Genomic DNA, 72,089 nt, shown 5'->3' with positions numbered 1-72,089 from the left:
GTGTACCACTCTCCTATCCGACGTGTGGCTGCTGACTCCTCACCCTCGCCAGTTGTCTTCTTCGGACCGCACCCTCGCACCCCTATATAAAGGGTGCGAGACTTCTCGGATTTGAGAGGTTTTTCACCCCAAATTTCACCATTTTTCACCTTTTCACCCCCTCGACTTTCTCAAGACCCCCGAAGGCCCCGGTATCACGTCTAAAGCCCAAAGCAAGCCCCGGAGCCCCGAAATTCTCGAGATCTCATCCTCTCTCCTGTCGAAACTCTGCCCGGTTTAAGCCGGTTTTTCGTCAAACAAACTATTTTCCGGGAAACGAAACGCTGCCCGAATTACCACCTATCAAGGTGAGTTCATACCCCTATAATTTACCTTTTTAATGGTTTCTAAATGCTTTTTAGGGGGGGGGGAATACAAGTTTAACACAAATATTAAATTGTTTTAATGACTTTATGTGATAATAATCACACAAATAGTTTCCGTATGCTTTCAAGAAATACCAAATACATCCAAAATGACTTAAAGCCATGTTAAATCTTTAAAATCATGTAAACTCCGTTAAATTCTTTGAAAATTTTTTTATAAACTATTTCAAATTATAAATGCCAAAAATCATGTTTATATATGTATAAATATATAAATAAGATTTGAAGGACTTAGGACTAATGAATTATCTTATTTCCTTTTCCTTGTTTGCATGTGGAGTTAAGGTTGTGTTATTTGTCCGAAGGTCGTTTCCTTCTTAATTATATATATTATACATATATTAGTATAAAAAGGTCACTCTTTTTGCTATCATTACCTATGTATCAGGCTGAGCAAAGGTGTTCATCCATGAGAAATCATGTTAACCATATAGAACATATAAATTATAATAGGTATAATTTATGATTCAAAACTAAATATACAAGTATGATTCACATTCCAAGGAAAGTACCCAAAACTTATTTAACTATACCAGGATATGTATAATGTCTTTAATATACGAATAACATTTTAAAGAAGTAAAGATACATCATACTAGGTTTGCATTAACAAAGGTACGATACAGAGTACCAGGGTTAGCAATCACGGGGTAATAACACATCATACCGGGTTTGCATTAACAAAGGTACGATACAGAGTACCAGGGTTAGCAATCACTGTGTAATAACACATCATACCTAGTTTGCATTAACAAAGGTACGATATAGAGTACCAGGGTTAGCAATCACGGGCTAATAATACATCGTAAATCTCGTTGAAACAATAAATTTGTGAGACCCTTCACGGTGTACTTATCTAAGTACGAATTTAAGTCCTGACCTATTAACCGGAATCTCTTGTAGGGAGAGGGCGGATTTATGTATAGATCTATTTGGGACTGACAACCCCGCACCTCTACTGTTCGCTACATTTTGGCCGACAAGCCTAGGGTGTCAAATATCATTCCATTCCGACGCTTGAAGAACATCGCCGCAGGCATATCAGTCATATTAGTATGGCTAATAGAACTCACATGGATAAAACAACGAGTGAATTACTAAGTAATATAGTTCTCTTAAAACAGTAAGAAAAGATAATACATCCCGAACAAATATACCTTCTGTAGTTTTTACTTACAGTAAAAGCTACGTATCATGAAATCAAGTATGGTAAATATACTTGTACTTCTGTTTTTGAACATTTAAAACCACAAGGCAGTATTATGGATAATATAATATTTTCCAAGATTAATACTAAGTTTTTTACCATAGAACATATATAACTAAGAATACTTTTACAAATGAAACGGTTTATGGAATTAAACCACTCTTTCAAAAGAAACGGGTTATGGGATTTAACCACTTATACAAAGGAAACGGGTTATGAGATTTAACCACTTATACAAAGGAAACGGTTTATGGGATTTAACCACTTACACAAAGGAAACGGTTTATGGGATTAAACCACTTTTACAAACGGAACGATTATGGGATTAAACCACTTTTACAAATGAAACGGGTTATGGAATTAAACTACTTATCAAATGAAACTTAGTCATTCAATCTATGTAAACTAGTATAACATAAAATACCTTTAGTGGTTAATTCTATAAGTCCTTAGTTATTACATGAGAGTTATATATAAGTAATATCTGATTGACAGTGAAATGTGTGACTTCCGCCTTACTTCCTGCTCCTTGTTTGGCTATGGGCTTAGGGCAGATCACCCATTTAACTGTCAGTTTGATATTAGGTTATACATAATTAGTATAAACTAAGTAATTACAGAGGGAAACTATTCAGGTTATTAGTTTATCACCTCAGAAAATATAGGATTTTCTGGAGGAACCAGTGAACTTTTTCCAAAGAACCTAGAGTATACTTAACATAACTAAAATACTTATGAACTCACCAGCTTAAATGATGATCTACTCTTTCCAAATAACTTGTATTCTCAGGAATCCAGTAAACAGGTACACTCCCGAAGCTATTGAGAAGACGACCTAGTACCGTACCACGACTCTTGTCTTCTACTGTACCTACTTTGGTGTTTGAATATGTAATGTTTAAACACTTATGTAAAACTTATACTTATTAATGCAATGGTTGTTTGTACTTGGATTACTATATTGCATGTGTTGTGATACTTACATGAAGTCCTCCGCCCTCGAACGTTTCCGCCATTCTAGTTTGGGGTGTGACAGATTGGTATCAGAGCATTGATTATAGTGAACTCAGTATATCAATCATAAAAGATATACAGCTATAAACCTATTGGGATAAAAACACTCTGACCAAGAGTTATACTTTAAAAATATAACAATATTTTATAAAAGTATAAGTATATTCAGAATATATATACTAGATTGAGTATCACAAGAGGAACAAAACAAAAGTATTTGGATGTTGAACATTATAGTTAAACCTAGAGAGTTATGTAATCATATTTGGGATCAATATAGCCTGATCAACTATATTCATCTGAGATATGACCAACATGTGTTTGGGAGTGATTATATTGTTGCAACAAGTCTAAAACTTACCTAGGTACCAGATGAATTGTAGAACCAAACACAAAGGTTAAAATACTATAGGAGTATTTTAGGATGCTATAACAAGAAAACTGAAAACTTATCAAATTCTAATATCTGGAAGTCCAAGAATCAAATACCATGGAAATATTTTAAATAAACTTTTGGGAAATGTTAAAAAGATCTTTTCTGATAAGTCTATAAGTACTAAGTGGATACGTTAAGGTTGTATATAGCCGAGATTTTATAGACTTAGAATAGGTGATTTTCACTCTACTTCCTTTTCCTTGTTTGGATGTGGATTTAGAGTAGGATTACTTATTTGAAGGTCTATTTGATCTGGATTATATATAATTGGTACACACCATGTGATTATAGGAGGACCAGGAAGGATCACCTTTGTAAAAATTTAAATTTTCTCATAGATTCTTTAGACATTCCCATTCTCGTATAAACCCTTTAGATAAATATTCTGTAAATCAATAGAAGAGTCAAAGAGGATCCAACAGAATTTCATTAGGAGAATTCTGAGACAGAAACAGATGAGAAGTAAAGAAACTATAGAAATCATTTAGTGCCCTTACCCTATTAAGGACACCAATAAGAGATTCGCATGAACTTCCGAGATTCAAAATCTTCATTACGAAGCAATGGGGACCATGGTAAGAATCGGAAATAAGACATCCCAGGAATTCAATATACCTACAGAGGAGAAAAAGACTGTATAGATTTTAGGAGAGAATAAATCAATACCAGGAGAGAATAAAATGGAGAACAAAGGAAAACCACGCATGATTCATGTGAAGAGTTTGAGCACCATTTCATCTAAGTAATAACTAGTAAATCGGTTCAACCTAGTGAGTTAGTGATTTCATTACTCACATTAGGTTTGGAGCTTATCCTCTTTTCCTGTCATAGCTAATGACCATAAATCAGATCACGGAATCTTAATTGATGGTGATTACTTCTCAAATTCATAAGTCTATTCTATGTAGACACTGTTATGAATTGTCTTCGAATATTTTCGAAAATTAGGAAACGATATCCACCAAGCGAAGGTAACTTAGTTCGGATGATACTCGGTTCCTAACCATTCTAGAAACTTAACTATATTCCTTACCAGGACTGCATCATAGGGATGCAGGTCGAATCATTAAGAACAATATAACAAAACGAAAGATTAATACATAGATACAAATGGTTAGAATACATCTAGAGACACGATAGTCGCTCACGAACTCATTTTCTTATCATATAACATAATCATGCCTCCAAAGAAGTGTAACCAACCCATCAGCAAAACACCAATCCTTCAGATAGATGCAGCTACGTTTCAAGTTGCGGTCACAGCAGCTGTAACAGCTGTCATGGCACACCTTAATGCTAACAATGCAAATGCTAGTAGTAATGCTATCGGTAACTCCGATCGTGGTGATGGCCAAGTACAGCCACAAGCACCTACTTGTAATGACACCTCGAACCTTAAGCCTAATATCCTTAAACGAAAGTTCGAGAACTTGAAAGGGAGTTGTTCAACTCAAGAACCTAACAGAGGGCAACGAACTGGGGCAGTCAATACCCATATTAGCCTTGTTATTCTAGCACCAACCAAGCCGTACTTAGGAAACCTCCCACACTGCAGCAAGTGCAACTAGCATCATCATGGAGTTTGCCGAGACCTGCATTGCAATAGATGCAACATAAAGGGGCATACCGCCCGCATCTGTAGAACTCCGGTTGAGTTCATCACTTCAACTACTGATGTTGGAACCATTCCCATATGTCACCTTTATGGTGAAACTTGACATTACAAGAGGGACTGTCCAACAGAGAAGAACGACGGGGGAGCAGGAGGATTTTGATCCCAATACATGGGAAAGCATCAAAGAACCTTGCTATATCTTGGTACGCTTCCAAACCCTGATAACTATTTATAATTATGATTACTCTTCCGTTCAAACTAAATCATAACACTTATATAAAAATTTGAAACCCTAACAGGTAAGCTATAATGACTTAGTGTATACATAAGGGTCATTTATAATTAAGATTTGTGGAGTTAGAGTGAGTAATCCCGCCTCATTTCTTGTTCCTTGTTTGGTTATGGATTTAGGGTAGGGTTGCTCAGTCTAAGGTCTTACCAATCTTAATTATACATGACTTGTATACACCAAGCAATTATAGAGAGACCTAGTAAGGATCGTTTCATGAAAGTTCATAATTTCAAATTATCAGAACCCTCGTATTGGTAGTACCCGCCAACTTCGAATCAAAAAGGGGTTTGTAGTGATAATAACATAATAAAACCAGAAGCGTGGAAAACTTAGCTACATAGGGTATCATTCTAGTAATCATTCGTCCCAGAACGACTTAATATCTATTTCATCGAGAAAATTCTGACATCCTCATTCGACATGGTTTGGCCTGGCCCTTACCATGTGAAAATTCTTATGTTGTATAAGAGAACTTTTCCTTAATCAGTCGTACGATCAAATTCTTTCAATCCATAACACAAAACCCTTAGGTTTCCTCTCGTTTCAAAACTTCAGAAGTACCCATGAGAAGAGTACCACGCCATTCTAGCCTACTTAGTAGATAGGAAACTTCAAACGAAAAGCACAGAAGTAGTCTTAGAAGTCAGTAACTACCGAAATACCTCAATAGTTCTCATAGGAAAATCATTGTACCGCAGGTCATGTTCAAGAATAGAGACTAAGAACTCATTAACATAATCTATCGTTGCTAAGTGTATACAAGAGGGTGGTATATAAGTTAGACTTAACAAGATTAAGGATGTGTGCTTCCGCCCAATCTCCTGTTCCTTGTTTGGTTGTGGACCTGGGGCAGAGTCACCCATCTAAACGTTTTGTGAAATCTAAATTATATACGACTTGTATACACGAGGTGATGATGGATGATCCAAGTATGATTCTGATCATGAACTTCGGAGCAAAATCCAACATCATGTGTTCTACCAGGTAGAATTCAACATGAGACCATAACAGTGGGTCGAGCTACTAAATGATTACAAATTTGAAATTCGTTATCATCTCGACAAAGCCAATATAGTAGCTAACACCCTAAGTCGAAAAGAGTATCCAGGTCATAGTTCCAATCATTGACTATGATAACCCATTCAAATCTCTCCACACAAAGTAAGGAGGCTCAACAGGAAGCCGTGAGACCTGAGAATGTGGCTAGTAGAGAAGATAACTATAACGTGTGAGTGCACGGTATATCAATATCTGTTATCTCCACTAAGATAATAGAATCATCTCCCAGTTCAGTCCGTCACTCAAAAATCTCTAGGAACCAGAGTAGTCATGATTCCATGGGATCGACTATGGTAAAGAATGAGATACCCATTTTCCAATTAGTCGAGACCATTATCACACTAGCATTCAAGTTGCTCCATTCGAAACCTTATGTGGTCAAAAGTACAGATCCTATATGCACTGGACTAAATTAGGTAATACACAACTAGCTAGAGATCTAATTTCAATGCAGCACCTCGCTGATCTGGAATTCATCCGAGAAACTACCAAAAACAAAATACGAATCGGGAAGTGCCATAAAGCTTCCAAAGTTAACCAAAGAAGCTACGGCTTCAATAAATGAAAACCCTTGGAATTCCAGGATTGATGACCTTGTCATATGAAGGTCTCACTCAGGAAAGACAAGATGCCCTTTATAAAGCGTGAAATACCAAACTCAAAGTGCATAAGACCATTTGAGGTTATTACTAGAATCGACCTTGTACCTTCAAACTTAAACTACCACAAAAACTTAATAATAATCATCCTATCTTTCACATATCTAATCTTAAGAGGTGTCTATCCTATAAAACACTTGTTATTTCACTTGATGAAATCAAGTTATATAAAAGTCTACACTCTGTAGAAGAACCAATAAAAACCATGGATAGGGAAATCTAAAGAACCACGCAAAGTCTTATCCCGTTAGTGAAGGTTCGTTGGATTACAAAACGGGGACCTGAATTCACTTGGGAAAAGGAAGATTAGACCTAGTCCATCAATATCACTTTAGACTTAATTTCGGGACGAAATTCCCTCTAAAGGGGGGATAATGTGACACCAGTCAAATTTTGGTCAAAAATAAATTGATCAATAATCGTAATTAGGATGAACCAAGTGGTAGAGATTTTAACAAGGTTTCCAAAAAAATAAAGAATATTGAAATCCGAGTTACGAAGAAGTTATGACCAATCAAAAATACGCGATAAAACCGGCAAAACATTGTTCAGTGTAAAAAGCGAATTTTCGATAAAAGGATTTTTAGCCTTAACAATCTAAATGAAAGTTGTAGAATATGTTAAACCGAGAACGTTAATAAAAAGAACGTCAAAATCTGACTTCGTATAAGGAAGTTATGATTTTTCGAAGTTTCGGTTTAATAGTAGACAACTAAAAAGTCGAAATATAAATCGATCGATATTTAGCCAACGCAACTTAAACGAGAATCGAAGGTCTCGTCAAAAGTAGCACAACGGTAAAAAGACCGACGAAAACGGACGTCGGATGAAGAAGTTATGAATTTTTAACGACTTTTCCTATCCCGATCTGTTAAAAATAATAATCTTAAAAATAAAATCAAAATTAGCTGATGAAGTCTAAACGAAAGTCGTAGAGTATAATTTTCCCTACGCGTGCATATAAAGAACGTCAAAAACAAAGTTCGTATTCAAAAGTTATGAATTTTAGAAGTTTTTGGCTCAAAAACCGAGAAAAATCGCATAGTCACCATTCTGCCACGTCACCCTCGCATGCGAGGCTGCAACGTGTCATCTTCAGGTTGGACCGCAAATCACCATGTCACCATTGGATTGGACCGCAGCTGCGGTCCAGTAAGAAGCCTACACCTTCGCATCGGACACCCCTCGGACACCCTCTTCGCATGCGTGGCCTTCTCCTATTGGACCGAAGTCCGGTCCACTCAGAAGCTGCCATGTCCGAAGCCTCGCCTCGTGTACCACCCTCCTATCCGACGCGTGGCTGCTGACTCCTCACCCTCACCAATTGTCTTCTTCGGACCGCACCCTCGCACCCCTATATAAAGGGTGTGAGACTTCTCGGATTTGAGAGGTTTTTCACCCCAAATTTCACCATTTTTCACCTTTTCACCCCCTCGACTTTCTCACGACCCCCGAAGGCCCCGGTATCACGTCTAAAGCCCGAAGCAAGCCCCGAAGCCCCGGAATTCTCGAGATCTCATCCTCTCTCCTATCGAAACTCTACCCGGTTTAAGCCGGTTTTCCGTCAAACAAACTATTTTTCGGGAAACGAAACGCTGTCCGAATTACCACCTATCAAGGTGAGTTCATAACCCTATAATTTACCTTTTTAATGGTTTCTAAATGCTTTTAAGGGGGGAATACAAGTTTAACACAATATTAAATTGTGTTAATGTCGCACCCCAAAACCAAGAACGGCGGAAACGTTCTGGGGCGGAGGACGTCATGTAAGGTAATCACAACACAGTAAATGTAAATAAGCAAACAACATCATCCATTGCATTAAATATATAAATTTAATACATGCGTGTTCTGTACAGTTTTAGACACCAAAAAAAAATATAACGTAAATCAAAATAATAAAATGATGAGTCTTGAGTGCGCTCCATCATCTCAAAAAGCTGGCATCGGTACCTGTCTACTGATGACCTGAGAATACAAGTTATTTTGAAAGAGTTTATCAGCATTAAGCTGGTGAGTTCATAAGTATTTTAGTGTCAATGTTTGTTGTAAAAAACGTTTGAACCTGTCTCAATGTATAAGTTTGTAAAAGTTTGAATCTCTCAGAAAATCCTATATTTTCTATAAAAGTAACCTTCTACCAAGGCTAAACTGTTTTGTAAACTCGTCTGTTGTAAAAGTGTGTAATTACCCAAGTATAACTATCATTTGTTAAAATATAGTTTGTACATTAATGCTTAAGTGCGGTTATCACTAAAATATGTAATGGGTAAATCATTGTAGTACTGTAGCTTGGTATAATAAGACTACTGCTGTACTAAATACTACTACCTTAAATCGGATTTATATTAAGGTATAATGTGATAAATTGCACCATGCTATCGACTGGTAACAACGACATGAAGAACGGTCGTAATAACGGAATGACGTTTGGCACCCGCAGACCTGCAGGTCCGGCTGTAGCTAGCAGCAAGGTGTAGGATAGTCAATCCAGTATAGATCTATACGCAAACTCAACGCTCTCCCTCCAAGAGAATTCTGGCTACAACTCGGGCCATGACATTTAAGGCATGCTCCGATACAGTGGATCACATTTGTTATCGTATTCTTGCATATGTGATGAAATGTTTCTCGTTCTAGTATAGTTGTATATGTTCTCATAGTATAGTTGTATATATTCTCTTCCTAGTATAGACTCATGAATGAACTGACTCATTGATCTAGCAGTTGTAATAGTATGATTCTGTGTTACCCCGATGGTAACTTGCTAACGGTGCATCTAGTACGTATGATTATGGAAGTACTTTTATGTCTATATATGTATATTTGATATATAATTAATATGGAAACGACCTTCGGATGGTCACCCGAAATCCCACCAGAACACATCCAAATCGAGAAAAAGGAAATAGGGTGGATGTCCTTCCTAAGCCCTTTAAACATTATTTATACATCTATACATATATGGACATGCAATTTATAATATAAAAGCATAAATAAGTATTTATAAGACATTTGAAACATAAGTATTATTTTTAACGAAAGATTGACTTGATGTCAATCTATAAAACAATTTGAAGGCATGGATTTGATTAAAACAGTTTAAGTATAAGGAACGTTTGTTTAAATCATAGTTGTAGTATAAATTTGAAAAGTAAATGGGTTTGGAAAACATTTTGAAATAAAACAGTTTGATAGACAGTTTGAATAGTGATAAAATCACTGGTTTCCCTAGTTATTAATCACATGTGATTAATGCAATCACATGTGATTGAAACAATAACTAAAAGTATTTAACTTGTATCCCCCCCCCCTTGAAAGCATATAAAAGAATTTATAAAGTATTTAAAAGGTAAATTAAGGGGTATGAACTCACCTGATTGATTGAAGAAAGCGAGATGGAAAACTGGGCAGAGTTTCGTCTCGGAAAACGAATTTTTCTCGGGATTCTCGGGAATCTCGGGAGTAAAATCGACCCTCGGGACTTGAGCAAAAAGACCAGAACTTCGGGTTTTAACGGGCACGGAAATCGAGGCAAGATCGTGAGAGAATAGAGAGAAGTGAGCAAAATTTTCGGAAAGCCTCGCATTCTATTTATAGGAAGGCTGAACCGCCTCGGTACGTGGGGCGTACGCTCGTACGCAGCGCGTACGCGTACGTCATGCATGACCGAAGCCTCGACTGCCTCGACTTTGGATGGGACGGGTCGCTGGGGAGGCGGGTCGGACGGGACAGCGGGTCGGATGGGACGTCGGGTCGGACGGGTCGGACGCTTCGGACGGGTCGGTCGAGTCGGAAACCTCGGATAGGGCGACGTGGACGATCCGAGGCCCTCGATCTCAGTACGCGGGGCGTACGAAGGTACGCAGGGCGTACTTCGGTCCTATCCGATGACTCCCCTTCGGATAATACCAGGAGTTTATAATTAAATTTATATTTATTTTAAATAAACTTCAAAGATTCATATCTCCCTCATACGAACTCCGTTTTTGACGTTCTTTATATCCTCGCGAAGGAGAGACCATGATCTACAACTTTCGTTTAGATTCCGTTGGCAAATTCCGAAATTATTTTTATTATTTATTTATTAAAATGACGTGATTAAGGAATTTCTTCAAAAATTCGTAATTTCCTCACCCGAAGTCAGATTTGGACGTTCTTTTTATGTACGCAAACCTTGATATGATTCCTACTACTTTATTTAACCCGAACAAGATTTTAGGAAGGTTACATTTTGACCTAAATTTGATTGGTTTTACATTACATTGACTCGAAATATCGGGTTGTCACAGTTAATGACTGTATGTGATAATAATCACACAAATAGTTTCCGTATGCTTTCAAGAATTACCAAATACATCCAAAATGACTTAAAGTCATGTTAAATCTTTAAAGTCATGTAAACTCCGTTAAATTCTTTGAAAAATGTTTTCTAAACTATTTCAAATTATAAATGCCAAAAATCATGTATATATATGTATAAATATATAAATAAGATTTGAAGGACTTAGGACTAATGAATTATCCTATTTCCTTTTCCTTGTTTGCATGTGGAGTTAAGGTTGTGTTATTTGTCCGAAGGTCGTTTCCTTCTTAATTATATATATTATACATATATTAGTATAAAAAGGTCACTCTTTTTGCTATCATTACCTATGTATCAGGCTGAGCAAAGGTGTTCATCCATGAGAAATCATGTTAACCACATAGAACATATAAATTATAATAGGTATAATTTATGATTCAAAACTAAATATACAAGTATGATTCACATTCCAAGGAAAGTACCCAAAACTTATTTAATTATACCAGGATATGTATAATGTCTTTAATATACGAATAACATATTAAAGAAGTAAAGATACATCATACTAGGTTTGCATTAACAAAGGTACGATACAGAGTACCAGGGTTAGCAATCACGGGGTAATAATACATCATACCGGGTTTGCATTAACAAAGGTACGATACATAGTACCAGGGTTAGCAATCACGGGGTAATAACACATCATACCGGGTTTGCATTAACAAAGGTACGATACAAAGTACCAAGGTTAGCAATCACAGGGTAATAATACATCATGTCGGGTTTGCATTAATAAAGGTACGATATAGAGTACCAGGGTTAGCAATCACAGGGTAATAATACATCATACTGGGTTTGTATTAACAAAGGTACGATACAGAGTACCAGGGTTAGCAATCACAGGGTAATAATACATCATACCGGGTTTGCATTAACAAAGGTACGATACAGAGTACCAAGGTTAGCAATCACGGGGTAATAATACATCATACCGGGTTTGCAATAACAAAGGTAGGATAAAGAGTACCAGGGTTACCAATCACGGGGTAATAATACATCATACCGGGTTTGCATTAACAAAGGTACGATACAAAGTACCAGGGTTAGCAATCACAGGGTAATAATACATTATACTGGGTTTGCATTAACAAAGGTACGATACAGAGTACCAGGGTTAGCAATTACGGGATAATAATACATCGTAAATCTCGTTGAAACAATAAATTTGTGAGGCCCTTCATGGTGTACTTATCTAAGTACGACTTTAAGTCCTGACCTATTAACTAGAATCTCTTGTAGGGAGAGCGTGGATTTATGTATAGATCTATATGGGACTGACAATCCCGCACCTCTACTGTTCGCTACAGTTTGGCCTGCGGGCCTAGGGTGTCAAATATCGTTCCATTCTGACGCCCGAAGAACGTTGCCGCAGGCATATCAGTCATATTAGTATGGCTAATAGAACTCACATGGATAAAACAACGAAAATCAAGTATGGTAAATATACTTGTACTTCTGTTTTTGAACATTTAAAACCACAAGGCAGTATTATGGATAATATAATATTTTCCAAGATTAATACTAAGTTTTTTACCATAGAACATATATAACTAAGAATACTTTTACAAATGAAACGGTTTATGGAATTAAACCACTCTTTCAAAAGAAACGGGTTATGGGATTTAACCACTTATACAAAGGAAACGGGTTATGAGATTTAACCACTTATACAAAGGAAACGGTTTATGGGATTTAACCACTTACACAAAGGAAACGGTTTATGGGATTAAACCACTTTTACAAACGGAACGGTTATGGGATTAAACCACTTTTACAAATGAAACGGGTTATGGAATTAAACTACTTATCAAATGAAACTTAGTCATTCAATCTCTGTAAACTAGTATAACATAAAAGACCTTTAGTGGTTAATTATATAAGTCCTTAGTTATTACATCAGAGTTATATATAAGTAATATCTGATTAACAGTGAAATGTGTGACTTCCGCCTTACTTCCTGTTCCTTGTTTGGCTGTGGGCTTAGGGCAGATACACCCATTTAACTGTCAGTTTGATATTAGGTTATACATAATTAGTATAAACTAAGTAATTACAGAAGGAAACTATTGAGGTTATCAGTTTATCACCTCAGAAAATATAGGATTTTCTGGAGGAACCAGTGAACTTTTCCAAAGAACCTAGAGTATACTTAACATAACTAAAATACTTATGAACTCACCAGCTTAAATGATGATCTACTCTTTCCAAATAACTTGTATTCTCAGGAATCCAGTAGACATGTACACTCCCGAAGCTATTGAGAAGACTACCTAGTACCGTACCACGACTCTTGTCTTCTACTGTACCTACTTTGGTGTTTGAATATGTAATGTTTAAACACTTATGTAAAACTTATACTTATTAATGCAATGGTTGTTTGTACTTGGATTACTATATTGCATGTGTTGTGATACTTACATGAAGTCCTCCGCCCCCGAACGTTTCCGCCATTCTGGTTTGGGGGTGTGACAAATACCTAAGCCAACAATCTAGGACTGCGGACTCAGGCTAAATAATAAGACCTAAATAGTCTCGCTAATGAAATGAAGTCTTTATTACATAAACAGACCAGGCCTACAAAAACAAGTTTCCATACAAATCTTGACACAACAAAATTATTCTGAAACCTAACAATCTCCCCCTTTGTGTTAAGATGTCAAGTTGTCTTCATTTCTTCTCGTCGAACACCTTCATGATTTTTCTAACAAAAATTATACGAACCATGATCCACCAACACAACATATCAAAGACTTATTTCACATCATTTGCATCGTTTGACATGCAATCTTCTGCTTGTGAAATCACATTTGAATGAACCCAACATTAAGATTTTCAATATTTCAAGTTGGTCCATGGGTTTCAAAATAGGCTTACTGATCAACACTTTTCCAACTTCAACATCCATCTTATAAACTTCTTGTATATATCCTCTGATCATTCTTCTCAATATATGAAAGATAGGCTCATACTTCACCGGATCTCGAGAAACAATACAAAGAAGAATAATCCATCTTCATCCTAGGTAAACCAATAAGAGTAAAATAATATGGCTCATGCTTCACACCTTGTACATTTATGAAACCCTCTACATCAAAAGGCTTTCCGACTTTAAGACCAACTATCATCTTCAAACTCCAAGTCTCATATTGAGGCTTTGATTGCTTCACATAGAAATTGAAAAGTTTCTTATTTGTAGCCTAATTTCCTAACGGTACATCTACAACTTTATCAAAACATAGAAAAATGAAAGATTTAGGATTAATAGGGAATTCCATCTGATGATCTTGATCATTCTTTACCGAAAAGGAAGTCACGGGCTTCACCCAAAAAGGTTCAACTTTCTTGATAGCTTCTTTCTCCATACGAGAAATAGTCCATTTTAGAAATAAAGGCTTTTTTTCATCAATTTTGGCAGCATTTTTCAATTCTACATCTTTCAAACTAAGAGCTTTCTTTATCGCCTTCAATTCATATAGTTCCTTATCTACTGAAGCTTGTGCTTTCTTTTATTCTTCAGTAAAATTTGCATTCAAATCTTCTTTCAAAAAACCAATCACTTTTCATTTCCCCGATTAAGAAGGTACATTAACCTTCTGATCATCCCTTGCCTTTTCTTTAAAATTCTTTAAATTTTCAGCCAAAGACTATTTTTCAAGAATGACTTTCGTAACCTTAGACCTTTCCATGTTCCTGGACTGATAAGGACTTCTGATGATGACTTTCGGAATTGGAATTCCGGTGTTAACTAGTTCTTCCACATTATTTCTAAGGTCCATCTTCTTTGTTCACATTCTTGGCTTCCTTCTCAGCTCCTTCTCCTCCTTGTTGCGAAGTATCCTCACTACTCTTAACATTAACAAGCTGAGTGAATTTAGTAACAAGTGGATTAAGCTTCGTATTCATAACGGCGTTGATTTTGGGTATAGCAGCATTGAGTTTCACATCCATAACTTGCGAAATATAATCAATATACGGTGCATCCTTTTGTTCAACAATCTTCGCCATTTGCTGATTAATTTCAAAAATTTGACTCTTTACAAGCAAAAGTTCTTCATCCATCTGAGTGTTCATACTCGTAGTGGCATCCATATTTTCTTTAAGAACTTTCTTCTTCTATGTCATTTCAACAAGAGCATTCATTACATTGTTTTCACCTTACAAGAGATTGTTTAACTGGAGAACAAAATTAGATATAGATGTATGATGATCTGTATTATCCTTTTGAAGGCTAAAACAAAGTCTAGAAAGATATTCGTTTTCCAAGGCAAGAAATTCACGAAATCCCTTGAGTTCATTCTCTACAGAAATGAACCTCTGTCACACCCCCAAACTGAGAACAGCAGAAACATCTGGGGGTGGATGAATTCATGTACGGTATCATAACAATTGAATATAGAGATCAAAGCATTACAACCATCATATTGATAATTTTTAAGTTTTTACATTGTATTTGAATCATTGTTTGTCTGATTGCCAAATACATGTGACAAAAATATGTGATGTGACGCTGCCACGCCCCATCTGTAAAATCCTTATGAGTACTTGTTTACTAATTTCCTGAGAATACAAGTAGTTTTGAAAAAGTATCAACAACTAATTTGGTGAGTTCATAAGAGTTTGTATGAGAAAAATCTGCCTTTTTCCTTGTAAGATGAGAGAGTGTGATTCCAGAAAATCTAATATTTTCATATACAGTGTATTGTAGTCTTAGAAACCCTAAGACCGAAAATGTGTAAGTATTGTTGTATTCGGAATGAGTATAATGTATTTTTAGTATTTATAAAACCATTTGAATGTATGTTTCCAAAGATGTAAGTTGTAATATAAAATAGTTTAATGTAGTTTTATTATTAAATAAAATTGGTTGAATGTAAGTTAGCTCCGTAAACCAAATGTATTAGTTAATACCCCATGTGAGTTTTTATAACCATGACAGCGACTAGTTTTCCTGCTACGACGTTCTTCAGGCGTCGGAATGGTACAACATTTGTCACCCCAGACCTGTTGGTCTAACTGTAGCTTACAGTTTAGGTGCAGGATTTTCAGTCCCGTATAGATCAATACACAAGTGTCACGCTCTCCCTACAATAGACTCTTGTTATAATACAAGACTTTAGTGTGTACTCTAGTAGGTATGGTGCAGGATGTCTCACAAAATTGTATTAACCGAGTTATGTATAGTGTAATGAAATCCCTTTTTCTTGTAATTGTATGTATTACCCTTTCATAGTGTTTACATAATGTATAATAATTATACTTTTAAATAATTATTTCTTTGTCCCGAAAGCGTAAAATAGTGTGAATGCCCCATAAACTATACCTATTATAGTTTATAAAAATTGTTTCACTGAAATGATGAATACGTTGTATGTACCATTATATATATATATATATATATATATATATATATATATATATATATATATATATATATATATATATTCTTGTAAGAATAAACTAGCGTATTTGTGATTGTTTTACGTGGCTTTATGTTTTTAGTAAAACATTGTATGAAAATTTCACGAGTTTTGACGCAAAACTATTTATGAATTTAACACTTTTGTATAAATGGTAGGGAAAATGTATTTAATCATTTCGTATTTTAACAAAAGTTTTCTTGTATTTTACTAGTATTCCCCCCCCCCCCCCTAAAACGTAGAAAATCTCGGAAAATGTAGGTGTATGAACTCACCTCGAGTGTGCTCGTGACTGGGTAACGAGGTGAAGGTGATGATCTTCAAGTTAGAATACGTGAAGGTGGTCATAATCTAATAGTTTTTAGCACATAATAAAGTGTCTAAATTTGACGAACAGACAATGAATGTGTTGTATAAACACTAGATTGTATATAAGAAATACTTACAAAGATTCCTAACAATTAATTAAAGAATAGTCTCCTGGGAAAGTTTGAAGGTGTTTCTGGGACAAGGTCAAGGTCCTTAGTTCCGAGTATGATTGTAGGCTTGAGTTATGTATGTGGAGGTATTCCTATTTGGGTTATTCCATCATGAGGATGACCGGACCCTAAGATTGATTCGACCTGGTGTGTTTGGTATTCCAGCCCGAGGATGATTGGGCCAGGTACGAGTGGTTACACGATATGTTTGGTTGATGGGTTATGGGAGCTGAGGGATGCAGTATCCTTTCAGCGCGTAAGGGATAGAACCAGAGGGCGGAATGGGATTCGTTCTAGGTTGCAAGTTATCAGGGTTATCGCCAATCTGGGTGAAGGAAGATGGACTAGTATCTTGGCGGAGCTCAATGGGTGTTTGTGGTATCTAGTTTTCACAGGTGGCGAATGAATGCGTAAGAAGGAATTAAGGTAGTGCCTTCAGTTGGAACTTAGTTAATGAGTGTTGACATTAGAGAAAAGAAGTCGGTGGCCGGCTTGAAGCAGTTGATCAGGACCCTGCAAGGGAATAGATGGATTTTAGGGTTTCGATAGCAGTATTTGAAGGAATCTGGGACGGTTTGAGATCAGTGGATGTATTGTGGGAGTAACATCCGGAAGTTTGTGTTGCCGCAGGCTTCGAGGATGAAGCCTAATTTAAGTGGGGGAGAATTGTAACATCCCAAGTTCGGAAGCAAGAAGTTGGAAGGTGCAAACTTTAAATTTAGGAAAGGGACTCGACGAGTAGGTCTGCTTACTCGCCGAGTCGGAGCAGGATTCTGTCGCGTTTTAAGTGGACAACTCGCCTAGTCGACGACTTGGACTCGACGAGTTGGTGCTGAAGAAAGAAAACCCTAATCTCGAGGGTTTCACCCTATTTAAAGGACTTTATGTCCTTCTCTCAGCCTCCTAATCCCCCTGAGAGTTCCAGAAACCCTAATTTTCATGTAAGACTTCATTGTTGAGGAGATTGGAGCTTGGAAGAGGAATTTTGTGGAAGGAGCTTGAGAAATTAGAGGCTAGAATCAAGGGGATTGTGTAGATCTGGGATCTACATTATTTTGGGCACATCTCAGAGGTAAGGAGCCATTATCTTAAGCTATTTTCCTTTTTGGTTCATCCTTGGTGGTTGATTTGGAGTTCCTTAGCTTGTTTGAGATCTATTTCGGGTTTGGAGTTTAGATCTGAGGTTGCTACTCCATATCTAGGCTTGTGACGGTCCAAAAGGTCATAAAGCTTCTGTTTAAGAGTTGTTGGTGAAGCCCCCTAGTCCTTAACCCTAGCCTAGTGTGTTTTGGGCCTATATCTCCTTGGTTTCATGTAAAGTTTGCAACTTTATGTGAGGGTTAGATTGTAGAAGGGTGGATTTTTGGATTGAAGCCCCTGCATTTCTCGAAAAGCCTCTGAATGAATTGAGAACTGGAGAGACTTGGCAAGTCACATGGGTGTACTCGACGAGTTGTATGAACATGTGCAAGGACTCGGCGAGTTGGATGAACAACTCGGTGAGTCTGCTGAAGATTGCCTTGGAATCGGCAAGTCTGTTCTTAGACTCAGCGAGTCAAGTAGCAGGACCCCAACCTCTTTTGGCTAAATCCTTGGATTAAGTAAGTCGGTCGGCGACTCAGTGAGTCGGATAGGATGGGACTCAGAGACCGTTGGACTCGGCGAGTTAAGTTGTGTTATGAGAGTTTTCTGGGAATGGGAACTCGGAAATCGACGGGTCGACTCGGCGAGTAGAATTAACCAGGAAGGTAGACTTTGACTTTGACCAAGAGTTGACCAGTTTGACTTCCAAGGGTATTTGGTAATTCTGGTATTTATGGAATTGGTTCTTTAGTGGTGTTCTGTGGTGAAGTTCGTGTCGGTGGTCGGAGCAGCTTGGTCTTATCTCTTCAATTGGCAATTATAGGTGAGTTATCCTCACTATATCGACAGGGTCTACGACACCAAGGCCGTCCCTTTCTCGGATGGAAATATGGGTATTGTTTGTTATGTTATTGCTTTGCTAGATTTGCATCCTTGTATTTAGGGTAATGTTATGTTAGTGACCTGGTTAAGGTTGGTACCCGGTATTTAGGGTAATGTTATGTTATTGACCTGGTTAAGCTCAGTACCCGGTATATGGGGTGACGTTATGCTAGTGACCGGTTAGGTCGGAATCCTGGTTAGGATGTTGATATGTTATGTGATCTGTTAGACTGTTTGTCTGGTTAAGGATTTGTTATGTGATTAATTGTTTTATGTGCACATGGTTGTTTGACGGAGGTTGGGTTAAGGCGGGTCCTGCTTTGTGCTGTAGGCCAACATACCCAGGGCGGACCAGATATTCCGAAGGCCCAACGAGTGGTCCAGATAGGATGAAGGCCCTAATAGGGCGGATCACACGTGCCGAGGATCAGAGAGTGGACCAGGCCGACTGAAGGTCCGGTGTGGGCGGACCAGTCATATTGTAGACTCAGACAGTAGACCAGGTGGATTGAAGGCCCGGTGTGGGCGGACCAATCATACTGTAGACTCGATGTACATGGCTAGACTCGGAGGGTGGACCAGGTGGACTGAAGGCTCGGTGCGGACGGACCAGTCACAAAGTAGACCCGATGTGCATGGTTGTTCTATTAGTGATATGTTATGAGTATGTTTATATGTGGTTGGTATTTTGGGGGTAACTCACTAAGCTTTCGGGCTTACAGTTTAGTGTATTGTTTTAGGTACTTCAGGAGATCGTGTCAAGGCGAAGGTGTGATCGTACCGCTCCTCATGTTTTATGATTTATGTGATATGGTTATGGGGGATCCTCTGATGTTTAAACTGTTTTGATTAAAAGATGTATGAACTTAACGGTTTTTGAATGAATTAAAATATTTTAATTTTGCTCAAATTTTATGGTCGTTACAAGTTGGTATCAGAGCCTTGGTTTGAGTGAATTGGAGGAACATTCGTGTGAATCCATTCTCAAATCAAGGAGGGATTTTCAAAATGGTTTTCAAAAGGTTTTTCGAAATAAGTAAAGGAGGATGTAGAGGGTACAATCAGCCAGAGCCAGTAAGTAGACCCCAAAATACCATACAAGTTATTTGATTATGTGATATGTTAGAACAGCATGCTAGTACTAGGCTAGGGATCTTCAGGAATTGCATGATAGAATTGCCTGATTGTATGATGCCTGCTAGCTTAGGGTTTCCTTTGTATGAAATTGGCATCATTACTGTAGTTATTTAGTGTATGCATCATGGTTATACATACTTAAGATCTTATAGCCTGAGAATGTTTGATTTGGCGTTATGTTCTATTCTTGTATGATTGGGAGCTTAGGGTAGGATTGGATATTCGAAAGTCTATAGGGTCCAGCGTTATGTATGACTAGCATACACTTGTGCTGCAGGGTTGGTGGAAGTTTCATGGATGGGAGGGTTGCGTGAGACCGGTAGGTCGGTTATGGGATAGTGGTGCTCCTCTAGAAATGGGGATCGAGTATTCGTTATGTATATGTTATTGTTAGGGTGTTGTGGTGATACTTGATACACATATGGGTAGGTGTGGAAGGTAGTATGGACTCGTACTACTGAAAGCATAGGACCCATACGCGTATCATGGAAGTCACAACCCCTAGGGTTTTGTTGGGAGCTAGTTCTCGAGGTTATTATGAGGAATGCCTAATATCTTGTGGCGTATTTTTAGTATGGCGATTACGAGACGTCTCTGGTCAGGATTCGGTTCGGGATAGGGAGAGGGAGAGGGCGATCAGGATGGATCAGTACCACCCGAGGTCATTGGTTAGATGAGTACGGACGAGTTGGATGCCAGGATTCGTGAAATCCTGCATGATGAGGTTGTTGCTATGTTCTGGGCTGAGTTGTCGGAGATGTTTGGGTCGATCAAGACCGCCATGGTTGAGTACTTTGATGAGTGCTACGCAGCTCTTGCGAAGGCGGCTGCCATGGCAGCTACAGCAGCAGGCGAAGGAATCGGTCGAGGTTTTCAATATCGGGACTTCGATAATACGAATCCCCCTACTTTCGATGGAGTTCAGGATCCGATCATTGCTGTGAGATGGTTCTCATACGTGGAGGGTTGTTTCTTCACGTGTTCATGCCCTGCGGATCAGAGGGTGAGGTGTGCTCTGAACTTTTTGAGGCTCGGGGTGAAGGATTGGTGGAGGTTGACTACGGGATCTTATTCTAATACGCAGCAGGCTGCAATTTCTTGGGATCAGTTTCGGGAAATGTTAAGTACTCGTTATGTTCTGCGGGTTGAGAGAGAGAGGTTGGCTCAGGAGTTCCTGGAGCTAAAGCAGGATTCAGAGTCGGTGACGGAGATCACCAGGATGTTCACTGAGAGGGCGATGTATTTCCCGGAGTTTTCTTCGCAGCAGGCTCAGATGTCCCGATATCTGAGTATGCTCAAGAAGGACATCAGGCAGTTTGTGTCCACGCAGAGCTGTGACACCTTGTTAGAGTTGTAGGAGGCCGCCAGGCAGTGGGAGTTAGAGATGGAGTTGCAGTTACGAGAGCAAAGGCAGGCCCCGGTGCAGTCACAGCCGGCACCGAAACGGTCCAAAACCTTTGACTCTAGGGTTGGAGGTCAGAGCATCCGCACTTGTGAGAAGTGTGGGAAGGTTCATGCGGGAGTTTATAGGTCTGGTGGCGCATGTCGCAAGTGTGGGAAAGAGGGGCATTATGTAAGGGATTGTCGTCAGTCGGTCCTGGCTCGGGATATGAGGATCTGTTATCATTGTCATCAGGTTGGACACTTGAGGGTCGACTGTCCACAGCTTGTTGCAAGACCGGTGCAAGCTCCAGCACTGGCCACTTTGAGGATTACGGGTAGAGGTCAGGGTGGAGCAGAGCCTCCGAGGGCTCAGGGACGCGCTTTCTAGCTTACAGCATAGGAGGTCAGGGCAGATCCGGATGCAGCTGCGGGTATGTTTCCATTTTGATATCTTGTTATTTGCTGAGAGTATGTGGTATTGTTAATATGTTCGCATTTTTCGCATGATTGAGGATCTTAGTAGTAAGGAGTTGTAGTTGGTTAGCGTTCAGGAGGATTCTTCGTCGAAAGATAAGGTATATGATCTCGTTGCTTGGAATAGCAACTGCGTTGCGAGAAGTGTTCAGTTGTGATTTGAACTTCCTTGGAGTTCGGGATGTGCGATGTCGGGAGAGTGACCTGTGGAGATTGCTCACTCCTGAGGGATTTAGGTCCTGGAGAAGAGGGGAAAACTTTATCAAGTAAAGTCAATCGAGTTATGCCGGTTTGTAGCGAAAGTTAGGAGAATTGGAAAAATTCTCTGGTAAAACAACAAGTATTCAAGGTTGGTTAGCTTTTTAGATTTATCAGTGTTGTTAGACGAGAGTGTGGCATGATTGGAGCAAGTGATAGAAAAGTGGGGCAGGGAACAGACCATGGTTTCAGGTAAGGTAGTTGGTCGATGAGAGGCCTGGTTTTAGGCCATGGAAAGGATTCCGGGAACAGAACTGGTGTTCGGAACCCCAAGAGGGCTAGAACAGACTGCATGGGAGAGATTCCCGGGAAGGATGGTTCAAGGTGGTGTACGATAGTTTTGAGCGGTCCGGATAGACTGAAGGCCGGAAGGCGTACCAGTCCAGCCGAAGCCTCGGGGAACGGTACAGACAGGCTGAAGGCCCAGGAGGCGGTCAAGACATGCTGAAGGTTCTAGGAGTAGTCCTGATAGGTCGAAGGCCTGGAAAGGCGGTCCAGTCATGCTGAAGACTATGTATGTGTAAGTGGATCGGTACGAGGAGAATGAGTGAATATGTTGCCATGCAATGGTAATCGTTATGGTCTGGCCCCAAGTGTTTATCATGATGATGGAGGTGGTTGGAGGTCGTGCATGGGCCTAGTTAGTTGTGTGATCGGATTCAGAGTATATGGGAGTTCAAGAATAGCAGTTACTCTACATGGATAGTGTAGAGTGGAGTTTAGCTATGTGGCACTTATAGGTGTGGTAAGGGTTGTTAAGTAGACTTCCTGGAAAGGAAGGGTATGTAGCTCCGGAAGGAGTGTGGGTCCTCTGAAAGGGAGGCAGCAAAGTAAATGAATGATCGAAAGTGCTTCAGTTATTGGTAGTAAGCACTGGGGTTGTACCAGATATATGGAAGCACATACGGGTCAGATGCCCGTTGAGGTTATGGCAATGTTGGATGATGCGCAGGCATGTTTTCAATCTCCTTGGAAGAAGAGGAGGATAGTGGTTCCAGATTGGAGATTTGGAATAGGGGAAGGTGAGTCAGCAAGTTAACAGACTCGGGAGTAGTCTAAACCGGTGTTGAGGACTGTATAAGGTTATTACATGCGAAGGTCAAGGACCTAGAGATCGTGATAGGGAGGTGTGAGTGGGTTACACTCCATTGTGTCGAACCGAAGGGTTTGAGAGTGACGCAAGGAAAAGGTCCTTAGTTCCGAGTATGGTGGTAGGCTTGATTTATGTATGTGGAGGTATTCCAATCTGGGGTATTCCATCATGAGGATGACCGGACCCTAAGATTGATTGGACCTGGTGTGTTTGGTATTCCAGCCCAATGCTGATTGGGCCATGTACAAGTGGTAATGCGATATGTTTGGTTGATGGGTTATGGGAGCTGAGGGATGCAATATCCTGTCAGCGCGTAAGGAATAGAACCAGAGGGTAGAACAGGATTCGTTCCAGGTTGCAAATTATCAGGGTTATCACCAATCTTGGGTGAAGGAAGATGGACTAGTATCTTGGCAGAGCTTATTGGGTGTTTGTGGTATCCAGTTTTCACAGGTGGCGAATGAATGCGTAATACGGAAGTAAGGTAGTGCCTTCAGGTGGCACTTAGTTGATGAGTGTTGTCATTAGAGAAAAGAAGCCGGTGGGAATAGATGGATTTTAGGGTTTCGATAGCAGTATTTGAAGGAATCTGGCTCGGTTTGAGATCAGTGAATGCATTGTGGGAGTATCATCCGGAAGTTTGTGTTGCCGCAGGCTTCGAGGACGAAGCCTAATTTAAGTGGGCGAGAATTGTAACATCCCAATTTCGGAAGCAAGAAGTTGGAGGGTGCAAAGTGTAAATTTAGGAAAGGGACTCGATGAGTAGGTCTGCTTACTCGTCGAGTCGGAGCGGGATTCTGTCGCGGTTTAAGTGGCCAAATCGTCGAGTCGACGGCTTGGACTCAACGAGTTGGTGCTGAAGAAAGAAAACCCTAATCCCGAGGGTTGCACCCTATTTAAAGGACTTTATGTCCTTCTCCCAGCCTCCTAATCCCCTGAGAGTTTCAGAAACCCTAACTTTCGTGTGAGATTTCATTGTTGAGGAGATTGGAGCTTGGAAGATGTAACGCCTGTGTTTCTGGGCTTATCATTAATAGCAATGTATTAGTCTATGTTAACCTTTGTAACCCATTTTGAAATATTAAGAATGTATTATTTGAGTATTATACGTCTTGTGCTTAAGTGTGTGGCTTAAATGAATTAAGAATAAAAAATAAGCGTCCAAATAAAATAGTAGATAAAGCCGATATCTTTTGATAATGTTGTAGTAGTTTAAACGAGGTTTCCAAATATATAAAGAATGCCGAAATTCGAGTTATAACGAAGAAGTTATGATCTGTTCAAGTTTCACGACAGAACTGGCACGACGTCGAATGACGTGAAATATGAATTTAAGATAGAACGATATCTAGCCTTAGTAATCTAAAAGAAAGTTGAAGAGTTCATTAAACCGAGAGCGTGCATCAAAAGAACGCCCAAATCTGACTTCGTATGAGGAAGTTATGATTTTCTGAAGTTTCAACATAGCAGTATGCAGCCCGAATACTCGATTTGAGATCGAGTGGTTTTTCGCCGAAACAATCTAAACGAGAATCGAAGATCTCGTTAATAGTAGTGAAACGATATAAAGATAGGCGAAAACGGACGTCGGATGAAGAAGTTATGAATTTATAACGGAGTTTTCCTGTCCCAGCCTACTAAAAATAATATATAAGTAATATATTTATAAAATATTAAAAATAAATCAAAATTAGCCAACGGAGTCTAAACAAGATTTGTATATCATAATCTGACCTACACGTCGATATAAATAACGTCGAAAACGGAGTTCGTATTCGAAAGTTATGAATTTCTGAAGTTCGGGGCGCGAAACCCCAAAACTATCAGATACCACGACGTGCCAAGCAGTGCCACGATGTGGCAAGTCTTCTGACACCTCCTGGAGTCCCCCAGACACAACTTGCGATGACGCATGCAGTGACGACCAAGCCCATGACGTGGAAAAAGGTGCCACGACGTGGCAAGGGCAAATTTTGCCCTATAAATAGATTTGAAGGACCAGCCGTTTAGGGTTGCTATTTTCTCTCCTCGCTCTCCCGTTCTACCTCGATTTACGTTTAAAGAAGTACCCCCGAAGCCCCGGTATCATCCCGAGACCCGAAGCGAGTCCCGAAGCCCGAAGATCCCGAGAAGAAAAGAGTTTTTGAGTCGAAGCTTTGCCTGCGAGAAGCCCGGTGTGTGAAGATCTTCCAGATCTACCGAAAAATACTACTTCTGCAAGTCGTAGTGCTATCCGATCATCTTTTGATCAAGTGAGTGTATATTCATTTTCTTCTAACACATATATATAAAGTATCTCCGAGTGAATACGTGCTATGTGTATATAGATATATAGTATATGTTACTTGGAATGAATCTATATATTTGGAACGAGTATTAAATGATTATCTTATCAGTTTTTAAGTTGCATATGTATATTGTTATCTACAAAATGTTGGATAGAACTTGCATAGATAGTTGATGTGTGATAAACTGATGAGAGGCCTCGATGTTGTTGATCTGGACCTGGTCATCTAGCGGAGTATGGATGACGACCACGGACTCTTTCTAGATAGTCTAGTGGAATGCTAGCAGGTTCATAACATGTAGGTGTTGTGAACGATGTGTTCACCGGTGTACTCTATCCCCCTCATGGTTGCCTTTAGGACATCTATTGTTGAGGAAACCCCTTGCAGTAATGTTCGTCCCGATTAAAATCCTAGATTAGATCCCTTGTAATAGATGTTGTCTCAGGGACGTAAAGTGAGGATAACGGGAATGAATAAATCGGGTTATTGTTGGTTGGTGAAAATTAAATATAATTATTTATTGTGGGATGAAAAACCTATATGCTCACCAGGCTCCCAAGCCTGACCCACTCAGTCTTATTTGTATTACAGGAAGTGGCGCGAGGGCATAATATGGATGAATCATCAAGTTGTTTTGTTTATGAGCCTATATATGTATATAAGTGTTGTATCACTTGTAATATGTTCTTTATGCTTTTGGTTTGTTTATCGGAACATGACATCCCGAATATTGTTATATAATGAAATGCATCTCTTGATGAAATGCTTTGATAAACTTTATTTTATCATATTTTGTTTTGGGAACAAATTCCGCAACTCTTTTAAATCAAAAGAATTTACTCTGAAATTATTTTAAAAGTATAAATGAAACCGGTCTTTTCTGGCCAAGATTTTGGGGATGTCACAGAAGAGGAATTTTATGGAAGGAGCTTGAGAAATTAGAGGCTAGCACCAAGGGGCTTGTGTGGATCTGGGATCTACATCAGTTTGGACACATCTCAGAAGAAAGGAGCCATTATCTTAAGCTATTTTCCTTTTTGGTTCATCCTTGGTGGTTGATTTGGAGTTCCTTAGCTTGTTTGAGATCTATTTCAGATTTGGAGTTTAGATTTGAGGTTGCTAATCCAGATCTAGTATTGTGATGGTCCAAAAGGTCATAAAGCTTCTGTTTAAGACTTGTTGGTGAAGCCCCCTAGTCCTTAACCCTAGCCCTAGTGTGTTTTGGGCCTATATCTCCGTGGTTTCATGTAAAGTTTGCAACTTTATGTGAGGGTTATATTATAGAAGGGTGGATCTATGGATTGGAGCCCCTTCATGGCTTGAAAAGCCTCTGAATGAATTGAGAATTGGAGAGACTCGGCAAGTCACATGGGTGTACTCAATGAGTTCTATAAACATGTGCAAGGACTCGGCGAGTTGGAAGAACAACTCGGCGAGTCTGCTGAAGATTTCCTTGGACTCGGCGAGTCGGTTCTTAGACTCAGCGAGTCAAGTAGCAGGACCTCAACCTCTTTTGGTTAAAGCCTTGGATTAAGTAAGTCGGTCGGCGACTCAATGAGTCGGACATGATGGGACTCAGAGATCGTTGGACTCGGCGAGTCTTGGGGCGACTCGGCGAGTTAAGTTGTGTTATGAGAGTTTTCTGGGAATGGGAAATCGGCGAGTTGACGGGTCGACTCAACGAGTAGAATCAACCAGGAAGGTTGACTTTCACTGAGGACTTTGACTTTGACCAAGAGTTGACCAGTTTGACTTCCAAGGGTATTTGGCAATTCTGGTATTTATGGAATTGGTTCTTTGCTGGTGTTCTGTGGTGAAGTTCGTGTCGGTGGTCGGAGCAGCTTGGTCTTATCTCTTTAGTTGGCAATTACAAGTGAGTTATCATTACTATATCGACAGGGACTACGGCACCAAGGTCAACCCTTTATCGGATGGAAATCCGGGTATTGTTTGTTATGTTATTGCTTTGCTAGATCTGCATCCTGGTATTTATGGTAATGTTATGTTAGTGACCTGGTTAAGGTCGGTACCCGGTATTTAGGGTAATGTTATGTTATTGACCTGGTTAAGGTCGGTACCCGGTATATAGGGTGATGTTATGCTAGTGACCGGTTAGGTCGGAATCCTGGTTACGATGTTGATATGCTATGTGATCTGTTAGACTGTTTGTCTGGTTAAGGATTTGTTATGTGATTAATTGTTTTATGTGCACATGGTTGTTTGACGGGGGTTGGGTTAAGGCGGGTCCTGCTTTGTGCTGTAGGCCAACATACCTAGGGCGGACCAGATATTCCGAAGTCCCAGCGAGCGTCCCGGATAGGCTGAAGGCCCCAAGAGAGCGGATCAGACGTGTCGAGGCTCGGAGAGTGGACCATGACGACTGAAGGCCCGGTGTGGGCGGACCAGTCATACTGTAGACTCAGAGAGTGGACCAGGGGGATTGAAGGCCCGGTGCAGGTGGACCAATCATACAATAGACTCGATGTACATGGCTAGACTCGGAGGGTGGACCAGGTGGACTAAAGGCCCGGTGTGGGCGGACCAGTGACACAGTAGACCCGATGTGCATGGCTGTTTTATTTGTGATATGATATGAGTATGTTTATGTGTGGTTGGTATTTTGGGGCTTACAGTTAAAGAAGGATTTAACGTTGTATGAAGATGTTTTGATTTCTGCTCTATCCATGGCTTATTCTATTTGTGATACACCGAACTGTAAGCCCGAAAGCTTAGTGTATTATTTCAGGTACTTCAGGAGATCGTGGCAAGGCAAAGGCGTGATCGTACTGCTCCTCATGTTTTATGATTTATGTGATATGGTTCGGGGGGATACTCTGTTTTTTAAACTATTTTGATTACAAGATGTATAAACTTAATGGTTTTTGAATGAATTAAAATGTTTTAATTTTGCTCAAATTTTATGGTCGTTACATGTGATGTGTGCATTGGTTTGTGGATTATATCACATTGGAAAAGCACTACTGAATTATATTTGTGAATACGGCCGAAGGAGCAACCGACAACCCTCTTTAATCCACCGAAATCACATGTGATTTTGGTCCAAGCATGATCTCGGTCTAGCATGATTTCGGTCCAAGTATGATTTCGGTCTAGCATGTGACTTCGGTCTAGGAGATTTCAGTCTAGTGATGATCTAGGCCATGGCATGTGATTTCGGTTCTTCTCAACCAAAATCTCAAGGTTCTTGGGTCCCAAAACCGAGAATCCCCAAATGTAAGGTGTAAAAATGTTTTGTCTTAACTATTTGACTTTTATTGACTTAATTGACTTTTATTGAACTGAAATAGCCGGTTGTCACAACCTAACCTCTTCCTTTTCTTGAAAATCATTAAGAATAGTGTTAACTTTCTCCGAAAGCTCCTTAACTACAACCAAAACATAATCAACTTTGAAATTCGTTGCTTCAACTAATTCTTTCTGAGTTGCTAAGGTTTTTGCATTCTCTGAGGTAAGAGTTTGCATGAGAGCTTTATGGGTAATAACTACATTTCAAAATTTGTGGTTGAAAAGTCTTAGTGTGAGCAACCAAACTATCAAGCTTTTTGTTAAGAACACAATACTCCTTTCGAGTAATCAGAACAGATGAATCAACATCATCAGTACTCTCTTCTTCAAAGAAACCAATAGGTGGTGGCATAAAATATTCAAATGATCCAAAAACATCCATATTTTGATCATTGAAATCTATAAACTTAGGTTCCAAACAAGAAGAAGAAGTTGTATGCCCAGATGGTGCTGAGGATTTTCATGAGTTGGTGAAAAAGTAGTTGGAATGAGTTCGAATGATGGTGGGTCATGAATGATAATTTATGGTGGATTAGAAGAAGAAATAGGTTTTGAAGTGGAAATGGTAGAATTGGTAAAAAAAAATAAGAGTTGAAATAGGTGGAATAATTTAAGGTTGATTTGATAATGGTGGTTATGAAGTAGTTGTGGAAATAGGAATTGATGAGGTTAGAATTGGAACCGAAATGGATGGAGCATGAACGATAATAGTAGAAATTGGAATTGTTGTGGTTGGATGGGTTTGCGAAAGATTCATAATTGGATCATTGAGTACACTCTCAAAAATGTCATGTTCATTTGGAGTATGAGGTTGATTTGGTAGAACAACTTGAGAAGAAGTTGGAGTGGATACTTGAGGTGGTACAAAAGTAGGAATCAACTCCGAAATGAACTTCTGAACTTGTGAATTGTCAGCTATGTCTTATTCATTGTGAATACTATATCCCCAAACACTTATAGTTCGTTCCTATGAATCCTCATCCACCACAGCATGCTTAGATTTCTTTGATTTCGTTTTGCGTTGTTTCTTCGCTTTTTTGGGAGACGCTTCAATAAAATCTGTTTTGCCTTTGTGTTTAACTCCGATTCGCTTCGAAATATCCCCAGCATCCAAAATAGCTTTCAAATCATCAGGAATTGGCCTTTGACCAAAAGCAAGAATCTTTCTATACTTCTCGATAATGAAATTGCTTGAAGGAACCCCCAAGAAGCATAACCTCCAGAATCGATCCAATGAATGTGAAATTCTTGGGATCTGTAGTAACAAATCTAGTGTTTTACATTTTGGGGATCTTTTTGATGACTGCATCAATCATTATAGGCACTTTGTAGTAATTTAGGGCATGCCTAACCACTATAGACCAATAATGAGCATATGAAATTTCAAAATCCTTCTGTAAAGAGTTAGGAATTTGAACAAACTAAGCCCATAACACTTTACCCAAATCAACATTATCAATAGTGAACAACTATAGATCAGAGTATGAAACATTTTACTGACAATATAATAACCAATTACCCTCTCCAAAAATCATTTGAATAATATAGTGAAAAGAGCATTCCAAATTGGAGGTAAAGCAGACTTCGCGAATTTTGAAAGAACATAAATATAAGAATTAATGTACCCCATGTGGAAGTATATCCTAATGATATTTGTAGAAACCATCAAATTTGGATTCGTTGTGCCATGAACTGGAGTAAGCCCTAGAAGCTTGCAAAAATTCGTTTTAGAATTTGAAGTTTTGTGCCCTATAACTTCAAAGTTCATCCCCTCAAGCGATTTGTTGTGAATGGTTGTCGAATAAGCCATGGATAGAGCAGAAATCAAAACATCTTCATACAACGTCAAATCCTTCTTTAATTGTGAATAATTGAGACATACAATCAGAGGTTGAATCATCTTAGAGTACATTGAAGCGTTGAGATCAGCGACCAAATTTTGATAAGGTTTTAGATTCAACATGATTGAAGTAGTTAATTGATTGATAAATGATACGTGCTCAGAGGAAACCATTTGAAGAAATAGAGAAGAATCACGACATAAAATATTCGAATATCAGACAAATTTCACAAAAGCTTTGAAAATATTGGAAGCGTACAGGTTTATTTGTAGATCATCATGAGGGTAAATAAGGCTTTAGAATCTCAAATGGTTTTAATTTTGAATTTCAACTGTTGGGTCAAACATTATGGTTTATACTTTGCTTTTCTAGGAAAATGTAATTTTATGTATAGGACTGTAAACAGCTCCGTGTTTACGGCAATATAAGTGTTTACGGTTGTGTTTACGGCCGTAAACAGGTTTACGGACGTAAACCCATTTACAATCGTAAACCCATTGGGCCTTATTCCCCAAGTATATATATAGGTGTTAGGTGGTTGAGGAGTGATTGATGAATAGAACAGAGTGTACGGTCTAGAGGTGCTAATGTGTGTGTATTTGAAGGTGTTCTAGAGAGAGAGAAAAGAGAGTGTGTGTTAGTGTGTATGTGAATCTTGTATCCGGATCTTCATTCATGTCAATACATACAAGATTCATCATCTTCTTCTTCTCCTTCTCTTCCATTTGATCTGACATCGTCCGTTTGATTGGGATTCCGCACCATCAAACGGATCTGACTGATACACAAGCAAATTGGGGACTTACAAGTGGTATCAAAGCTTGGATTGTATCAGTTGTTTTGTCAGATCTGGAGCTTATTTGATCTTATTTTTGAAATATTTTTGCGTTTTTGGATAGATCTATGAAAATTAGGGGGGAGTTTGTTCTTCGCGTTTTTCATAAAAACGGGTTTTTGATCGAGTTTTGGAGTAAAAAGGGGCAAAAATCAATGTTCTTGGTCATAACCTGTGAGGGGGTGCCGGCGTTTACGGCCAGTAGCTAGGTTTTCTAGAGTTTACGCCCCGAGTTTGCTGTCCACGGAGCTTGCGATCCGAGATTACGGCCTTTGTGTTCACGGTCAGCTTCGTTTACGGCCAGCCTCGGTCTCGGTCTCGGTCAGCAGCGTGTGCGAGACTTCGATCAGGGTCCGAAGTTCGCACTGCATACACTTAAAAAAAAGGCGAAGCGTTTTTGGGGGTTGCAAGGATTGAACCCGGATCACCTGCCTCCTTCCCCCTCCGCCTTACCAGTTGAATCAACATATCACATGCTACAAACCTTTGGGTTTAATTCATAAGTCGTTAGTGTCTCGTTCCTAATTTCGCCAATTTGACACTTTTAGCCCAAAATTCAAATTACTTTTATTTTTAAATTCCATTTTCAACCAAAAATAATAATAATAAAAATAAAAATAAAATAAATAATAAATAATGAAAATTTAGTTTTTAATTTTTGACATTTAATTTTGACTTTTTTACTTAAAATTTTGACTTTGACTTTAAACTTTGACTTTCTCATTTAACTTTTAAATTTTCAAATTTAGGTTTTCGGTTTGACTTTTCAAGTTTGACTTTTAAATTTGACTTTTAAAGTTTGTAGTCAGGGGGTTTGACTTTCTAGTAGTGCTATTAATGGATTTTGAGGTTTACGAGGGAAATGATGAGATGAAAGAAAGCCGTTAGGATATGCTATGACAAAAATTCAACATGTTCAACTACATCCCTGGAGAAACCCTGGAAGCTCAGCTGCATTGATTCACCACTCTCACTACTAAGATGAATATATATGGGGTCTTCTTGACCAAGTCGGAGATAAACAAAAAGCTACTGAATTCACTTCCGAAATCGTGGGATATGAACATGGCTGTCATCAAGAAGACAAAAGATCTCAATCATCTTAGTCTTGCTGATGTAATTGAAGAACTTGATGCTTTGAAGTGTGGAAAAACAATGAATTCTGCAAACATCCCGGTCAATGAAGTTTCATGCTCTCGATCATGTGAAGATACGATTAAAATTCTTCGTGAACATAATGATTTGCTAAAAAGGGAAGTCAAGGACCTAAAATATGAAGGATATCAACTTAGGAAAGGACAGAAACCCATGAAGGCTGAATTACAAGAAAAACCAAAGACTTTAGGAAGCTTCCGAAAGGGTATAGCAACAAGTGTGAAAATTATGACTATATTAAGAGACAACTTGCTGCTGTAACTGAAAAACTTGACACTTTGAAAATTAAGTGTGGAAAAACAGATGTTAGTTTCAAAAATTATACTGCGTCAAGTAAGATAGTCGAGTCCTTATTTGAAACCCAATTAAAATTCAAAGATAATCAAAACAAGGGTCTAGGGTATGATAGTTTTCCTCCACCTTTCAATCATAACTACACATCCATCCCTATGACACAGGAAGAAATTAACAAGGAGGCGCATCTTCAATATGGCAAACCAGTTGGATTTGTGTCAGGAGGTATTCAGGTTGAAAATACTAATGTTTCTACTTCATGTGCAGGTAAAGTAGCAGAAGATTAGAACAATGAGACACTACTGAACAAACCAATGGCTCCTTGAACTCAGAATATGTTGCTTCGAATTTTGTTACTCCTAACAAACCTGTCGTTGAGAAATACAGGCCACCAGTTCCAGCGCAACAGAGTGCTTGTTGCAAGTGTGCACGTGAGAACAACAAGAAACGAGGCAAGGACACGCCACCAGGGGCAGGAAGAAACAACTTCACAGTGAAGAAAAAGACATGTTTTCACTGTAGAACACCTGGACATATTGCCCAAAACTATCCAAATCGTGCATACGTTCCCTACTACGCACAAGGATGGCATAACGCGCCAAGTAGCAGATACTTCAAAAGAAACCCTTCCAGGTCACGTTCAGACAATGATGAATGGAACGCGCAGAAGGCCAAGAATCAAACCTACAAGGCAAAGAATCCAAATCCCGATGGCAAGAAGGAAATGCCTATCAAGAAGCCAAATCCAAGAGATGCTCCAGTGAAACAAAGACCAGTTAGGTCAAGGTCATCTCAGAAGCCGACTACAAGTTCAAAAGCAAGTACTGAACCATCCATCAGATCAATAAAGAAATGGGTTAAACCCAACTACCAATGGGTACCAAAGGCTCAATCTCCTAAATCTTTTAATGATTCTAATATTTCTACATCTTTTGTTTGTGATAAACAGGACATGTCATCGAAGAAAGTATCGTGTGTTGATGATAAAGGTCAACCTAGTATCAAAATGGACTGGGTTCCAAAGACCAACTGATCCCGCTCTATGCGGGAGCAGCTATGGAGGCATATCATCAGACTTCGGTTTGTTGGTAGTGGCTGTTCCAGGCACATGATAGGGGACATCTCTCAACTGTACAACACTCAGAACTTTGTTCGAGAGTATGTTTCCTTTGTGGGAAAAGAAAGAAGGGAAGAAAGGAAGGGATCACATGGGGTTAGTGCTTAATGACATGAATAATTTTCGAATTTGTTCTGAGATTATGTGTGTTGTTCTCAGACCTTCTTGATGCAAATTCAATCGGTGAATTATGGTTTGCGTTTTCTTCTCGATACTCCTGAGTTTATCTTACACTAATTCATTTTAAAGACAATCTTTTATAGTTTTTTGTTAGTAAGTATTGTTTGGGGAAGTGATATCAAGAATGTGATAACGGGCAGTCTAAAACATGTGTAAAGGACTAAATCTGAATTGTCTAGACTTTGTGATCAATATGCTGGTAGGCACGAAGGATTCGACAGCTTGGATTTAGATAGGATTGTTTGGAGTGACGATACGACACTCGGGTAGATTGAACAGTGAGATAAACACAGGAACCTAAAGGATACACTAAATTAATACGCATCTAGAACAATGGTTCAAATTTTCCTTAATGTACGAACTTATGTCCTTAATTATGGTTCTGATAGGGCGACCGGGGGGTTCTGATAAAGTAGGTCTGTAGAAATTATTTTCTTGCTTTCTATCTGTCAGTGATATGTTGCTTCCTCTGCGTGATCGGAAGATCTGACCTGGATTGCAACATATGCAACTCTATTTCTATGCACCTCCTTATCTATGAAATTCTTCCTATTTGTTAGTCATATGTTGTCCCCTCTTCATGATTGGAAGATCCGACCTGGGACATAGCATATGCAATGCCCAACTATCTCTATAACCCTCTATCTCTGTTAGTCATATGTTGTCCCCTCTGCGTGATTGAAAGAGATCCAACCTGGGACACAACATATGCGTCTATCTCTAAATCTGACTTCCTCCTTAATAATTGTTTACTCACCTAAAGTAAGGATTCCTTAGGAAGTTCTTGATAACTAGGGTATATCGGGAAGTGGGGAACACGTTCTAGTGCAACTAAAATTGAACCATTTAAGAGGTTGTCTGTAGATCTCGCTGCTTGATTTAAGTGGACAACAATACACGTGGTCTTCGTCAGCTAAATGGTTTATTTAGAAAAGTTTGTCGATATTCTTCGCGTTTAAGTGGACCACAATACCAGCAATTAACCTGATTTACTCATGAAGGTGAAGGTTCTGATAAACAAAGTTAAGACTGTCTCACAACTTTGATCCCAATTATTTTTGTTTTTGTTAAATTTGTTCATAATTTTCTTGTATGCATAGATTTAGGGAGAGAATTAAAAAAAATCAAAAATCAAACAAAAATCAAAAAATAGTGTTATATTCTGTTTTATTTCTTGTTCAAGAAAATCAAAAGTCCAAAAATATTTTTGTTTTTGTTTTAATTTGTGTGCTAAGTTATCTTTTAGTTTTGTTTTGTGTTGAAAAGTGAATTCAGGTGTAGATGAGACTCATGGAGTTTGCGTTGAAGATTTCTGAGCCAAGGCTTCATCCGTGATCATCGAAGAATTCTCATTTGAAGGAGCAAGAAATGAAGATTATTCAATCAACATTTAATCCTTCAACCCCAGAAGCAAGGTGAAGCAGAAATTAAAGATTATGTGACGGATTGCATTAAAGCCTCCTCAATCAGCCTGCTACTATCATTGTACCTGCTAAAGTGATCCAGAAGATTTGTTCTCTCTTATGTTCTCTCTGAAGATTCTCAAGCTGAAAGCGCTATATTTCAAGAATCAATACATCAAGCCTCCTCACCCAATGTGCGTTCAGAGTCAAATCTTGAAGAAAAGCTCAAGTGCTCAAGATGAAGTCATTCATTGAAGATTCATCAAGTTCATCTTCAAGTTGTGAAGAATTTGAAGACAAATGTTGAAGCCAATCTCCCAATGAAGATTAACAAGAAAATCCAACTACTTTTTAGGGGGAGCTTGTTGGGTCAATTAAGAAAAGAAAGCTATAAACCAAGGGGGAGATTGTTGGGTCAAAAATTCTGGTTTATACTTTGCTTTTCTAGGAAAATTTATTTTTATGTATAGGACTGTAAACATCTTTGTGTTTACGGCCATATAAGTGTTTATGGTTGTGTTTACGGCCGTAAACCCATTTACGACCGTAAACTCATTGGGCCCTTATTTCCCAAGTATATATATATATATATATATATATATATATATATATATATATATATATATATATATATATATATATATAGGTGTTAGATGGTTGAGGAGTGATTGATGAACAGAAGAGAGAGTACGGTCTAGAGGAGCCAATGTGTGTGTATTTGAAGGTGTTCTAGAGAGAGGGAAAAGAGAGTGTGTGTTAGTGTGTGTGAATCTTGTATCCGGATCTTCATTCATATCAATACATACAAGATTCATCATCTTCTTCTTCTCCTTCTCTTCTATTTGATCTGAAATCATCCGTTTGATTGGGATTCCGCACCATGAAACGAATCTGACTGATACACAAGCAGATTGGGGACTTACATGAACTATTAATCATAAGTGGTCAGAGAAAATGTCATCATAGGTAAGACATATCACTTCAGACATCGTCAAAAATTCTCATGCCAATCATCCCGAAAAAACAGGTCCAATAACCGCTTGACAACTCACCTTAATTGTAATAGAACCACTTTTGAAAAGTTGCGCCAATTTTGAATTTTGAATAAACTTTCACACAAGGAAACTTTTCATTAATCTCACAATTAAGATAAAGTTGTGAAATGTTGTTGTAAAAATGTTTAGCAATTAGATAAAAGATATTTATTTGTTTTATCATCATTCTATTATCTCCTTTTAAAATAAGTACATCATCATGAAATCTAGCAATTTGAATTTTAAGAGCTTCAGTTTACATTACTCTTTCTGTAACGCCCTGATTCTTATTGATTTTTATATAAGATTTTCTTCATTTCAAGGTATACTCGACGAGTTGGTTGCCCTACTCGTCGATTAGCAGCGGGTTGGTCCACGTGTTTTAGTGACCTACTAGCCGAGTCCAAGAAGGGACTCGACGAGTAGGATCTGGCAGATGAAACCCTAAATTTCAGGGTTTCGCACCCTATTTAAAGGATCATTGGCCTCCTCCATCCTCCCCTTTACAGCCCCTTGACACCCTAAAACCCTAATTGTGTGTGTGTGCTTTATTGGTGTGTTTAAGCTTGGAAGAAGGATCTTGGTGAGGAAAAACTTAGGGAAACAAGTGGATTGAAGCAAGGAACTCATGGGAATTAGGATCTACTTCATTTAGCATCTTTTGGAAGGTATTAAGTTGTTATCTTAACCTCATTTCATTCAACATCTCTTTTGGGTGGATTTTAGGGCTTTTCTAGCATAATAAGAAGCCATCCTTGGGTATAAGCTAAGATCTGAAGTTGTAAGTTTAGATATGGATTCTTCTTGGTCTCTAAGTCCATAAAGTTTTCAGCTTTGGCAAGCATGAACCTTCCCTCAAGTGTGAGACTTCTTTACAAGCTTAGTTTTGTCATTTTAAGACTTTGGAGCTTTGCATGCACGTAAAGTTTGCAACTTTACGTGATAAACATGCCTTGGGAAGCTGGATCTACAATTTGGAGCCTTAGCATGGGTTAAAAAGCCTCTGTATGGATGAAGGACTGAAGGGACTCGGTGAGTCGCATGGTCGACTCGTCGAGTCCGATGAAGATTGTCGTGGGCTCGACGAGTCTGATGACTGGCTCGGCGAGATGGCTAGGGTTTTCCCAACCTTTGGACACGTATGAACTTGGAAAGTTGCAAGGGAAACTCGACGAGTCGACCAAGGAGTTTACGGCCGCAAACCGTAGGAACTCGACGAGTCACTCTAGTGACTCGGCGAGTTGGCAAGTTATGCAAGGAACTCGGCGGGTAGCTAAGGGTACTCCACGAGTTTAGGTCAACATGGATTATTGACCTTGACCGTTGACTTTAAATTTGACAAAGGGTTGACTATTTGGCTTTTGGGACATTTTGGGAACTTATGTTCATGGCTGTGTGGCGAATATAGGTGGTGGAGTTTGAGGCGGTGATCTGAGAGTTGAGCTTATCTTTCGAGTCGACAGTTGCGAGGTGAGTTATCCTCACTATACTAAGGGGTCTAAGGCACCAAGGCCGGCCCATCAGATATGATTTCCGAGCAGTTGATAGTATGTTGAGTATGATTTAGTATTTCATGTTAGTTGCTATGCTAGTAGGTAGATCTGTAGGACTACTTGTAGTATCATGTGATTATTTGTATGTGCATTACATGTGTTACATGTCGACATATTATGTGGGGTGCGTTGAGGTGATACTGCTCCGTGCGGAAACCAATAAACTCAGGAGCATTCTAGATACGGGCTGAGGGAGACTCGTACCATGGGCTCGATCGCAAGCCAGATGTGAGTTGTGGGCCCATAAGGCAATCCAGACTCACACTGTGGGCCTAGGGGGTAATCCAATCTGTAAAGTTGTGGACCCAGTATATGTTGTTATTTGTATATGTGTTATGTGCAGTGTATCGGTATTTTTGGGGAAACTCACTAAGCTATCGGGCTTACAGTTTTAGTTTATTGTTTCAGGTACATCAAGGGATCGCGGCAAAGCGAAGGCATGATCGTACAGCTCCTCATGTTTTGTTTATGTTTCTGGGAAAACTCTGATATAGACTATTTTGAAAACAAATCTGTAATAACTGTTGGTTTTAAATGTTTTGAAAATTTTTAAATTGGCTTGAATTTTATGGGTGTTACACTTTCCCCGCTTTTAAATGAGCTCCTGCTAAGACTATCACTAAGATCAGAATTTTTAAGATGAGATCATTTCAAGCATTCTATCATGTAACTCAGTTAGTTCAGAATCATAACGAGAAATGGGAATATTAAAAGATTTAAGAATAGAATGTAACTTGTTGATTACCTTCTCTCTTTCCCTACATACTCCCGAATGCTTTTTTCCAAAAAAAAAAAAACAGGCATGAGATTTCGCTCCTTCTTCGGTGAAGTACCCTTAATTCTCCAAATCCACACTACCTACCATCAAACATTTCCCTTCTCTCACAATCTTCTTTTCTTTCTTACTCTTCTGTTCTCTCTCACTCTTTTCTTATTTCACAACAAATCTTTCTCTATGTGTAGGCATCCGTACTTCTTCATCTTCCGGATTTGTCGACCACACTTCAGCTTAACCATCATCACTGTCATCCTCAACAACTATTAATACATTTCCAATAGACATGTACTTGCGAAGCTCTTCTATTTTCTGGGTGTATTAGGCTTCGTATTTTGACTTCTCTTTCTTCTCATTCAATTTTCTTAACATACACTCCTTTGTGAAGTGGTTCTTCTCGTGACAATAGTTGTAGTCGTATCCATAATCGCCAAGTAACTTGTTTTCTTCTTTATCCTCATCTTTCTAATATTTCCTGTATCCATCTTCTTTCACTTTCTTCGAACCAGAGTTCTGAATTTTGAAACTTCCATCTTTCTGGTCTCCTCTGTTAAGTTTAGTTCCCTTAAAATTGGAGAAGTTTTTCATAAAGAAATTATTTCTCTTATGAACTCTTCATTTATTCTATCAGAATCTGAATCATCTCTAGTCATCTTGGATGCTTTATTGAGCTTTCTGTTTTTGTAACAAATACTAATGGACCAGCATTAGGAACATTTTTGTCTTCTTTTAGAATATCCTTCTCATGTGATTTTAGATTTCCCACCATCTTCGCAAGAGAATATTCCTTGAACTATTCATGAGTCTTGATGATTGAATCGATGAGTTTCCATTCAGATCCTATTCCATTCAGAAAGGTAAGTTGTTGTTCAATCGGTTGCCTACTTAAATCATGCTTAAGCATTCTACTTAGAAAATGGTTAAAAGAAGTAATAGTATGATCAATAAACTCGTTAGATTTTTGCTCAAAAGAAGCAATCAGATAAAAGGGTAGTTTGAAGTTAATGATTTAAGTCATCATCACCAGAGTACAACTCTTTCAATCTCTCCAAAATTTCCTTAGATGTATGAAGCGAACTTACCAAATGAAATGTGTCAGGAGGAAGAACCAACCTTAGAAACCTTAACGCTTTAAAATTGTTCATCAACAATTCCTTTTCATCAGATTCGATACCATAAAAAATGAGAATATCCAGATCTCTTTAAGTGTACACAATCTCTTTGGTCGTTGATGAATTGTAAGATCCTTCTATGATAACATGACAATTACTCGAACCATGAGTTTCTATGCCAAGAACATAATCTTCAAAATAAAGTTCCCAAACTTCACAATCATCTAGAAAAATGATTGGGATACGGTTTGTAGAACCAATGCTTCCATGAAGAATTAACAAAATAGAGTGAGAATCCTACTTCGCCATTTTTTAGCAAAATTTCAAACAAGAACAAAAATAGAATCGAATTTGTGAGATTAAAACAAATTTAAAATCACAAAGAAGATTTGAACAAAGAATCTAAGATCAATTTTACAAAATCACTTGTAAAATTTGGGAATAATCAAAAATTCAAAGTAGAAATCTAAAAAACTCGAAGTACTTTCGAATAACTTTTTAATTCAAAAACAGCTCACAAATCACCCCCTCTAATACCACTTGTAAGAATTTTAACAATGAAATAGATTCTATTTTAATAACGAAAGCCATGATTAAAACAATTGAAAGATTATGAACGCAAAGAGGTAAATAAGATCATTGTTTCATTAAAGAGTTCTGAGAATAATTTAGTACAGACGTAGGGAACTATTCTCTTAAAATGATACTCTCTTTACTAACAGACATTCCTTTATATAGGAATAAAGAAAGTGTGGAAGGAATACCTAAGCAAACAATCTAGGACTGCAAACTCAAGCTAAATAATGATACCTAAACAGACTGGCTAACAAAATGAAGACTTTATTACATTAAGAAACCAGACCTACGAAAACGAGTTTGCATACAAATCTTGACACAACAAAATTATTCTAAAACCTAACATGGATCATGATGCAAGCTTATAGGGTTATGTGATGCCTACTATGTTTGTGGCTTGAATACACAACGTTCAACTACTAGTTATGTTTTTATGATTGGATATAATCTTGTGTCATGGTGCAAAAAACATTAACCATTAGTGTGTGTCTCCATCACCGAAGTCTAGTACCATGGTTCTTAATTAATAGCTCAAGGGAGTGTGTGGCTCTTACAATTGCTAGAATATTTGAATCAAGACGTGGTGTATCAAGTTCCTCTTTTCTACGATAGCCTCGCCTTAATTTGTCTAGCTTGTCTAGCTGAAAACCCTATGTTCCATAGGCATGATAGCAATACCTACTTTGATAACTCACTTATGTCGACATGGGACATGCATGCTTCTTTCTATTTTAGGTCCATTTTATCATGTCTTTGCTTCTATTTTCAGTTATTGACTTTGACTTTCTCAATGGTATATACATGTTATTAGTTAGTTTCTATTTTTTTTATTGTTGTTTTCATGTAACTATGTAAGCTATTTATGGCATATAGTTTCCTTTCTGATTCAATCAAGAAAACATGTTGAAGCTTTAGGGTGTGAGTGTTCTTCCTCTCTATTCTCCTAGATAGAAGATCTTGTTGTGTACAAGAGATATCCTTTCACTTACGCTAACACCTTTAATGAAGAAAACCATGACTTTGAAAAAATGAAAAAAATTGACACTCATGTCCTTCCATGGATGTATAGTACCATATCTGATGATCTGTTGGCTCACATTCTTAAACCTTAATCGTATATCCACGACCTTAATGCATGGACTCGTCTCAAAAACTTGTTTCATTTCACAACTAAGGCTCGAGGACGCGACACTAAAGCACAAGTTTAACAACTTGACCCTAAAGGCTATCATGTCTCTAAAACAAAATTTCATAAAATAAAGAACCTCCTTGATCAACTTAATGATGTCAGCAACACCTTCAACAAGCAAAGACTTAGTTTATAATAGGTGACAAACTTTTATATACATTTTTGTAGTCATACCAAATCATAAAACTTTTTAGATAGATTACAATCATCAATTGTTCAGTTTGAACCACATTTTTAATTCTATAATGAGATAAAAAATTTTGCAATATTCATCCTCAACCATTTTTTAGATATTTATCCAAATTGATCACTGTCACACCCCAAAACCGAAACGGCGGAAACGTTCTGGGGTGGAGGACGTCATGTATAGTATCACAACACAGAATAATAGTAAACAAGCAATAACATCATCCATTGCATTAATAATATAATTTAATACAAGTGTGTTCTGTGAAGTTTATAAGACACAATAATGTAAATCAAAATAACAGATGAATCTTGAACGAGTTCCATCATCTCAAAACCTGGCATCGGTACTTGTCTACTGATGACCTGAGAATACAAGGATTTTGAAAGAGTTTATCAACTTTAAATCTGGTGAGTTCATAAGAATTTTAATGTCATCATTTGTATAGAAAATTTTGTAAGCGTTTGAATATATGAGTTTGTGAATATTTGAAGTAAATGTTTGTATCTCCTAGAAAATCCTATATTTTCTACTATAAGTAGCCTTCTACCAAGGCATCAAATGTGTTGTATGTTTGTTCATTGTAAAAGTGAGTATTTGTCCCAAATGTGTCTATTATTAATTGAATATAGCTTTTACATTAGCATTTATGAGAAATGATCACAAAGTAGTTGTAATGGGGAAAATATTTAAGTACTGTAGTATATGTTATAATAACTACTGCTGTACTGATTGCCTTAAATTGGTTATTAAGGTATAATGTGATGGCCAGATCCCATACTAAACGCTCTCCCTGTCAAAAGATTTTGGGAACCAAACGCGACTCGGCAAACCGGCGGTTGCGTTGTGTACATCCACATTAAAGTTATATGATCATGTATACCTAATTTAACTATCACCTTTTGTTTAGAACAATGAGTTAGTGATTCATTGGTATAATTAGATCCTGTAGTTGTTCCATGCTATAGCATCTTAGTATGTATTGTATGTATTAGTGTGGTGTATGTTCTCTCAGATTCTCATCTTAATATGTTCTTTTGTATAGTATATAGTGCGTATGAATTGTATGTACTAGAGTATTGTATGTTCTCTCTTATAGTATAGAATATTGTATGTTTTGTTTCTTGTTACAATATTCTCTTAGTTTCTCGTTATAGTATTCTCTTAGTTTCTCATAATAGTATGTATTGACTCATGAATGAACTGACTCTTTGTATGTTTCATTGTACTAGAAGATAGGAAGTAGTATACCTCTAAACTATACCTATTATAGTTTACTAGAAATGTGGTTTGAATGACTTAGCAAGTTTATACACCTTTGCTACCCAAAGGTGTTGCAAACTGAGATAAAACCTTTATACACACACATATATACATAATATATAACTAAGGATCAAACGACACTCAGACAAACAACAAGGTACTCTAAGTCCACAACCAAACAAGGAACAGGAATTAAAGCGAGTTATCAGTCCTAAGTCCTTCAAACCTTACTTATATAAATATATATCTATTGGATATGATTTTGACAATATATAAATTTAAAGAATTTAAAGAAAAGAATAGGTAACTAAGAACAAGTTTTTATAAGGAGTCTAACATGTATAAGATTTTGATAAACATTTTGAAGTAGTTTTGTTCACAAAACAGTTAAAAATATAGTAAATCCATTTGTTTGATATAACCAGTTTAAAGTATAAGAATCTTTTGTTTTAAACACAATTGTAACAGAGTTTGACAAGGAAGGATACAGTATGTAAGACAATTTGATAAATAGTTTAACATGTAAAAACGTTTGAGAAAGTTATTTGAAGTAGTATGCTTTGGTAAAACAGCTAAAAGTGTAGTAAGTCCATTTGTGTACTAGTTATTAATCACATGTGATTAATATAATAACTAGTATGATTCAACTTGTATTCCCCCCATTAAAGCATTTAAAAACATTTAAAAGGTTAACTAAGGGGTATGAACTCACCTGTTAGCGAGTGATGCGACGGTAGCATCGGTTTAGGAGATTGAGTGTCAATTGTGGACTTGAGCACAAACGAATCCTATTAGCCATATTATGACATACGTATGTATACAATTAGTGTTTGTAACAGCTAATTATTGAATTGGGGTCACCTTAGGGACTAGTAAACACTTATATTGAAGTGTTACAACCATATATGATTTTATATAAGGGGTATATGGCTATACAAGGGAGTGTATGGTCAAAATACACCATGTGTGTGTGTGTGTGTGCGGCCAGGGTGTGTGTGCAGCCGCACACTCCCCATGAAGTGTGCCAAAACGTATTTCAAGGCCTTAGGACTCATCTAGGAAGGTTTCTTACTTCATGCTCTAGCCTTATATAAAGTTCATTGCCTCTTTAGGACCTAAGAAGGGTGTGTGCGGCCACCATGAAGGTGTGCAGCCGCACACCCTTTATGAAGATGATAAACTCGAGTTTTTCAAGCATACCATCAAGTGTTCTTAGCATATAACAAGGTATAACAAGTACATACACATTATAGAGGCTTGAAGCGGGTGATTAAGGTCCAAAACTTAGTGTGTGTTCTTGGTGTTCTTGGTGTTTTTGAAGATCTACACCAAAAAGAGGTTTTCATGGACCAAATCAAAGGGAAAGGTTAGTTATGGTCATGTAATAGCAAATCACGGGATGAATCACTTACTTGTTTGAAGATTGGAGTGAAAAGTCGGATGATACTTGAGAGGATTTCGAGTTCTAGCCTTGAAGAAGTAGGGAAAATGTTCAAAATGACTAAGTGTGGTATATATAGGTGGTAGTGTGTGGCTGGGATGGGTGTGCGGCCACACACACCTGTGTGTGGCCGTACACTCAAGTGTGCGGCCGCACACTCCATGTGTTGGAGTGTTTGGCCCGCGTTTGCTTGATATGCATCGTGTTATCTCATTTCTAGGCTCCTACCTTGATTGTACTAGGTTTAGAACACTCAAATGGACCCTAAATAGTGCTAAAAGATAGTGAAACGAGTCTAACTTTGATTGAATTGATCTATTGTACATGATAGAAATTTTGGGTTGTCATAATCACCAATTTAACAAGATATTGATAATATATATATGTTACTGGAATTTGGAACCATACTATTAGTATTAGTTGCTTTTTCACTAAGAATAAATATGTATGAAGTGGCTTATTATACAATATTTTGAATTGCAGCCTTCTACATAATAACCGACGATTTCTAAAGAAGGGTTACATATGAGTTTAAACAAATTCACAAATTGCATGATAAACTTACAAATTTATTGGATATAGCATATATTTATTCATATTTATCTTTTGTTCCCTTATTTACTTATCTAGTTTTCCTATATAAACCCTCCATTGTAATCATTTTATTGAATCAAAAAATATTTAGAAGATTTATCTGATCAATTTTAATACGGTATCAAATTGGTTCTTAACCTAAACCCTACTCGACACAAGCCCTAACCAGCAACCATAGCCGGCGATGCAGAACCAAGAAAGAAGACCAGAGGTGCACTAGATACCAACTCACCACTCTACATCCATGCATCTGATTACACCAAAATAGATGTATTTTAATGACGCTCTCACCGACAGCAATTATGTAGATTGGTCTCAAGAGATGATGAATTTTCTCTTTTCGAAAAAGAAGGTGGGATTCATTGATGGGTCGATTCAGAAACCTGGTAAATATTCTCCTGATTACATGCTATGGATGCGATGTGATGCTATCGTGAAGGGATGGCTCACTACGACGATGGAAAAGGGCATTAGAGTTAGTGTGAAGTACACTAATACTGATGGGTTTTAGCCATAAGAACATCCTATGCGCTCATGCAAACCCTAATGCTTGGATCTAGGTTTCTCTATTGCACATGCATTCATCCAAGACTTTAAACCCTAGATCTAGCATGTGATAATCGATATTAACATAAGAATAGGGTTTAGATCTTACCTTGATTGTTATGTAGCAAAAGCAATCTCAAATCCTCCTTGTAATTGGCTTGTGAAAGCTTGGAGTCACAAGTGTCACTCCTCTAATGGCTCACAAACACCAAGAGCAAGAGGATGAAGAAGGAGAAGAGAGGAGGCACCCAAAAACGTCTAGAAACCCTAAGGAATCATTTAGACACGTTTTTGGTGCTCTAAGGGTCCTTAAATAGTGAGGTTATTAGGGTTATCTAACAAGGAAACCCTAATTTGACTGCTTAGGCCCTAAGCAGCCCATGGACTCCTTCCTTAGAGGCCTTAGACGATTTCTAATGGGTTTCCCCAATAGAATTCGTCCACTCCTCTATTATGGAGTCCATTTTCCCAATATTCAACTATCACACAATTGATAGTTCCAGTCCCCTAAGTTTAATTAATCTCTTTTAAGCATAAAATTAATTCTTAATTAATTATTAACTAATATTAATTAAATAATATGATTTCTCCATTAATATATTATTCTCATAATATATTAATAAATCATAATTAATCCTCTCTCTCCATAATTCATCCTATCAAGTTGCTTTGGTGAAGGCAACCCAAAAGGAACATGCACCATCGATTCAAATACATACCAAAATAGTTATGGACTTAGACACTAATCCAACAAATACGACTTCAGAGATATGGTATGATCTACTTGAAAGGTTTGGAAAATAAAGTCACATCGGGACTATGAGTTAAAACAGACACTCACTACAAATCATTAGAGTGGATCTTTTGGATCAACTTAACTAGGATGTGAGGCATCTAGGACGAGATGCAGGCTATATTGCCCACGATCCAATGCACTTGTAGGGGCTGAACTTGCGACATTGGAAAGAATCTAAGCCAACTCAAACACAAATAAAAACTTTATGAGTTTCTCATGGGACTTGATAATGAATTTTCTGTCATCAGAAACCAAATATTGGCAACAAATCTGATCCCCACCCATGGGAATTCTTGTCACCTCGTTGTAGAAGAAGAATGGCAGAGAGCAATATCTGCCGACAAGAAACCCACGACGGATACGACGGCTTTCAAGACTAGCATGCCTGGACCATGTTAGGGAAATCCTAACCAGCGTCATGGTAATCCAAAAACAAAAGACACCAAACCCAGTGATGTCGCCGAACATTACACCTTTTCTGGAAAGGATGGACACTCTCGGGAAGGTTTCTTCAAAAAGATAGGATACCCTGAGTGGTGGCCAAGAAACCAAAAGTGACAGGAGTCAAAACCTAAAGCAGCATGCATTGGAACAGATCCTAGTCCCATTCTAGGTTTGATGTTTGGCTAATATGAGACCTTCTTGAAGCATTTTAAAGAAAAGGGAGGTACGATCAAGGATGACACCAAACCAAAGGCTTACATGACATGTAAAAGGGATTGTGATGATGATTGGGTTGTTGACTCAGACTCCACCAAGCACATCACCCATGATGTCAACATACTTGAAAACAAAATGAAAAATCATTTTGAAAAACTTGTTCTTATTCCTAACGGGGATGCCATACCTGTTGAAGGAAGAGATGAATACACATTTACGAGTGGAACCAAATTAAAAGGGGTTCCACACATACCAAAATTCAAATGTAATCTTTTATCTATGACTAGAATAAGTAAGGACCTCCAATGCACAGTAACGTTTTTCCCTTATTTTCATGTCATATCGAAACTAAACACGAGGAGCTTGATTGGTGCGGGTGATTGCAAGAAGGGTCTTTACCGGATGGGAGTTTTTGGAAACGAAATAAGAGCCATGATGATGATCACTGAAAATTGGCATAAACGACTAGGTCACGCCTCCAGTGAAAAACTTACCAAAATAGATTTTCTTAGTAATTTTTCATTCGATAAGTCTTGTGATTCTTGTTTCAAAGCCAAACATACTAGGCTTCATTTTTCAAATAGTAAAACTAAAACTAGTGATTGTTTTGATTTATTGCATTGTGATATTTAGGGTAAATACTGCACTCACTCTCTTTAGGGGGCTAATTATTTTTTAACTATTTTTTATGACTTCAATAGAGTCGTTTGGGTTTTTCTTCTAAAGTTCAAGCATGAAGCAAGCAACCATTTGATGATCTTTCACAAAATTATCAAGAATCAATTTGGAAGATCTATTAAAATAATTAGATCTGACAATGGTGGGGAAATCACTTCCAACGACATGTTAGAATTCTACAACCAACAAGGAATTCTACTTGAGACCGCTTTCCCACATACACCACAACAAAATGGAGTGGTGAAACAAAACACAGGCATCTTCTTGAAACTGCCTGGGCTTTAAGGTTTGAAGCAAACATTTCAAAAAGATTTTAGGGGAGAATGTGTTTTAATAGCGACATACATCATTAATCAGTTACCATCAAAGGTGATCACAAATAAAGCACCTTATGAAGTCCTCTTTGAAAAAAAAAACGATTATGATCTCATGAGGGTTTTTGGGTATCTTGCTTACTATAGAAACACCAATTCTAAGGGCGACAAGTTTGAGATTAAAGGGAAACCCAATATTTTCTTGGGGTATCCTGTGGGAACTAAGAGTTACAAAATTTAAAATATAAAAGACAAGAAAATGGTTGTCTCTAGAGATGTAAGATTTTGTGAAAATATTTTTCTAGTTTAACGAGGTGAATGACAAATGAGACCAGGAGGATTTTCATAATGACACACCCCATTATCAAAACCCAACTAGAAAAGACATGGATGATGACTTACTTGAAGTCCACGGTGATCAAGAAACACATGGTCCAGAACCCTCTCATGAAGAACCGGTTATGGAAGAAAATGAACCAAGATTTCAAGATGAAATGGCTCCAGAAAATAATTGTGATCTTGTTCCTGATCAGACACGACCGAAACGACACAAAATGCAGCCACAATACCTTCAAGATTTCGTTGTCCAACTACCTCTATATGTAGATCCTGCTCAAACTGCACCGAACCAAGGCTCCTAAACGATACATTCTTTAGCAAATTATGTTTCTTATGATAAATTCTCTACTACTCACAAAGCTTTCTTAGCGTCCATCGATTCCATCGATGAGCCAAAATATTTTCATGAGGCAGTAAAAGATGAAAGATAGAAAGAAGCCAAGACAAAGGAGATTCGTGCTCTTGAAGAAAACAGAACTTGGACCCTCAAATATTTACCAGAGGGAAAGCGTGGTATTGACTATAAATGGGTATACAAAGTGAAGTACAAACCAAACAGAGAAGTTGAAAGGTACAAGGCTCGTCTCGTCGCAAAAGGTTTCACTCAAATGGAAGGTGTGGACTATTACGAATATCCACTAGTTTTACATATTATATTCAGTATATTCTAATTGATTCAATTACCTTGTATATCTTAGGTCAATGGTTTGCTCCCTACATTATCTCCTGTATATGCGTTATGTAATTATTCAACCTAGATCCACCAAGTGCCTCTTTCTTGGCTACTCCTCATCCAAATCTGCTTACAAATGCCTTGATTTCTCCAAGAACCGTGTTTTTCACTCCAAGCATGTGCAATTCATAAAGACTCAGTTTCCATATCAAACTACTCACCATTCCACAACCTTACCTACTGGTGGTGACTTCCTAAATACACCTACACCTCCTTCTATTCCACCCTCCAGCCCACCAACCATGTCACAGTCTACCTCTACTACAACTATCTCTCAATTACCACCCTTAACTACTCCACAAGCCTCAATTCCTACAACAGAAACATTCACTCTCCCATCCCCACTTCACACATCCTCTAGAAGATCAAAACCACAGGACCAACACCATCCTTCTACTACTACGATCTCCCCTTTGGTCCATCAAATACCTTTGCCTCCTCCCTCTCCTTCCCCTACTTCCTCGGACCAACAACCCCCAAACCTTCCCATTCTAGTGCGTTCACCACCATCATCCACCCTTGCTTCCACTCCATCCTCTCCTTTGACCCCATCCACCTCTCCCACTCCTCCCAATATCCACCCACCACCTCATACTAGAAAACGCAATCCTAAGTACTTTAGTGATAAGTGTTGGATTAGTGTCTAAGTCCATAACTATTTTGGTAAGTACTTGACCCGATGGTGCATGGTCCTTTTGGGTTGCCTTCGCCAAAGCAACTTGATAGGATAAATTATGGAGAGGAAGGATTAATTATGATTTATTAATATATTATGAGAATAACATATTAAAGGAGAAATCATATTGTTTAATTAATATTAGTCAAGAATTAATAAGAATTAAGTTTGTGGCTAAAAGAGATTAATTAAACTTAAGGGACTTGAACTATCAATTGTATGATAGTTGAATATTGAGCTAATGGACTCCATATTAAAGGGTTGGACGAATTCTATGGGGAAACCCATTAGAAATCGTCCTAGGGCCTTTAAGGAAGGAGTCCATGGGTTGCTTAGGGCTGAAGCATCCAAATTAGGGTTTCCTTGTTTGATAACCCTAATAGCTTCACTATTTAAAGATCCCTAGAGCACCAAAACGTGGGGAAGTAACTCCTTAGAGTTTTGGACGGCTTTTGGGTGTCTCCTTCTCTTCTCTTCTTCATCCTCTTGCTCTTGGTGTTTGTGAGCCATTAGAGGAGTGACATTTGTGACTCTAAGCTTTCTAAAGTCATTACAAGGAGGAATTGTGATTGTTATTGCTACATAACAATCAAGGTAATATCTCATACCCATTCTCATGTTAATATTGATTATCATATGCTAGAACTAGGGTTTATAGTCTTGGATGAATTGCATGTACAATAGAGAAACCTAGATCCAAGCATTAGGGTTTGCATGAGCACATAGGATGTTTTTATGGCTAAAACCCATCAGTGGTATCAGAGCCTTGATTCGTTTCTATTGTATTGATGCCTTGGTTATTTGTTCAAGCCTTAAAAAATCGATTTTTTGCCTCCTGCCTGATGTACTCGGCGAGTCCCATTGTGGACTCGGCGAGTCCATAGGGGTACTCTGCGAGTTCGAGCGTCAGAAAGAGGGGAGTTCGGGATTTCTTGTTGTTTTACTCATGGATACATGCCTTATCTGTTTTAGATCATTAAAATCCGATTTTATACATATTTATAAGTATTTCCTTGATTAAACAAAAGATAATTACCAATTGATTAGATAATAACTTCCTTATATGATTAAAGTTGATTATTTGTATTAATTGGGTAACTTACTTTGCAAGAAATTGAAATTAGGTCAAATATAGATAATGATAAAATTAATTGTTTAATTTATATTATTTGTTATTTGATCCTTGTGTTATGAAAAGTTTCAATTTTCCCCTTTATGTTTTATAGTTTAAATTTGAACTCAAAAGTTTTGTTTTGAAATTTAAATAGCTAAAACCCTAATGTTTTGAAAAATGTTTCAAAACTTGCCCTTAATTTTTGAAATTTAAAAGTTGATTAAAAGTTTAATTTAGGAATGTTAAATTCTAAAACCCTGGTATAGTTTTGAAAAGTTCAAATCACACCCTTATGGTTTTATTAATTAATTAAAGTGTATAATTAAAAGAGATTTAGTACATCCATAAAGTTTTGGTGTACAATTTAATTAAATTAAAAGTATAATTATTAAATTAGACCATCTAGTATTTTAAAAGTATAAAATACACCCTATACTATATATAACATTAAAAGTCTAACATTATATATATATATATATATATATATATATATATATATATATATATATATATATATATATATATATATATATATATATATGTATGTATGTATGAGTAAAAGTCAGTCTTACCGTTAGTACGCCTCATTCATGAAGCTGGTCTATAAGGGGTGTTTAAGGAAATTGTCTATAAAATGGCGATTGAATCGGTATCCACTCTTACCCACCGCACTCTTGACTAGTGGAGGGTCCTTAGCCGAACGGGTAGGATAGGACAGAAACCTTCCATTATAAGTATAATGAAATATAAAAGTAACTAAATATTTTCATAAAATTCCCAATCTTAGTTACTTTAGGCAAAGGTAGCAAAGGGTGACTCAATGTTTGTCATAGTTAGGTGGAGCGTGTGTGGTTTACCGGCACATCGAATAGGTGACTGTAACATGTGAGGGCACCATGTAGATTTTCATGGTTATTCACACCCGCTTTGTGATCCTCGGCATCCCAGTCACAAACTAGAGGGGCATATCGAGATTTAAACAAGCCATTGAAAAGGTTCACTGAATCTCAAAGGATCTAGGAGTTTTCAATACATTTAAGACTTAATCTGTTTTACGTTTTTCATGGTGGAAAATTAGTGAATCGTCATTCACTTACCTTCAAATGTTCTGCAATTAGGGTTACGGCATCCCTCTCCCGAGTTGTGGAATATTTTGTTGGGTCCTAGCCTTAATATCTCATTTGGGTGATTTATTAAGGACTCAATCAATCAACTAACTTGAATTTGTTTTCTCCCGCTTTGTAGATGTCAAAGAAATCATGCTTCACTTCCTCTTCCTCCTCCTGTTGTTATCCCTAACCCACAAGATCGAAGAATTGAAAGGTTCAATGTCACTAAAGCCCTATTGGAAATAAAACATGAAGATGGTAAACCCGTGTGTGCCCACGTTCTAGGAATGAAATCACACATCGATAGGTTGATAATGTTGGGTGCGTCATTCCCTGATGAGTTGGCTATAGGTTGGGTTCTACAGTCACTCCCTGAGTCATATAATGAGTTCAAAAGAAAGTACTATATGAAGGATCATGACGCAAACCTCATTGACCTAAGTTACATGCTCATTGCTGCTGAATCAGAAATGATTTTGCAAAGCAATGGAGCATATTTGTTGGGAAAGTCAACCAACCATACTTCTGAGGACGTTCTAGGTTAACCAACCTGCGTTTACTGCCAAGAGAAAGGGCGTTGGATACAAGTCTGCCCTAAGAGCCTGAAGAGTCCAGAAGATGGGAGAGTCAAAGAGTATGGTTGTGCTTCAGGTAAAATCCACTATCTAACTCCATTAATTTCCAATTCATTGATTCTTAATACATAATGTGATAAGATTGCATTTGAATGTTTTGCAAGATCAGTGAAAAGAGAGGAAACTTGATGAAAGAGCAAGATGAGTCTAATCACGAAGAAATGGATCTCGGTCGCATGAATTCAAAGATTAGATTTTGAGCTTAGAAAGTTATGATAGAATTGTTGGGAATATTTGATTACATAGTTTTTCAGTTGATTTTGCATTGTAAGGACAAATGTTTTCCGCTGCTGTTATGAATAAAAATAAATTTTGGTTTGACTCATTTATTTATTTATTTCCTTGTAATAAAATCGTTATGAAAAATTGATGCTTGCATATTTCTACAACAAATGGATGTGATTCTTAATTATGTTATTTGTGGAAAGGTCAAGAATTTACCAAATAGGGAGAGTTTCTCATCGCCCAAGTTTCAGTTGGACAGAAACTTGGAATCATGCAACTTGGTTGCACGATTAATGAGAAATTTCATATTTGGAAATTAGACTAATTCGTTGACAAGTGTCAAGTGAAGGACTAGGAGATCGAGTACACAAAGTTGTGTGTTGATCAAGTCCACCACAAGAGTAACAAGACATTCATCATGGTTTACTAAAGGTTTAGTAAATATGATTATACTTACAAGATTAAGTGTAATTCTGAATTGATTGAAAAGGTTTAAATCAATAGAAAAACGAATAAGAAGAATTAAGTAGGCAGAAAGATAAAAGTTTCTCTATTCTAAGAAGAAGGGAGAGTACCTTTTATTATGTTTTATGATAGGTCTTAATGATTAATAACCATATCTCAATTGATCCTCTAAGTGAGTCTTTGTGCAGTTGTATGTCTAAGAAGAGGAATCAAGAATTGAATAAATGGTTAAATCAAGAAGCCAATCATAATTCATTCCATAACAAGTCTTAAAGTTAAGATTGTGACATTAAGTGACAAGTCTTAAGAAGGTTTATAACATTCATCAAATGTAGAATTTGGAAAAAGGTTTTCTTATTCTTGCACATTTGAAATTGGAAAGTTGTGATGTCTTGGATAAGACAAAAACCAACTAGGACCAATTTATGAAGTGTTTTGTCTTGATAAAAGCAACACTAACTCTTGAATATTTGTTGGTCAAGAAATGCTTATTGACAAGAGAATCTTATATGTCAAGGAGTCAGTGGGAGTCTTAATGGTCTTGAAAGGTTTCAAGAATAAATCAAAATAAACCTTATCGATAATCACTAGCACACGGGTTGAGGTTTACAACCTATCGTGTTGACATTATCTTGTTTCTGTGTTGTTCCAATTGAGTTAAGTATGCATGTGAGCCCTATGAGTTCTCATTTGAGTGCATAAAAGGCAAGGACCTTAATCAATGAAAAGTACATTGATGGGAATGGGTGATCTGCTTAACTACTTGGAAGACATGGTGGGCAGCCGTGTTACCATAAGGCAAGAAATCAAGATTAAGAAAGTTCGGTCCATATGAGTTCGAATTTATCGTAAACTTTGTTTTTGACAAATTCACATGGATAGGAACACATACACCATTAAAATCTAAGTGTCATAAGATTCCCTCCTTCATGAAAATGAATGTGAGGAAATGCTTTCACTAATAGAGATTTTAAGAAGATAGTGATTGTGAAATTGTATTCTCGAATTCGATTATGGTTACGGTATTCCTTTCCATGATTTGAATTGTGAGATTTGGCAATTAGTCTTAATTATTTAGACACACATATGAGCTATCTAAAAGAAAAGTGTATAAGTTCAAGAAGCCTTGATAAAAGATTATCAAAACATTGGGTATTAGAAATATGAACTTAAAGAAATTCAATAGGCATTGTTTTTCTGAAAGTTAAGATGTTTCTGAATACATGTCAAAACTAGTGGGAGCGTAAGCGTTATGTTTAAAATAATCATCATGATAGTGGGAGCATAAATTTTATGATTGTATGATTATTAAAGCAAGTGTTGCAAGTTAGCAATATTAATTATAGAAAACAAGAGTCATACTTTGCAAAGTTTTAAGGGTTGAATAGTTGTTTTGCTATAATTAAGGGAGAGAATATTATGCTTCATTTCAAATCTAAAGGCTTAGGTTATGGAATGTTAATAAATTTAGTCAAGGATGCATATTGAGTTCTTAAATTTCGATTACGATTACGGCATTCCTCTTCATAATTCGAATCATAAGAACGTTACACATAAGATATTATGGCAGAAGATTGATAAAGTATTAAATCTTTATGTAAGACATTATGCATCGTGTCCCATACGCTTCGGGTATAGGATCGATTGCAAATGCTATAGTATTTGACCATTCTAAAGTTTTCCAAATGTATAGCCCATTTAGAGGGAAAAAGGACTATAATCGGTTTTGACTAAGATAATTAAACAACTATCAAAGGACAATCCAAAGTTCGCCGAGGATTGGTCGCTTGTGAGTAGTTGGAAGTATAGTATTGGATGGACCATATCGACATTATTATGAATAGATAAGATTCTATTAAGAATAAGTTGTCATATGGTAAATATGGAAAGGTTTCCATATTGGGAGTTGGATATTGAGAATCTATGTCTAGATTAGAAACTTTTATGCAAAAGGATGTTCAAAGGAATGTACTTTGACTGAGAAACATCACATTTATGGAATTGTCTTGTAACAATTTCCGATAGAGAGTTTTGTAATTCATTGGCAATAGTCATTGTGACCCTAGTGCAGTGACATTACAAAAGGATCATTGCATAAAATGTTAGAATCTAACGTATTCTACAAGTAGCAAGAATTTGATATTCTTACACTTGTGATAAGGATTGGGAGTTGTGAAATGAGTGTTATTGGAAATGTGTTCATTTGACCTATTTCACAAAGTAAGGACCATAGGTAAACATTGTGTGCATGTTAAGAGCATGGGACAAGTATAGTTGTAATTCAAATAAGAAGTTGATTACCCGAAACAACAAATAATGAGTAATCGATATGGTGATAAATAAAAGGTGTTTTATTTATACTCAAAGGTTTGAGGCCGTATGGGATTAGTATTATTCTTGTGTTTCACTTTGCATGTTTTGACTTCCTGAATAATTTAATTAGTTCAGAACAGTCAAATTATTTGAACGGGCCATAGTCGTTCATATGTTGGAAGTCGGTATGAATGAAGACTGTCGTGAATTGGTGTGCAGATTGTCTAAAGAGCATTAGACATAAGCAAATGTTTGCTGCAACGTTCATGAGTGCTTATGAATATGATTTGAGCATTGGATTAAACCCACGCTCACTTGGATCACTTCATGGATTTCATCACGAGTGATTGGTGAGACGATAAAATCTTATATTCTTGAAACCGAGATGTGTGAGTTGTATCTTGCGAGTTGGTTGCACATTGATAATATGTAAATGCACCAGTAACTTGGTGCTATAAAACATATTGTTGTGTGTGATTTGGTGAGTGAGTGCAAGCGAGCATTGAGTCAAATTTTATCCGTTCCTTTTATCCAAAGTAGGATAAAAGCGATATATGTGGGCCCCTCGATGATTTAGTGATGGCACCTAAGCGCTTGGCCAAGCCGGGGCTAAATTGTTATGTTCAATTTTAGTCTGTTGTCAGTCGTCATAAATCTGAATTCGGGAAACAACACATAGACAGAGAGAGTGATTTAGATCCATGTCTCAGTCTATACAATATCTAGAACGGAGGAATATATGATCCCTTATCTAAAGGACACGCGTATCTGATAAGATCAGAGTTGACAGCGGCTTTGGAAAGCTACGATTGCAGATCAGGATCTGAAGTCATACGCAGAATAGTTATTAGACTTATCTAAGTGGGAGATTGTTGGATTAGTGTCTAAGTCCATAACTATTTTGGTAAGTACTTGACCCGATGGTGCATGGTCCTTTTGGGTTGCCTTCGCCAAAGCAACTTGATAGGATGAATTATGGAGAGGAAGGATTAATTATGATTTATTAATATATTATGAGAATAACATATTAAAGGAGAAATCATATTGTTTATTTAATATTAGTCAAGAATTAATAAGAATTAAGTTTGTGGCTAAAAGAGATTAATTAAACTTAAGGGACTTGAACTGTCAATTGTATGATAGTTGAATATTGAGCTAATGGACTCCATATTAAAGGGTTGGACGAATTCTATGGGGAAACCCATTAGAAATCGTCCTAGGGCCTTTAAGGAAGGAGTCCATAGGTTGCTTAAGGCTTAAGCATCCAAATTAGGGTTTCCTTGTTTGATAACCCTAATAGCTTCACTAAGTAAAGATCCCTAGAGCACCAAGACGTGGGGAAGTAACTCCTTAGGGTTTTGGACGGCTTTTGAGTGTCTCCTTCGTCTTCTCTTCTTCATCCTCTTGCTCTTGGTGTTAGTGAGACATTAGTGGAGTGACATTTGTTACTCTAAGCTTTCTAAAGTCATTACAAGGAGGAATTGTGATTTTTATTGCTACATAACAATCAAGGTAATATCTTATACCCATTATCATGTTAATATTGATTATCATATGCTAGAACTAGGGTTTATAGTCTTGGATGAATTGCATGTACAATAGAGAAACCTAGATCCAAGCATTAGGGTTTGCATGAGCACATAGGATGTTTTTATGGCTAAAACCCATCAGTGGTATCAGAGCCTTGATTGGTTTCTATTGTATTGATGCCTTGGCTATTTGTTCAAGCCTTAAAAAATCGATTTTTTGCCTCCTGCCTGATGTACTCGGCGAGTCCCATTGTGGACTCGGCGACTAGACCTCTACTCGGCGAGTCCATAGGGGTACTCTACGAGTTCGAGCGTCAGAAAGAGGGGATTTCGGGATTTCTTGTTGTTTTACTCATGGATACATGCCTTATCTGTTTTAGATCATTAAAATCCGATTTTATACATATTTATAAGTATATCCTTCATTAAACAAAAGGTAATTACCAATTGATTAGATAATAACTTCCTTATATGATTAAAGTTGATTATTTGTATTAATTGGGTAACTTATTTTGCAAGAAATTGAAATTAGGTCAAATATAGAAAATGATAAAATTAATTGTTTAATTTATATTATTTGTTATTTGATCCTTGTGTTATGAAAAGTTTCAATTTTCCCCTTTAAGTTTTATAGTTTAAATTTGAACTCAAAAGTTTTGTTTTGAAATTTAAATAGTTAAAACCCTAATGTTTTGAAAAATGTTTCAAAACTTGCCCTCAAGTTTTGAAATTTAAAAGTTGATTAAAAGTTTAATTTAGGAATGTTAAATTCTAAAACCCTAGTATAGTTTTGAAAATTTCAAATCACACCCTTATGGTTTTATTAATTAATTAAAGTGTATAATTAAAAGAGATTTAGTAAATCCATAAAGTTTTGGTGTACAATTTAATTAAATTAAAAGTATAATTATTAAATTAGACCACCTAGTATTTTAAAAGTATAAAATACACCCTATACTATGTATGAGTAAAAGTCAGTCTTACCGTTAGTAGGCCTCATTCACGAAGCTAGTCTATAAGGGTGTTTAAGGAAATTGCCTATAAAATGGCGATTGAATGGGTCTCCACTCTTACCCACCGCACTCGTGACTAGTGGAGGGCCCTTAGCCGAACGGGTAGGATAGGACAGAAACCTTCCATTATAAATATAATGAAATATAAAAGTAACTAAATGTTTTCATAAAATTCCCAATCTTAGTTACTTTAGGCAAAAGTGAATTGATGTAATTCCATGAAATTACACTTTGTACCATTGCGAAGACGTTAGTGGAGCATGTGTGGTTAACTGGCACACTAAATGGTTCTAAGCAAAGGTAGCAAAGGGTAACTCAATGTTTGTCATAGTTCGGTGGAGCGTCTGTGGTTTACCGGCACATCGAAGAGGTGACTGTAACATGTGAGGGCACCATGTAGATTTGCATGGTTATTCGCACCCGCTTTGTGATCCTCAGCATCCCAGTCACAAACTAGAGGGGCATATCGAGATTTAAACATGCCATTGAAAAGGTTCAATGAATCTCAAAAGATGTAGGAGTTTTCAATACATTTAAGACTTAATTTGTTTTTCGTTTTTCATGGTGGAAAATTAGTGAATCGTCATTCACTTACCTTCAAATACTCTGAAATTAGGGTTACAGCATCCCTCTCCCGAGTTGTGGAATATTGTGTTGGGTCCTAGCCTTAATATCTCATTTGGGTGATTTATTAAGGACTCAATCAATCAACTAACTTGAATTTGTTTTCTCCTGCTTTGTAGATGTCAAAGTACGACAACTATGGTCCTCCCAAATCCCATGGAACAAGCATTCCACATGAAGATGATATTCCACGATTCGATCGAGGAACAAGAAATCATGCTTCACTTCCTCCTCCTCCTCCCGTTATTCTCCCTAACCCACAAGATCGAAGAATTGAAAGGTTCAATGTCACTAAAGCCCTATTGGAAATGAAACCTGAAGATGGTAAACCCGTGTGTGCCCACATTCTAGGAATGAAATCACACATCGATAGGTTGATAATGTTGGGTGCGTCATTCCCTGATGAGTTGGCTATAGGCTGGGTTCTACAGTCACTCCCTGAGTCATATAATGAGTTCAAAAGAAAGTACTATATGATGGATCATGACGCAAACCTCATTGACCTAAGTTACATGCTCATTGCTGCTGAATCAGAAATGATTTGGCAAAGCAATGGAGCATATTTGTTGGGAAAGTCAACCAACCATGCTTCCGCGGACGTTCTAGGTGAACCAACCTGCGTTTGTTGCCAAGAGAAAGGGCGTTGGATACAAGTCTGCCCTAAGAGCCTGAAGAGTCCAGAAGATGGGAGAGTCAAAGAGTATGGCTGTGCTTCAGGTAAAATCCACTATCTAACTCCATTAATTTCCTATTCATTGATTCTTAATACATAATGTGATAAGATTGCATTTGAATGTTTTGCAAGATCAGTGAAAAGAGAGGAAACTTGATGAAAGAGCAAGATGAGTCTAATCAAGAAGAAATGGATCTCAGTCGCATGAATTCGAAGATTAGATTTTGAGCTTAGAAAGTTATGATAGAATTGTTGGGAATATTTGATTACATAGTTTTTCAGTTGATTTTGCATTGTAAGGACAAATGTTTTCCGCTGCTGTTATGAATAAAAATAAATTTTGGTTTGACTCATTTATTTATTTATTTCCTTGCAATAAAATCGTTATGAAAAATTGATGCTTGCATATTTCTACAACAAATGGATGTGATTATTAATTATGTTATTTGTGGAAAGGTCAAGAATTTACCAAATAGGGAGAGTTTCTCATCACCCAAGTTTCAGTTGGACAGAAACTTGGAATCATGCACCTTGGTTGCACGATTAATGAGAAATTTCATATTTGGAAATTAGACTAATTCGTTGACAAGTGTCAAGTGAAGGACTAGGAGATCGAGTACACAAAGTTGTGTGTTAATCAAGTCCACCACAAGAGTAACAAGACATTCGTCATGGTTTACTAAAGGTTTAGTAAATATGATTATACTTACAAGATTAAGTGTAATTCTAAATTGATTGAAAATGTTTAAATCAATAGCAAAACGAATAAGAAGAATTAAGTAGGCAGAAAGATAAAAGTTTCTCTATTCTAAGAAGAAGGGAGAGAACCTTTTATTATGTTTTATGATAGGTCTTAATGATTAAGAACCATATCTCAATTGATCCTCTAAGTGAGTCTTGGTGCAATTGTATGTCTAAGAAGAGGAATCGAGAATTGAAGAAATGGTTAAATCAAGAAGCCAATCATAATTCATTCCATAACAAGTCTTAAAGTTAATATTGTGACATTAAGTGACAAGTATTAAGAAGGTTTATAACATTCATCAAATGTAGAATTTGGAAAAAGGTTTTCTTATTCTTGCACATTTGAAATTGGAAAGTTGTGATGTCTTGGATAAGACAAAAACCAACTAGGACCAATTTATGAAGTGTTTTGTCTTGATAAAAGCTACACTAACTCTTGAATATTTGTTTGTCAAGAAATGCTTATTGACAAGAGAATCTTATATGTCAAGGAGTCAGTGGGAGTCTTAATGGTCTTGAAAGGTTTCAAGAATAAATCAAAATAAACCTTATCGATAATCACTAGCACACGAGTTGAGGTTTACAACCTATCGTGTTGACATCATCTTGTTTCTTTGTCGTTCCAATTAAGTTAATTATGCATGTGTAACAACCCGAAATTTCCATTTTGTACGAACATTAGCTATTCAATAGAAGCTAGTCCAGTTTCAATGAATTTCTCACCTTGGGGAGCACCGGTCTTGTTCGTTAAGAAGAAAGAAGGATCATTCCGTATGTGTATCGACTACAGAGAACTCAACAAACTGACGGGTCAAAAATCGTTACCCTCTGCCTCGCATACACGATCTGTTTGACCAACTGCAAGGGGCGAACTATTTTTCCAAAATTGATATGAGATCCGGATATCACCAGTTACGAGTACTAGAGGAGGATGTGCCGAAGACAGCCTTCCAAACTCGTTACGGACACTACGAGTTCGTGGTGATGCCATTCGGATTGACCAATGCGCCCGCAGTTTTCATGGATCTGATGAATAGAGTATGCCGACCTTACTTGGATCAGTTCGTCATCGTTTTCATTGACGACATCCTGATGTACTCCCGAAGTAAGGAAGAGCATGGCGATCACCTGCGATAAGTTCTAGGGACATTACGTAAGGAGAAACTTTATGCGAAGTTCTCGAAATGTGAATTTTGGATCCGAAGAGTCGAATTCTTGGGACACATGGTAAGCAAAGAGGGAATCCACGTGGACCCATCCAAAATTAAAGCCATTGAGAACTGGTCAGCACCGAAGACGCCTACTCAAATTCGTCAATTTCTAGGCCTAGCTGGCTACTACCGCAGATTCATTCAGAACTTCTTTCGAATAGCGAAACCCCTTACAACCTTGACCCAGAAAGGTGTGGCCTTTGACTGGGAAGAGAAACAAGAGAGAGCGTTCCAAACGCTCAAGCGAGCCTTGTGCACCGCGCCAATACTATCCCTCCCCAAAGGGATAAAAGACTTCGTAGTCTATTGCGATGCATCAAATCAAGGGCTCGGGTGTGTTCTGATGCAGTGAGGTAAGGTCATCGCCTACGCCTCGAGACAATTGAAGACACACGAAGTTAACTACACGACCCACGATCTTGAACTAGGAGCAGTGGTGTTTGCTCTGAAGATCTGGAGACATTACTTGTACGGAACGAAAAGAACTATCTTTACTGACCACAAGAGTTTACAACACATTTTCGATCAGAAGGAGCTCAACATGAGACAACGATGGTGGGTCGAACTACTCAGTGACTACGAATGCGATATTCGTTATCATTCGGGTAAAGTCAACGTAGTAGCAGACGCCCTAAGTCGGAAAGAATATTCTGGTCACAGAGTCAAGTCATTGTCAATAACCATCCATTCACACTTGTCTAAGCAAATTCAGGCGGCCCAACTTGAAGCCATGAAACCTGAAAATGCAACGAGTGAATCCCTTAGGGGAATGGACAAGAATTTAGAAGCCAAGGGTGATGGAGCCTTATATTTCATGAACCGGATCTGGACACTGAAACACGGTGGTTTCCGAGACTTGGTCATGACCGAGGCGCACAACACTCGGTATTCCTTCCACCCAGGTTCAGATAAGATGTATCTGGATCTTAAAAAGCTATACTGGTGGCCTAATATGAAAGCAAAGATTGCTACCTTCGTAAGCAAATGCCTTACTTGCGCAAAGGTTAAGGTCGAGTACCAGAAGCCCTCTGGTTTACTGCAACAACCAGAGATTCCAGAATGGAAGTGGGATCGGATCACTATGGATTTCATAACCAAGTTGCCCAAGACAACTGGTGGACTTGATACCATATGGGTCATCGTCGATAGATTGACCAAGTCTACACACTTCCTGCCTATCAAAGAAACTGACAAGATGGAGAAACTTACGAGAACATACATTAGGGAAGTCGTACGGCTACATGGTGTGCCTATGTCCATTATCTCCGATAGAGATAGTAGGTTCACCTCAAGATTCTGGCAATCACTACAACATTCCCTAGGAACAAGGCTGGACATGAGCATAGCCTACCATCCACAGACCGACGGACAGAGTGAGAGGACCATCCAAACACTGGAAGATATGTTGAGATCCTGTGTGATTGAATTTGGAAATGCATGGGATACTCATTTACCCCTTGTCGAGTTTTCCTATAATAACAGTTATCACACGAGCATCAAGGTTGCTCCATTTGAAGCTCTCTACGGCCGAAAGTGCAGATCTCCTCTGTGCTGGGCTGAGGTGGGTGATAACCAATTAGCCAGGGGGCAAGCTTCCGACAGTACTCTCACCGGTCCGGAGATCATTCGGGAAACAACAGAGAAAATTGTTCAGATTCGTGAACGATTGAAAGCCTCTAGAGACTGACAGAAGAGCTACGTTGATAAATGAATAAAACCTTTGGAATTTTAGGTGGGAGACCGAGTCCTTCTCAAAGTCTCACCCTGGAAGGGCTTGATACGCTTCGGAAAGCGTGGGAAGCTTAATCCGAGGTACATAGGGCCTTTCGAGATTCTTGCAAGAGTCGGCCCCATATCTTACAAAGTCGACCTACCCGACGCACTTCGTAACGTACATTCTACATTCCACATATCTAACTTGAAAAAGTGTCTGTCCGACGAGACTCTTGTAATCCCACTCGACGAGATCGAGATCAACGAGAGCCTCAACTTCGTGGAAGAACCGGTAGAGATCATGGACCATGAGGTCAAGCAGACGAAGCAAAGTCATATCCCTATCGTGAAGGTTCGCTGGAACGCCAAGCGAGGACCGGAATTCACTTGGGAACGCGAGGATCAGATGAAACTGAAATACCCTCATCTTTTCGCTTAATTGTTTGTAACTTCTTATTTGCTTAAATTCTAATTTCGGGACGAAATTCCTTCTAACGGGGGAATGATGTGACAACCCGAAATTTCCATTTTGTATGAACATTAGCTATTCAATAGAAGCTAGTCCAGTTTCAATGAATTTCAGACTTTTCCGAATAAGTTTGTGTACATTAGGGTTTATGTTTAAGGAGATATCAGGAGAGTGGATGCTCATGGGTTTGTGAAACTTGAGTATTTCAAAACTTCTTAATGTTAGAGTTCAATTCCGGAATAAAAATATTTTCTGCCAAAATATTTCAGGACTATAAATAGATTTCTGAACTAAATTCATTCATTATTCACATTTCCAACTAGAGAAAAGCCATTTTCTCTCTCACGGATCTTCGGGTTTTCATCCTAAATCATGAGTACACTTCTCTAGTTGTTTTATAATGCTTGTTATATGCTTAATAACATAGATTACATGTCAAATATGTGAGATCCGGGAGTTTACCGCCCAAGAACGTTCTTGGGGAGTAAACTCCAAAAAGAGGCTTAAGAGCTATCTAGTCCCATTTCCTTGATAAGTGACTAACTTAGGCTTGTATGTAAGTTAATTAGGGACTAGAAAACAACCAAAAACATCAAGCTTTAGGTGTTTACGGCCCAAGAATTTCTTGGACCGTGAACACCAAATTCAAGGGCCTAAAGGTGCCCTAATCACTCCTAAGGCTTTAGACTTTAATACCCATTTAATCCTAGCTAATTTATGGACTTCAAAACATCAAAAGCACCCCTTAAAGGGATTTTACGTCCAAGAGAATGCTCATAGGCCGTAAACACCAAATAAGGGCACCAAAGTGTGCCTAGGGTCCTCCTTAGCCTTAAACAAATGCCTAGAATTTATCCTACTTGTGTTTGGGACTTGAAAGAATTAAAACACCCATCCCATGAGAGTTTACGGCCGTAAACTCTAAGGGATATGGTCTTTTGGCCGTAAACTCCTCAAAGGAGAATTTTCTATGCCCTAAACTACCCAAAGGATTAAACCACCAAGCAAGGCTTATTCTAGAAATCATATGGCACTTTAAAACACCAATTACCACCAAGATTGGAGTTCACGGCTGTAAACTCAAGGGTTTACGACCGTAAACTCCTTGTGTGGGGTTTATTGGTAGTAAACACTTATATAAGGCCCTTTGGTACATTAAACCCCTTTAGCCTTGTCCCATAACAACATAGATGCAACCATTAGGACCTATAACACTTATACAAAGTGTTTACATGTTCCTGAGTGTCCCAAGTTAAATACTTATAGTTATTACATCAATCACATGTGATTAATAACTAGAGAACCAATGATTTTATCACTGTTCAAACTGTTTATCAAACTGTTTTACTTCAAACTGCTTTACAAACTCTTTTACTTATTAAATACTTTTATTAAACTTTGTTTTACTTCTTATAAATTGCATGCTCATATATGTATAGATATATAAGCAATGTTTAAAGGGCTTAGGAAGGCCATCCGCCCTATTTCCTTTTTCTCGATTTGGATGTGGTCTGGTGGGATTTCGGGTGACTGTCCAAAGGTCGTTTCAATATTAAATATATATCAAATATACATATATAGACATAAAAGTACTTCCATATTCATGCATATTAGACACATCATTAGTAAGTTACCATCGGGGTAACACAGGATCATACTAGTACAATTTCTAGATCAATGAGTCAGTTCATTCATGAGTCTATACATTACATTACTATGAGAACATATACATTACATTACTATGAGAACATATACAACTATACTAGAAAGAGAACATATACAACTATACTAGGAAGAGAACATATACAACGATACTAGAACAAGTAACATTACATTACATATACATGAATACGTTAACAATTGTGATCCACTGTATCATAGCATGCCTTAAATGTCATGGCCCGAGTTGTAGCCAGAATTCTCTTGGAGGGAGAGCGTGAGTTTGCGTATAGATCTATACTGGATTGACTATCCTACACCTTGCTGCTAGCTACAGCCGGACCTGCAGGTCTGCGGGTGCCAAACGTCATTCCGTTATTACGACCATTCGTATGTCGTTATTACCAGTCGATAGTATGGTGCAACTTATCACATGATACCTTAATATAAATCCGGTTTAAGGTAGTTAGTACAGCAGTAGTTCCTATAATACAACACTACAGTACTACAATAATTTACCCATTACATACATTTAGTGATTATTTCACTTAAACATTAATGTACAAACTATATTCTGTTAAATGATAGTTACACTTGGGAAATTACACACTTTTACAACAAACGAGCATACAAAACAGTTTAGCCTTGGTAGCAGGCTACTTTAATAGAAAATATAGATTTTTCTGAGAAATTCAAACTTTTACAAACATTTACTTACATTTTACAAACTTACACTTGAGACATGTTCAAACGTTTTTGATAACAAACATCGACACTAAAATACTTATGAACTCACCAGCTTAATGCTGATAAACTCTTTCAAAATAACTTGTATTCTCAGGTCATCAGTAGATAGGTACCGAGGTCAGCTTTTGAGAAGATGGAGCGCATCCAAGACTCATCTTATAATTTTGATTTGCATTATATTTTTGGTGTCTAAACCTGTACAGAACACGCTTGTATTAAAATTATATATTTAATGCAATGGATGATGTTGTTTGCTTATTTACATTTACTGTGTTGTGATACTTTACATGACGTCCTCCGCCCCAGAACGTTTCCGCCGTTCTTGGTTTTGGGGTGTAACAGCATGTGAGCCCTATGAGTTCTCATTTATGTGCATAAAAGGCAAGGAACTTAATCAATGAAAAGTACATTGATGGGAAAGGGTGAGCTGCTTAACTACTTGGAAGACATGGTGGGCAGTCGTGTTACCATAAGGCAAGAAATCAAGATTAAGAAAGTTCGGTCCATATGAGTTCGAATTTATCGTAAACTTTATTTTTGACAAATTCACATGGATAGGAACACATACACCATTAAAATCTAAGTGTCATAAGATTCCCTCCTTCATGAAAATGAATGTGAGGAAATGCTTTCACTAATAGAGATTTTAAGAAGATAGTGATTGTGAAATTGTATTCTCGAATTCGATTATGGTTACGATATCCCTTTCCATGATTCGAATTGTGAGATTTGGCAATTAGCCTTAATTATTTAGACACACATATGAGCTATCTAAAAGAAAAGTGTATAAGTTCAAGAAGCCTTGATAAAAGATTATCAAAACATTGGGTATTAGAAATATGAACTTAAAGAAATTCAATAGGCATTGTTTTTCTGAAAGTTAAGATGTTTCTGAATACATGTCAAAACTAGTGGGAGCGTAAGCGTTATGTTTAAAATAATCATCATGATAGTGGGAGCATAAATTTTATGATTGTATGATTATTAAAGCAAGTGTTGCAAGTTAGCAATATTAATTATAGAAAACAAGAGTCATACTTTGCAAAGTTTTAAGGGTTGAATAGTTGTTTTGCTATAATTAAGGGAGAGAATATTATGCTTCATTTCAAATCTAAAGGCTTAGGTTATGGAATGTTAATAAATTTAGTCAAGGATGCATATTGAGTTCTTAAATTTCGATTATGATTACGGCATTCCTCTTCATAATTCGAATCATAAGAACGTGACACATAAGATATTATGGCAGAAGATTGATAAAGTATTAAATCTTTATGTAAGACATTATGCATCGTGTCCCATACGCTTCGGGTATAGGATCGATTGCAAATGCTATAGTATTTGACCATTCTAAAGTTTTCCTAATGTATAGCCCATTTAGAGGGAAAAAGGACTAGAATCGGTTTTGACTAAGATAATTAAACAACTATCAAAGGACAATCCAAAGTTCGCCGAGGATTGGTCGCTTGTGAGTAGTTGGAAGTATAGTATTGGATGGACCATATCGACATTATTATGAATAGATAAGATTCTATTAAGAATAAGTTGTCATATGGTGAATATGGAAAGGTTTCCATATTGGGAGTTGGATATTGAGAATCTATGTCTAGATTAGAAACTTTTATGCAAAAGGATGTTCAAAGGAATGTACTTTGAGTGAGAAACATCACATCTATGGAATTTTCTTGTAACAATTTCCGATAGAGAGTTTTGTAATTCATTAGCAATAGTCATTGTGACCCTAGTGCAGTGACATTACAAAAGGATCATTGCATAAAATGTTAGAATCTAACGTATTCTACAAGTAGCAAGAATTTGATATTCTTACACTTGTGATAAGGATTGGGAGTTGTGAAATGAGTGTTATTGGAAATGTGTTCATTTGACCTATTTCACAAAGTAAGGACCATAGGTAAACATTGTGTGCATGCTAAGAGCATGGGACAAGTATAGTTGTAATTCAAATAAGAAATTGATTACCCGAAACAACAAATAATGAGTAATCGATATGGTGATAAATAAAAGGTGTTTTATTTATACTCAAAGGTTTGAGGCCATATGGGATTAGTATTATTCTTGTGTTTCACTTTGCATGTTTTGACTTCCTGAATAATTTAATTGGTTCAGAACAGTCAAATTATTCGAACGGGCCACAGTCGTTCATATGTTGGAAGTAGGTATGAATGAAGATTATCGTGAATTGGTGTGTGGATTGTCTAAAGAGCATTAGACATAAGCAAATGTTTTCTGCAACGTGCATGAGTGCTTATGAATATGATTTGAGCATTGGATTAAACTCACGCTCACTTGGATCACTTCATGGATTTCATCACAAGTGATTAGTGAGACGATAAAATCTTATATTCTTGAAACCGAGATGTGTGAGTTGTATCTTGCGAGTCGGTTGCACATTGATAATATGTAAATGCACCAGTAACTTGGATTTATAAAACATATTGTTGTGTGTGATTTGGTGAGTGAGTGCAAGCGAGCATTGAGTCAAAGTTTATCCGTTCCTCTTATCCAAAGGAGGATAAAAGCGATATCTGTGGGCCCCTTGATGATTTAGTGATGGCACCTAAGCGCTTAGCCAAGCCGAGACTAAATTGATGTGTTCAATTGTAGTCTGTTGTCAGTCGTCATAAATCTGAATTCGGGAAACAACACATAGACAGAGAGAATGATTTAGATCCATGTCTCAGTCTATACAATATCTAGAATTGAGGAATATATGATCCCTTATCTAAAGGACACGCGTATCTGATAAGATCAGAGTTGACAGCGGCTTTGGAAAGCTACGATTGCAGATCAGGATCTGAAGTCATACGCATAATAGTTATTAGACTTATCCAAGTGGGAGACTATTGGATTAGTGTCTAAGTCCATAACTATTTTGGTAAGTACTTGACCCGATGGTGCATGGTCCTTTTGGGTTGCCTTCGCCAAAGCAACTTGATAGGATGAATTATGGAGAGGAAGGATTAATTATGATTTATTAATATATTATGAGAATAACATATTAAAGAATAAATCATATTGTTTAATTAATATTAGTCAAGAATTAATAAGAATTAAGTTTGTGGCTAAAAGAGATTAATTAATGTGACATCCCCAAAATCACGGCCAGAAAAGACCGATTTTGTTTATGCTTTATAAAAATCAGAGTACTTCATTTTATAAAAAGGTTGTGGAATTTGTTCCCAGAAAAACATGGTAAATACGTTATTAAAACATTTTCGAAGAAACGTATTTATTTCATTTTAAAATGTTTGGGATGTCATCGTTAATACCGAAACATAAGCATAAACAGAACTTACAATGATTTACACTAGTGATCTACATCTCTTTTAAATCTCTCAGTGTAATGTCACTTCACTTCGTCACCTGTGATATACATAAACTGAGTGGGTCAGGTTGGGAAACCTGGTGAGTACATAGGTTTTCAACCCACAATAATATAATTATTATGTTCAATCAAACAATCAACCCAATTACTCATCCCCATTATCTTTTTTACTCTTTAAGGATTTAACCTAAGAGTCATCTATCCTGCATTCGTTTATTCCGAAGTCCCTTACTTCCAGGGTTATGGGACTGGCACTAAATCCATAGCTGCCAATGTTCGTTCATAAAGCACTAATTCCATAGTTGCTATAGTCTATTCATCGGGTACTAAATCCATAGCTACCAGTCTTTATCTAATAGGTACTAAGTCCATAGCTACCAATGTTCAACAGGTACTAAGTCCATAGCTACCAATTCCTACAGGTACTAAATCCTTAGCTACCAGCGTCTAACTAATAGGTACTAAGTCCATAGCTACCAATTCCCAACAGGTACTAAATCCATAGCTACCAACGTCTAAAAGGTACTAAGTCCATAGCTACCGGTGTTTGTCCCATAGGCACTAAGTCTATAGTTGCCAATGTATACTCACGTCATCTTCTATCTCTCATCATTCATCTACCCATCTCATACCCAATATTTTTGTATATATAAAATACGTATACAGTTTAAGTCCTTTAAAACATGTATAAAACGTTCAACCAACATAGACAACAAGTATTCAGATAATGTGCACACATAGCACGTAGTTTATATAAAATACTTCATATCTATGTGTAAGATGAAAGGGACTATGCACTCACCTGAAAGGTGGTGAGTCGGCACTCGGACAGCACTTCGTTACTCTTAAAACAATTATCCCTTGACGAAACCTAGTATCATTACCACTAGAGTTTAGTCTAACGCTTGACGAGACTAATTTAATAGTCTAGCTATTATTACTATTATATAAGCGTTAAATAACACTCAATATAACTCATAATAATAGCCTAAATAATTATTTTAAGGTCCTAACAATGTTACTATAATTAAATAAAATCTATATTAAATATACTATAGGCGTAGCTCACTTACAGCGGGTTTTTATTAAAAACCAGGCTTCGCTGGAGCAGCGTTTCCGAGCCGAAATCTTTTCTTCTCGGAGCCGTCGGGCGCTCCGGGGCTTTCTTCTCGTGATAGGGAGGTTCCCTAGACTTGGGAGGGGTTTAGGGAGGTTAGAGAGAAGTTAGAGAGAGAAAGAAAGACTTATGGTGTGAAGAAAATATGAGGAGTTCACCCTTGTATTTATAGGAAGTGTATAGTAAAGTAGTCTCCAAGCTTCGTCCGTAACTTTTGCATACGAGCTCCGTTTTTGTCTGTCTTTTTACTGTTGATTTCCTATTAATGAGATCTTCAACTTTCATTTAGACCTCGTTAGCTAATTCTCATTCTATCTCGGATTTACAAAACTGTATCGAAGTCGCCGCGCTCGAAAAGTGGAGACTAAGCTTCGTCCATAACTTTTGCATACGAGTTCCGTTTTTGTCTATCTTTTTACCATTGAGTTCCTATTAATGAGATCTTCAACTCTCATTTAGACCTCGTTGGCTAATTCTCATTCTATCTCGGATTTACAAAACTGTATCGAATTCGCCGCGCTCGAAAAGTAGGGACTAAGCTTCGTCCATATCTTTTGCATACGAGCTCTATTATCGACGTTCTTTATATCCACGCGTTGGTATTTACGAGTACTATAACTTTCATTTAGATCACGTCGGCTAAAAATCGACCGATCTAAAATTCAGATTTCGGGTTGTGCACTGCTATGCTAAATCTTAGAAAAATTATAACTTCCTCATACGAAGTCAGATTTGGGCGTTCTTTTTATCGATGTTCTTAGTTTAACATATTCTACGACTTTCGTTTAGATCGCTAAGGCTAAATCTCGCTCTATCGTAAATTCACTATTTACGCTTCCTGGTATCGTGCCGGTTCCGTCGCGAAACTTCAACGGGTCATAACTTCTTCGTTATAACTCGGATTTCGGCGTTCTTTATATGTACGAAAACCTTGTAACATACTCTACAACTTGGTTAAGATTATTTATTCTAAATAATCTTTTGTCGAAAAGTCGTTTTGGACCCCTATTGCCTCTAATTTGACTAGCCCGGATTTGCGGGCGTTACAATTAAACTTAAGGGACTTGAACTGTCAATTGTATGATAGTTGAATATTGAGCTAATGGACTCCATATTAAAGGGTTGGACGAATTCTATGGAGAAACCCATTAGAAATCGTCCTAGGGCCTTTAAGGAAGGAGTCCATGGGTTGCTTAGGGCTTAAGCATCCAAATTAGGGTTT

Source organism: Lactuca sativa, chromosome 8, assembly GCF_002870075.4.
Source record: "Lactuca sativa cultivar Salinas chromosome 8, Lsat_Salinas_v11, whole genome shotgun sequence".
Lineage (NCBI taxonomy): Eukaryota > Viridiplantae > Streptophyta > Magnoliopsida > Asterales > Asteraceae > Lactuca > Lactuca sativa.
The sequence above is the reverse complement of the archived record's forward strand: the minus strand, read 5'-3'. Positions refer to the sequence as shown.